The sequence below is a fragment of the Silene latifolia genome, chromosome 11 (assembly GCF_048544455.1).
Source record: "Silene latifolia isolate original U9 population chromosome 11, ASM4854445v1, whole genome shotgun sequence".
Lineage (NCBI taxonomy): Eukaryota > Viridiplantae > Streptophyta > Magnoliopsida > Caryophyllales > Caryophyllaceae > Silene > Silene latifolia.
The window spans coordinates 137,424,265-137,496,353 of NC_133536.1; the positions used below are offsets into that span (position 1 = coordinate 137,424,265).

General features: G+C 37.8%; 1 non-coding gene across 1 annotated transcript; it reads left to right on the top strand.

Annotated features, from left to right (window-relative positions):
* Window positions 1-23,825: 23,825 nt before the first annotated feature.
* LOC141615925 (small nucleolar RNA R71) lies at window positions 23,826-23,932 on the top strand. The gene has a single exon (XR_012530311.1). It is a non-coding gene; the product is annotated as a small nucleolar RNA R71 (small nucleolar RNA).
* Window positions 23,933-72,089: the final 48,157 nt, after the last annotated feature.

Here is a 72,089-nt window from a genome sequence, read left to right on the forward strand (position 1 = left end):
TGGTAAGTACCAATGAACCACTAGAACTCGTGCATATGGATCTATGTGGCTTATGAAGGTAAGAAGTAGAGGCGAATCCAGGTATATCTTCGTTCTAGCTGATGATTACTCTAGATATGTTTGGCCAGTCTTTCTCAATTCAAAAGATGAAACTTTCGAAGAGTTTGCAGTTCTAATGAAGCTTGCCCAAAATAAATATAAATCAAAATTAGTCTCTATTCGTATGGATCATGACACCGAATTTGATAACCATGCCTTTATAGAATATTGTAGGGAGAATGGTGTTGGGCATAACTTCTCAGCACCACGAACCCCACAACTAAACGCTTTTCTTGAGCATATGAATAGAACATTAGAGGACATGGCACGCACTATGTTGTTATGTAGCAGTCTACCTCGTAATTTTTGGGCTGAAGCTATTAGTACTGCGTGCTATATACATAATCGTGTTTCGATTAGACCAATTCTCAAGAAGACTCCTTACGAGCTTCTTAGGGGACGTAAACCCAACATATCGCATCTACGTTGCCTCAGGAGTAAAAGTTTTGTCCATAATAATGGTAAAAATAGATTAAGCAAATTCGATCTCAGAAGTGACGAAGCTGTATTTGTTGGCTATTCTAATCATAGCAAAGCATATAAGGTTTTTAATAAGAGAACCTTATGCATCGAAAAAAGTGTTCATGTTATTTTTGATGAGAATAGTATGTTTGATTAAGCTGAACAGGACGAGGAAGAAGATTTAAATGAGCTTGACTTTCGACTATCTAAGATGATATTCCAGAAATAGATGAGGAAGATAAAGAAATTGAGGGCACAAATGATGAATAAGGAAGCCCTTCGAATGATAAAGGAAAGAGAACTGAGAACATAGTTGATGATACTATAACCTCTTCTCAATCCAAGCAATTGGAAACTGATGTTATAGATGATGAAGCTATAACATCTAATCCAAAAAAAGAAACAGGATCCAAAGTCATACCTGATTCTGTTATAACTCCATGATTGCATTTAGGGGGAACGGGGCTTGAGTCTTGATCATTCGAAGAAGGTGAGCCAAGTTCAAATGATGATGTCCCTCATGTTTCTAAGAAATAGAGATATAAGGATTCTCATCCAATGGAAACCATTCTAGGTAGTTTAAATAAAGGGGTCAGAACTCGTACAAAGCTTAACAACTTCTGCTCATTCTACTCCTTCCTCTCAACCATTGAGCCAACGAATAGCAAAGAAGCACTCGTAGAGCCAGATTGGATCATTGCTATGCAAGATGAGCTACAACAGTTCGAACAAAACAAAGTTTGGCATTTGGTTCCGAGACCTAAAGACCGATCTGTTATTGGCACAAGATGGGTTTTCAGAAACAAGTTGGACGATTCGGGAGTTATTGTACGTTTAATACTACGGTTTTCTATGTCTATGGGTACTCTATCGAGTGGGGCTTACTCTGTCGAGTAAGTATGTTTTTACGCAAAACAGTAGTCTGCCTGATGGGTACTCGATCGAGTACGTGTGGCACTCGATCGAGTAAGGGGCACTCGATCGAGTATGTCACTTACTCGATCGAGTAAGTGTATTTTACGGGTGATTTTGACGGGTTTTATTAATAATGTGGGATTAATATATAATACTCCGTCATCTTTTTCCTAAACACTTTTACAAACCTAAAAACACAAAAAGGAGAGATTGCAAGTTACGTTGTTCGTTTCATTCGTATTATTGGCAAATCCCAGAGCTAGAGGTGTCAGGTTCCTTTGTTTTTTATACCATTGTGATCCTTGCGTCAAGGGTAAGTTCTACATATTATTTTTATAGCATTTGGCTAATGTTGGTTAAACCTTAATTTGGAGATTTGGGGGTTTTTATGATTGTATGGTTAAGGTAGTAATTGTATGAATGTATGTATCGCTGCTAGATCGTCCGATTCTGTGATTGCATTCCAGGTAGGGTTTCCCTACTCAGTATTAGTTACATGATTGTGTGGTGATTGTTGTTGTGGCTTTTGGTTACGTATAATGTTGGTTGATCTGCTTGGTTGTGGATTTTCTACTGTTGATTAGTTTGTATCTATCTGTGATCTTCGGGGTGCATCCCTGGCTGAGTGGAGTCACTTTGCGGAAGTGGCTTCACGTCCTTGATTAGCCTTCTATGGAACCCGCCACAGGAGCGATGTGCTCATTAATGAATATGGGTTTATCGCTCGATGGAGATGAGCGGGGCTTAGGTCGGAACGGCGCGGTCCCCCACTGGCGGTGTGGAGTATCTATTGCGATGGGTACTCTGGCAGGGCTACACACTTTAGTGTGTAGTCAGTTGTGTGGATATTGGTGATATAGACTGGGGATTGATGTGTTGATTGAGTTGTTTGGCATTTGCTTGCTATTGTTTTGTATCGTGTAATTAGTACTGACCCCGTTTAACTGTTTTAAAAATTGTGGTGATCCATTCGGGGATGGTAAGCAGTTGTTGAGTAGGTTTGATATGGTTCATATGGGCTAGCTGGGATGAGTCATCACTTGGCAGTTGGAAGAGTCTTCCGCTCTGTCAGACGATGTCCTTTAGTTGTTCAGTTTTGTTAGTAGACAGTTTTAGATTGGTTGTATTTCAGTTAACAGTTTTGGTTTGAGACATGTATTCACTTAAACTAAATTTACTTTTAATGTACATTTCTTCATTGTCTTATGATTATCATTGCCTCGGGTAACCGAGATGGTGACGTTCCCATACCTGAGTGGTCCCGGGTAGAAGTTGTAGGAGCTAATGCAAAGACTGGGGAGACGTCCTAAAGTCGCGAACTCGCCCTACAATTTTTAACCGGTCACTAAGGGGTGTCATGGGACCACTATGTGTTTGCTAATGTTCTACTGCGTATGTTGAATGATGTGTTGTATAGAAATGTTGCAAAATGGTTCTGGTGGAATGAGGAGTGTGGTAAATGAGAATAATGAACGATGTGGTGCAAAAGGGGAGTAGTTCTTATTTGAGAATATGTGCTGAATAATGATGTTGCATGATGGATGATTGATAATGTGGCATAATAGTAACATGTGAATAGGAATGTTGTGTCGTATACGTATATTTTGTTCGCGTAAAGTTGTATAATAAGCTTATGTACTTGTCTACTATTGTTCATATGTATATGTTGTATGAAGAATGTGATTGAAATGGATGAATTGATTGGAAAAGATGGAGTGGTAATTGCATGAGAATATGAATTTCGTGATTATGAATATGTTTAGGTGACGAAGTGTATTTGTAATATTGTTCTATTAGTAACATGGAAATAGGATTTGTAATGTATGAGTATGTTTTGTCTTACGAAAGGTTATAGAATAAAAGCATGGGGATAGTGCATGATGGATGTTGTTGCTTGGCTTTTGCAGATAATAATATGTGGTTAGGGATACTAGTTTTATGAGTATTGAGTTGTTTTGTTTACCTTGTTGTTGTTTAAGTCACTTGGAAGTAAGAATCAAATAGTTATTTTGTCCGATTACAGCAAAGTTGTCTTTAAACTGTTATAACTTGAGATTCATAAATTATTTAATGTTATTCTAATTGGAGGTGATAGCTTGTTCTCTTACGATTCTAACGATAGGTCACACGCCCAAAACGACCAAGAAACGAGTGAGTTATGACCGTTTTACGAAAATTGGACAGTGTCGAGAAATGCATAGGGAACTCGATCGAGTGGCCCTCACTTGATCGAGTGAACCTCTTGTTACTCGATCGAGTAATCCTTACTCGATCGAGTAGCCCTGGTAATTTATTTTACGTGCTTCTGACCTTCACCTACTCGATCGAGTAAGTCACTCACTCGATCAAGTGACCTGTACTCGACCTAGTAACCCCTATTTTGGGTCATATGCTTATCTTTTGACTTCGTTGCATATTTTATTTGATTCAAAGGTGTTATTTTACTTCTTTATGCATTGTTTTACGTATGTTTTGGTCCTGATGCATAAGTTACTCAATCTTATGATGTAAGGAGTGGCGCCTGTGGTGAGTATGAGTTTGGTAGGGAAGATATGAGTTATATGTGGTTGTCATAGATAGTGGAAAAAGAAAAGGAAGACTGGTAAGGCTTATTAAGGCATGGAGAATTTTTTGTGAGATGAGATGAGTGATATGATTGTGTGTTGAGTAATGTAAAAGTAAGTGAATATGGGCAAGGGATGATGTGAATCTAAGGAACGTGGGAATGAAAAGATTGAAAGGAATGATGTGGATTGTGGCAACTTGAGATGTGTAAAGAATTGTGGAGGGAGATGGTTGGGAATAGTGTGGATTAAGAATATATGTAGTGAAAGGTCGTTTTAGAGGGATTGAGAAGTGTGGTATATAGTGAACTTAATGGAGACATGTCACGACATGGATTTGCAGATAGTGAGTGAGTTTGGGAATTTGCATTATCAAGAGGTGAAACTAAAGTGTGATTTCCTTGGGCATGCAATGTTATGAAATGAGTTTTGGGATTCAAAAAAAAAAAGTGAGATGATACTGATATGAAATAATGGGATTTGAGTTTTGGAGCAATGAGAAGGTAACCGGAGCACTAAAGATTTAGGTAGATGGAATAAGGAGCTGAATCATTAATTGGTATTGTTGAGTGTAAAGAGATAAGAAGGATAAAAGTAAGCTGAGAAAGATGTCGATCGGAGTTATGTGATATAGAAGTCAGGAATCGTCCAAATGTATGATACTATCATGAGGATGTTAGTTAATGGTTATATAGGAGTTTCAGGACAGTATGATTAGTCATGAGCTTCGGGTAATTAAGGAAAGCAAGAAGCCGGGAAAAGAATTTGCACGATATGAGATCTGGGTGGTGAGTTGGGTGATGATACAATTAAGGATGGAATTGGGAATAGTGTTGAGGTAATTTTTGTTGATGGATTTGATGTTCGTTATTTGGGATGTGAACTAAAGATAGGAAAGAAACCGTGATGTTTAGAGATGAGTGTAAAAGGTTTGTTATACGAGCAGTGGGGGTATTGTGGTGTTGTCACTAGTGGTTAAGGGTGATAATAGATAAGAAGGATATCAATTCTGAAGAGGTTGATTTTGTAGAGGCCGGATTGATATGTACGTTTGGGAGGAAGTATAAGATGTGGTGATATGAGGCGGGTGCTAGTCGTTGAATTTTAATGGTATGGTTATACTTAGCAGGAGGTGATGGTATGCGAATGGGAGAATATGTTATGAGGGGCATGCGAGTTAAACTCGGGCGAGAGGTAACCTTTGTCAAGTTGTAACTTACTTGATCAAGATTGACTAGTTGGATGTGATTATGGGTCTATGATGTGTATAAACGTTTGTGTGAGGTTCTGACCTCACGATTAGTGGTATGGTGTGATAGTCATAAAGTTGTTATCTAAATGTTCTGTAATATATGTTGGAAACGGTAACCTAATAGAATGATGTTCAAAAGTGATAGTTTGGGTGATCTGGCATGGCTAGTTACACTTGTATGTGTATTCCTGATATATGTTTATTCCGTAAAAAGGTATGAATGATATTCATGAGATTCTTTTCTGTTTATTCCGTATAATATGTTGTGTTATGGTCTAGTAAAGCAGTTTTGAGTAAGTTTTCTTGTCCGGAAGGTTATACTGAGTCAGTGTTTATGGGAGTTGTATGTGGTTGTGATGTCTATCGATGTGGTTGTTATGCCTCGGGTGGTGATCCGGGCACGGTATTTCGTGTGGTGATACGGGTATTTTCGCGCTGCGGTGCGGCTGATGGTGGCGGTGTTGCGATGCCGTCACCGGTTGTGGTGGAGTAGGCGGGATGAATACGATTCGAGTTTCGAAAATACATACAAGTTATACATAGATTGTTGTTTTGTTTGCTGCTGTTTCCTGTTAGTTTCAGTTTGGACAGATAGACGGTTGTTTTGTTTATTGATGTTTCTTACCAGTCTCAGCTTGGGAGTGAGGGTAGAGTATGATATGGAAGAGAGTTGGGTATGTTTTCGTTGTTGTCATGGTATAGTGACATCCTGTTGATGGGACACAGTTGCGAGAGGTTGTTAGAGTACTTGTGATGCTCTTTTAGAGGATGCTTTGGTTAACTTAGTAATGGCAAGTGAATGGTGGAACATGTGTTGTCCTGATCTGAAAGCTGCAAGTGGTACATAATCTTATGTTGAGACAGTGAGTATAAGGTGTTGGACATTAGTATCATGGTAAGTTGTGGATGAGTTTGTGGTAACAAAAGGGAGAACTTGAGGACCTAGTGTGAGTGTGTGTAATAATTGTGGATCGTGAGTTCTGAGTATGGAGATGGGTGCATATATAGAGGACTATGTCGTTTTGGCGGTGATAGGGAACAGTTGAAGTTTTGGTTAAACTAAAGATTTTGTGGTATAGGCTAGGTGGTGTGCCAAGTGAATTGATATATGAGAACTGTTAAGTAAGAGAGCCTTAGGTATAGGAATGGTGAGTGTTTATATTATAGGCGGCTATCTTTGACATACCGTGGTGATGAGGATAATGAGAAGATATAGCTAAGGATTTAGTATTATAAAGTTACGAGGACGTAACATTTGTCTTAAGAGGAGTAGGATGCTATAAAAGAGAGTGTCATGTATGTGCATGTTGTAGTATATTTGGGAAGTACAATGTTGGTGTAGCATAAAGGAGGGATCTTCGTTGTGATTGATTTTATTAAAGGTCATGGCCGTGCTTGTAGTAGTGTGATGTTTAGGAGTGTGAGAATATTTCGATAGTGTTGACAGTTGGATGATGATGTTTATGAGTTCGATAGTGTTGACAGTTGGATGATGATGTTATGAGTGTGAGTAATCTTCGAGGACGAAGTTTCTTTTAAGGGTGGTAGAATGTAACATTCCGTTTGATGTTATGAGTGTCTTGATATCGCATTTTCTACTGGCTAATGTGTTACGGAGCTAGCAGCGTTTGTGGATAGTAGTTGGTAGTGTTTAGAGTTGGTGTCGAGAGAGACTGTGACGTTGTTGATACGATATCGTGAGCCGTGTTGTGGAGGTAGGCATAGTTGGTGGAGTTGGTGTTAAGAGTTCACGTGTTATAGGTTGGAGTTTTATTTTGAGTTCGTAGTTGCGTTGTTGTGTCTTAATCGAGTTAGTATATTTGTTTTTTATATATGGGTTGAACTTCGGGGATGAAGTTTCTTTTTTAGGAGGGAAGACTGTAATACTACGGTTTTCTATGTCTATGGGTACTCTATCGAATGGGGCTTACTCTGTCGAGTAAGTATGTTTTTACGCAAAACAGTAGTCTGCCTGATGGGTACTCGATTCAGTACGTGTGGCACTCGATCGAGTATGTCACTTACTCGATCGAGTAAGTGTATTTTATGGGTGATTTTGACGGGTTTTGTTAATAATGCGGGATTAATATATAATACTCCGTCATCTTTTTCCTAAACACTTTTACAAACCTAAAAACAACAAAAGGAGAGATTGCAAGTTACGTTGTTCGTTTCATTCGCATGATTGGCAAATCCCGGAGCTAGAGGTGTCGGTTTCCTTTGTTCTTTATACCGTTGTGATCCTTGCGTCAAGGGTAAGTTCTACATATCATTCTTATAGCATGTGGTTAATGTTGGTTAAACCCTAATTTGGGGATTTGGGGTTTTTTATGATTGCATGGTCAAGGTAGTAATTGTATTAATGTATGTATAGGAGGAGGGTTCGTAGAAGAGAGGTTTTGAGACAGCTGCTAGATCGTCTGATTCTGTGATTGCGTTCCAGGTAGGGTTTCCCTACTCAGTATTAGTTACATGATTGTGTGGTGATTGTTGTTGTGGCTATTGGTTACGTATAATGTTGGTTGATCTGATTGGTTGTAGATTTTCAAATATTGATTGGTTTGTATCTGTCTGTGATCTTCGGGATGCGTCCCTGGCTGAGTGGAGTCACTTGCGGAAGTGGATTCACGCCCTTGATTTGCCTTCTGTTGAACCCGCCACAGGAGGGATGTGCACATTAATGAACATCCGTTTATCGCTCGATGGAGATGAGCGGGGCTTAGGTGGGAATGGTTGCGGTCCCCCACTGGTGGTGTAGAGTATCTATTGCGATGAGTACTCTCGCAGGGCTACACACTTTAGTGTGTAGTCAGTTGTGTGGAGATTGGTGATGGGGACTGGGGATTGATGTGTTGATTGAGCTGTTTGGCATTTGCTTTCTATTGGTTTGTATCGTGTAATTAGTACTGACCCCGTTTAATTGTTTTAAAAACTGTGGTGATCCATTCGGGGATGGTGAGCAGTTGTTGAGCAGGTTTTATATGGTGCATATGGGCTAGCTGGGATGAGTCATCACTTGGCAGTTAGAAGTGTCTTCCGCTGTGTCAGACGATGTCCTTTAGTTGTTCAGTTTTGTTAGTAGACAGTTTTGGATTAGTTGTATTTCAGTTAACAGTTTTGGTTTTAGACATGTATACACTTAAACTAAATTTACTTTTAAAGTACGTTTCTTCATTGTCTTATGATTATCATTGCCTCGGGTAACCGAGATGGTGACGTTCCCATACCTGAGTGGTCCTGGTAAGGTACTTGGAGTATGGGGTGTCACAGTACGAAATAAAGCCAGATTAGTCGTACAATGGTATAATCAACAAGAAGGAATTGACTATGATGAGACCTTCGCTCCCGTAGCCAGACTTGAGGCTATTAGGGTATTAATAGCTTTTGCAGCTCACAAAGTAATTAAACTGTATCAAATGGATGTTAAGACAACATTTCTTAACGGTTATTTGAATGAGGAAGTTTTTGTTGAGCAACCTCTAGGATTTCTAGATAGCAAATTTCAAAACCATGTTTTCAAATTAGATAAAGCATTGTATGGTTTGAAACAAGCTCCTAGGTCTTGGTACGACAGATTATCAAAATATCTTCTTGAAAGCGGTTTTAAAAGAGGATCTGTCGAAAAAACCCTATTCTTGAAATCAGAAAATTCCGATCTATTAGTTGTACAAATTTATGTTGATGATATTATTTTTGGTTCAACTAATAATCGTTTGTGTAAGTACTTTTAAGAATTAATGACATCTGAATTCGAGATGAGCATGATGGGAGAACTCAATTTCTTCCTTGGGCTTCAAATTCAACAAACTACTGAAGGAATTATGATATACCAACAAAAATACATCAAAGAGCTTATCCAGAAATTTGGAATGGAAAATTCTAATTCTAAGCCAACTCCTATGGTTACAGACAAGAAGTTGACTAAGGATGAAGACGGTAAGTATGTCGATGAGACAACTTATCGAGGTAAGATTGACTCACTTCTTTATTTAACTGTAAGTCGTCCTGATATAATGTTTAGTGTATGCGTATGTGCTCGATTTCAATCGTGCCCTAAAGAATCGCATATGATTGCAGTTAAGAGAATTTTGAAGTATTTAATTGGTACATCGAAATTATATCTATGGAATCCTCTTGAGTGTAATTTCAATCTCATAGGATATTCAAATGCAGATTATGCAGGTTGTTCACTTGACAGAAAAAGTACTTCCGGCATAGCTATGTTTGTTGGACCGTGTATTATTACATGGGGGTCAAAGAAGCAAAACTCCGTTACATTATCTACAGCTGAGGCCGAGTATATTGTCGTTGGGTTGGTATGTTCTCAACTTTTATGGCTTAAGCAGCAGTTATGTGATTACGGTGTTAATGTTGGGTGTATCCCTATTTTATGTGATAACACGAGTGCTATAATTATATCTAAGAACCCTGCGTAGCACTCGCGTACTAATCATATAGACATTAGACACCATTTTCTACGTGCCAATGTAGATAAGGGCAACATAAGACTGTAATTTTGTAGTACAGAAAAACAATGGGCTGACATTTTCACCAAAGCATTGGCTAGAGAACATTTTAAGATTTTACGGTTGGAAATTGGTTTAATTGGTGGCAGCTAAACTTGTCACAAATATTTTATTTCCCGTATGACTGACTAGATTTGACGATATTGTATGTCTATGTTCGTATTTTCCGTTGCAAGTTCATTCTTATATAGTATTTTATTATTTTATAAGAATATTCCGTTTGCTAGTCTGTTATATTTTGTGTTGTATACAAACCATATTTTTCTCGTTATACGCATATACATTCTAAGGTTTAGAGCTTCATAAATCAATGACATTCATGATTGGTTTTATTTAGGATGTGAGTAGTACTCCTTACATGGCATGTAACATCAAATTGCATAAGCATGAAATTTGTCTCTTATTACTTGTATACACTCGGGTTTGTGGTGGTGACACATGCGGAGAGGCGACCCTTCCTTTACGTTTCACCTACTAACCTCACATTAGCCAAATTTGCCTTGTTTTGACCAATTTCTTCAACTACATTCCATATGGCCTACCCTTGTCAAGGTAGTCTGGTTGGTAAATTTGGAAGTCTTGTTGTGGTCACTTTTGTTGCTTTTATGATGGATATTGGAAGGACGAAGAAAAAGATGGACTGAAACCAAAAAACAAAAGATGAAAAAAAAAATGATACAAAAGATGGAAAAGCAAGAATCTCTTATTACTCCTATTCTTATCATTTCCATATTACTTGAGGAGAAATACTTGTTGATGTGAGTGAGTTTGTGCCACACTTGGCATGGTGCATCATCTTTATGTTGAGTTGGAAAGTGGAATATGGGTACTTTGGATTGTGATCGGTTCTAGCTTGGCTTCTACTGTAACATTCCGTGTTTGATATGTTTAATTGATGTGTCAAAAGTATGTGTTAACCGTGTTAGAAATGTGTGACGGCCGTATGTACGATATACAATACCCTTCTGAGGTTTGAGTACGGGAGCGAACTTCGGGACGAAGTTCATTTTAAGGGGGGAAGACTGTAATACCCCGTATTTTTATATAATAAATTAAATGGATATTATTATATATTAAGTATTATACAATTTATATTACTAATTATGTCGGGTTAATTGTTAGTCGAGAATTATGTTAAGTTATCGAGCTAAGTTAATTAAGACGGGTTTTATAAGAAATACGAATTGTGAGCTGACCCATTTAAGTTGGCCCAATATATGTTCAACCATTAAACCCTAATAGTGCCCTAACCCTAACCCTAACAGTCCCCTAACCCGCCTGCCTCCTCTCTTACTTCCTCAACCCGCCTCCCTCCTTCATCAACACCAATCATCACGAATCCGCATAGAGAGAGAGAGAGAGTGGCCGTGGGTGGTTGACGGCACAGCAAGGATGAGCTAGGAGTGATTGGCGACGACCATAGACGACCGTGGTGGCTGTTATGGCGGCAGGAAAAGGTAAGAGCAACCCTTCTCTGTTTTCATTGTTTATGTCGGGGTTTTGGGTGGTTGTTTCGTGTCTGATAGGGGTGTTTATTGTGGTTGTGGATGGGGTATATGGGTGGTGGGGTAAGTGACGAATGTAGTGGTGGTGGTTAGGGTGGTTTTAGGCGGTAGGGGTGGTTGTGAAAGGCGGCATTGACAGGGGTAGACAAACGGGTTTATACACGGTTTCAGGGGAGTTTGAGACGGGTAGGTTTTGGGTGGCACCACCGTGGACTAGGGGGAGGTCGAAACGGTGGTGCTGTGGTGTCTGTGTTCATGGGTTGACGGCGAGCAGCACGGTGGTAGTTGGGCAGGGATATGGTGTTGGTTGCGGTGGAGGAAAGGAGAGAAACAGAGGTGTTTGGTAAGGCACGGCTTGGAACCAGGCCAAAAGACGGCCATGGTTTGACTCGCCGGCGGGAGTCGACCCCAGTGGGGGTGGTTGTTGGTGGCTGGGTTGAAGTGGGGACCACGGCTGGTGGTTGTCGTGGTTGTTCAGGCGGCGGTTTAAGGGTGTGGGCGAGAGTGAAGTATGGGTAGTGTGAGGACGGGTTGTGTTCGTTTTTGGAAACGGATTTTCATAGTTTAATTAATATAATTCGTTAATTGATCGTATACTTAATTAATTAATTTAATTCCCGAGTCTTCTAAATAATTTATTCAATTTAATTCCCGAGTTAATTAAAATGATTAAAGACGGGTTTTGAGTCGGGTTGTTGAATTGTTCAAATGTTTGATTCGGGTTTTCTTAATCGTATAATTCGTTAATCCTTTAATTACCATTTTGGGTTTTAGTTCCGAGTTGTTTAAAATAAAATAATAATTAATCATAATTAATTATCTTGAGTCGGGTTTGTTAAAATAGAAAATTACTATATCGGGAAAGTTTCCATTTTTAGGAAGTCCTATCATTAATAACCCTCTATGTTGGGAACGGGAATAGTTAAGTAATTGTTATCATTATTTATCTTTCAGAGAACGATTTTTGTGATGGAATATTATTGGACATCTGTCCATTGGACTGCTTAACTGCTAAATTGGAATTGCTGGCACTTCGAGGTAGGGAAATACACTTACTCTATTATCGTTGTTGAATTGTGTTGACTAGATTCCTGGTTGTTGAATTACGTTATCATTTATATTCGGAAAGGTGATTGACTGATTTGATCGTATTAAGTATGATACCACGACATCGGGTAACTGGCATGATTTTTGTGATTCATCAGTTCATTTATTTATATATATATATCATGTTGCATCAATTTCTTTTGAGCATTCATATGCATTGGAGTTGGAGGATGGTGTAGGAGTGACGATGTTGAGATACGATGTGATGTTGTGATAAGGCCCATGCAGGTTCTGCAGGACTTGCCCTGGTGTCCTCAGCTGTTGAGCTGGCAGATCAGCTTCGGTCGATATATAGTCTACCGGGGATCGGTATGGCTGGGCGTTCCGGGGTATGAGATGTGTGTGATGAGTTGAGATGGAGATGGAGGTGACGGAGTATCATGCATATCATATTTTATTGTTTTATTGTTTTCCCTACTTAACCTCGTGGTTGACCCTGTGTATTCGTGAACACCTGTGATGAACCGTTTTATGGGGAGCAGACTTGACAGGTTTAAGAGATAGAACGGGAGCTGGATGGGCGTGAGACATTGGATCAGACGACTTAGTAGCTAGATCATCATCTAGAAGACTTTCACTTTTATTTATGTCAGTTCTTGTAATTTGAGTTGAAAAGAGGATTTGTAATAATTAAGTTAAAATATTATATAAATTGCCTTGGAGTTTAATTTGTTATTCCCTACCTCGGGAAACCGAGATGGTAACAGTCCGTTTTATTAGGGAATGTCTTGACGAGGACTTCTTTTATAAACCGGGGTGTTACAAAGTGGTATCAGAGCGAACGATCCTCAGGCCTAAACCAATGAGCCAATGAACATAGGATGTGTCTAAATAAAATGAACCCCGGGATAGAACTGTTAGGAGCACACTACGGTAAGGTATGAGTTAGGGGCCCCCTCACACCGAACCAGTGGTCCTCTCAGTTGAACCGGAAACCATGAGTGTATACGAGAGAAAGGGTAGAATAGTTGCTTAAGGTTGAGCATGAAATTCAAATATCGTTGCCTAGGTATTAACTGATTGATACATTGATTATTGCATAATCGAGTTGATGTATACTTTGAGACCCATATATTCTAACCATTATGCAGGACAACGCTACGGTAAGTAATTTGTATGAATGATGTGTTGATAGTACTACTATGACTAAGTAATATGCGGTTATGTGATCCCAAAGCGATGCTAGTATAGTCTTGTGATAGTAATTAGAAACACTATTGAATTGCATGTTTATAGTCATAGCAATCGTGATTTAGATGTACGGAGTAGATCGAGATGTGAAGGGATTCTATGGGATAGATGTTTACGTAAGTACAATGTGAGATTTAAGTTGGGATGAGTTAGTATCGATAGTATGGTTGTAAGTGTTTGAAACATAGAAAATGAACGGCTTAGTGCTGAAACGCGTTTTGTTTGATTATACTCTTTAATTGACCTTACTGCCACTTCTTTTCTGTTTATTACCCATGGATGAAAATTTTATGAGAGATAGCCCCGTGAGTTAGTGTTCATTTGAAGTTGGTTTCATGCTTATAGAATATACGGATTAGGAGTAATAAATATTTTGGTGGGCTGTGGTCAGGAAGTTTCTGCACAGTGATGTTTTGTCCAACGATTTTGTAAAAATCCTCATTTAAATTGTATTAATAATTTTTACATAAATCCAACTCCATCGATCAAAAGAGTCGCATATGTTTTCAAATTAATAAGCCACGAAAATTCTTAATGTTTCAATATTAAATAATAAATTTTGCAAACTGACCCAAGTTTTGAACCAATAGCTGTCACATGTTTGTTTGGACCAACTAAGTTGTAAAATTCTTTAAAAATGGAATTCTTATGCTTTAGACCTAATTATTTTTCCCCTGTGTTTTTAATCCCCCGTGTTTTATAAAAGTAATATGAATCAAGTTTTAATCGAGCAATTATTTATTCGTGATCTTTGAGAGTTACAACGTGAATCATGACTTGTAAAATGTGTATTCTAGGTCGAGTTTTCATACAATTGTTTGGTTAATTCATGAACATTAATAATGTGAATTTATAATGTTTTATATGACGACAGTAGCACGCATGTTCAGTAATTATGTATCTTAACAAGTGACAAAAATTTAAAACTTAGTTGATAACATGGTTGGCATGATAGTATGAGTAAAATTGGATGGCTTAATTTGATTTTAATCGAGGGTGAAATATTTTATATGAGTCCAGTTGTTTGCATATTTTATATACGTTTGGCATGTTGGAATATCTTTGGTGTGTTCATCATATTTGCATAGTGGTCGGATATATATATAAATATAAAACCATATTGTCATATTCGTGTAAGTGATAACGTTAAAAGTTAATTTGATTTTCTAATATACTCGCATGAATATTTACAATAATTTTGTTTAAAAATTTTACACATGGGTGGTAGTAATGATCGTGTCTAAATGATCACACGTGTAGGGTGTCATCTGAGTTCTAATGTCTTCCATATGAGTTGTGTGCCCATAGTTATAATTATTATCTTCATCGCATTAAATGATTTCAATTGGACCTAAACCTATGACACGATAATAAACAGTGTGTTATTTCTTATTGGATATGTTCGTCATTAGATCGTCATAAAATGCTAAAGAGATTCTTGCAATTGTATGAGCATGATATAAAGGAAACTGTTTGATATAACACGACATTTAACATATCTATATTCTCGAGTCATTACTATTAATTATATTCTAATAAAGATTGTTTATGATAACTATGTTGATAATTATAATGGGATAACCCTTTGATGATTCACATGGTATGGATTGGTTCCAATGATAGTCGTTCATTAGTAAAGATAGGACTGAAATGAATAAGATGAACCTGTAAATTACGATATATGAGTCGACACTTAAGCTTGTTTTGTTTAAAGGAATTGAATTAAGTTTATCTGATTTCGAGTTTCGTAGTAAGCTGTAAATGGATTCTATGACGGCCCTGTTATAAGATTATGTCGAGAAAGTATTCACCGTTCAGTATGAAAGTAAAAGTTTTGAAAATGAAGTCAAATTTAGTCGTGTGAGTATAAATTCGGAATGAGATTTCCAGCCAGTGTCTGGTTGTATGTGTCCATGATAATTGCTAGTCTGGAGGAATGAAACTAGAACGGAGTCATAAGTAGTGGGATAATTTAGACATATTGTTCGTTCATATAGCGAATTGGTGGGTGTGGTTAATTACGAATGTCCAAACGGGAAATGTAACGAGGTGATTTAAGTAAGTTGTGTGTCAACATGGTACGTTAATATTAGCATGACAGGTAACTAATATTTGTAAAATTGGTGTAGTTAAATACATTAATCTCGTATGTCATTGTGTTGGGTGCAGTTTAAATATATTCAATACCAAGAACGAAATTTTATGCATGATAGTCTTTTATGTTAACTTTCCAATATCGTGGTTTACTCGCTTGTTTGACTCGACCAATATGTTTGTAGAATTTGTCAATCAAGGTGCATTCGTCATTCGTGAATAATTCCCAAACCCTTTGTTATAAGAATTAAAAATATTTCTGGGACGATAACTACTGCGAAACTGGTTGTCTTCATTTTATCGGTGATTCTGTGTCTTGACCTAAATCTGTAAAATTAAGAAAAGGAAAGTCAGATTGGACCTATTAGGTTATAAATTTTCATAAATCGATTTATCAAAGTGTTGACCCTAATTCTTTCTTATGTTGATTGATCCCCTATGTTTCTAAGGTATGAGATTACAATGATTGGTGAAATGAATAATTATTAATGATTTTTACTGGTAACGGTAGTTTCCTTGAGAGAGCTTGTATATTGATTGTCTTTGGTAGGGATTAGTTAAATTGAGCGTGAGTTGTGAATCTTTTATCCTCTTTCAGTTGTTAGCAGTAGTTTGAGAACTTTGGTTATAATAATGAAGGTTACGAGGACGTAACCATGTTTTTAGTTGGGTAGGATTGTAAAATCTTAACGATTAATTTGCACTTGTTTGTAGATCGTAGTTTTGATCAAGTAGATGTTTAGTTGTGGGGTACCTATGCAAATGAGTTCTATATGTTTTGTTCCTACTTCGGTTAGTTGGTTGATGTGAAAAAGGAGAATGTGATTAAACTACTGGTAATGAGTTATGAGTTAGCCTATGAGCTGAGTTATGTTTACGGGAGTTATGTTTTCGGTCCAGTGCGACCATGGTTATTGAGTAACTTGAGTTTGAGATCGGAATTTAGATGGAAGATGACGGTGTTCTCAGATGATTATTTAATTTTTAGACATTTCGTGTTGTAATTAATGGGTTAAGTGAAGATGAGTTAAACTTCGGGACGAAGTTTATTTTTAGGAGGGCAGAATGTAACATTCCGTGTTTGATATGTTTAATTGATGTGTCAAAAGTATGTGTTAACCGTGTTAGAAATGCGTGACGGCCGTATGTACGATATACAATACCCTTCTGAGGTTTGAGTACGGGAGCGAACTTCGGGACGAAGTTCATTTTAAGGGGGGAAGACTGTAATACCCCGTATTTTTATATAATAAATTAAATGGATATTATTATATATTAAGTATTATACAATTTATATTACTAATTATGTCGGGTTAATTGTTAGTCGAGAATTATGTTAAGTTATCGAGCTAAGTTAATTAAGACGGATTTTATAAGAAATACGAATTGTGAGCTGACCCATTTAAGTTGGCCCAATATATGTTCAGCCATTAAACCCTAATAGTGCCCTAACCCTAACCCTAACAGTCCCCTAACCCGCCTCCCTCCTCTCTTACTTCCTCAACTCGCCTCCCTCCTTCATCAACACCAATCATCACGAATCCGCATAGAGAGAGAGAGAGAGAGTGGCCGTGGGTGGTTGACGGCACAGCAAGGATGAGCTAGGAGTGATTGGCGACGACCATAGACGACCGTGGTGGCTGTTATGGCGGCAGGAAAAGGTAAGAGCAACCCTTCTCTGTTTTCATTGTTTATGTCGGGGTTTTGGGTGGTTGTTTCGTGTCTGATAGGGGTGTTTATGGTGGTTGTGGATGGGGTATATGGGTAGTGGGGTAAGTGATGAATGTAGTGGTGGTGGTTAGGGTGGTTTTAGGCGGTAGGGGTGGTTGTGAAAGGCGGCATTGACAGGGGTAGACAAACGGGTTTATACTCGGTTTCAGGGGAGTTTGAGACGGGTAGGTTTTGGGTGGCACCACCGTGGACTAGGGGGAGGTCGAAACGGTGGTGCTGTGGTGTCTGTGTTCGTGGGTTGACGGCGAGCAGCACGGTGGTAGTTGGGCAGGGATATGGTGTTGGTTGCGGTGGAGGAAAGGAGAGAAACAGAGGTGTTTGGTAAGGCACGGCTTGGAACCAGGCCAAAAGACGGCCATGGTTTGACTCGCCGGCGGGAGTCGACCCCAGTGGGGGTGGTTGTTGGTGGCTGGGTTGAAGTGGGGACCACGGCTGGTGGTTGTCGTGGTTGTTCAGGCGGCGGTTTAAGGGTGTGGGCGAGAGTGAAGTATAGGTAGTGTGAGGACGGGTTGTGTTCGTTTTTGGAAACGGATTTTCATAGTTTAATTAATATAATTCGTTAATTGATCGTATACTTAATTAATTAATTTAATTCCCGAGTCTTCTAAATAATTTATTCAATTTAATTCCCGAGTTAATTAAAATGATTAAAGACGGGTTTTGAGTCGGGTTGTTGAATTGTTCAAATGTTTGATTCGGGTTTTCTTAATCGTATAATTCGTTAATCCTTTAATTACCATTTTGGGTTTTAGTTCCGAGTTGTTTAAAATAAAATAATAATTAATCATAATTAATTATCTTGAGTCGGGTTTGTTAAAATAGAAAATTACTATATCGGGAAAGTTTCCATTTTTAGGAAGTCCTATCATTAATAACCCTCTATGTTGGGAACGGGAATAGTTAAGTAATTGTTATCATTATTTATCTTTCAGAGAACGATTTTTGTGATGGAATATTATTGGACATCTGTCCATTGATCGCTTAATCGCTTAATTGGAATTCTTTGGCACTTCGAGTTAGGGAAATACACTTACTCTATTATCGTTGTTGAATTGTGTTGATTGGATTCTGGTTGTTGAATTACGTTATCATTTATATTCGGAAAGATGATTGATCGATTTGATCGTATTGAGTATGATACCACGACATCGGGTAATCGGCATGATTTTTGTGATTCATCAGTTCATTTATTTATATATATATATCATGTTGCATCAATTTCTTTTGAGCATTCATATGCATTGGAGTTGGAGGATGGTGTAGGAGTGACGATGTTGAGATACGATGTGATGTTGTGATAAGGCCCGGGCGGGTTCTGCGCAGACTTGCCCTGGTGTCCTCACTGTTGATTGGTGGCAGATCGGCTTCGGTCGATATATAGTCTCTAGGGGATCGGTATGGTGGGCGTTCGGGGTATGAGATGTGTGTGATGACTTGAGATGGAGATGGAGGTGACGGAGTATCATGCATATCATATTTTATTGTTTTATTGTTTTCCCTACTCAACCTCGTGGTTGACCCTGTGTATTCGTGAACACCTGTGATGAACCGTTTTATGGGGAGCAGACTTGACAGGTTTAAGAGATAGAACGGGAGCTGGATGGGCGTGAGACATTGGATCAGACGACTTAGTAGCTAGATCATCATCTAGAAGACTTTCACTTTTATTTATGTCAGTTCTTGTAATTTGAGTTGAAAAGAGGATTTGTAATAATTAAGTTAAAATATTATATAAATTGCCTTGGAGTTTAATTTGTTATTCACTACCTCGGGAAACCGAGATGGTAACAGTCCGTTTTATTAGGGAATGTCTTGACGAAGACTGCTTTTATAAACCGGGGTGTTACATCTACCTCCACATATCCAAATTATTTTGCCCCTTCTTACCCAATTACCTAACCTTACTTTACTATGTAAGTCCTCCGCATGTGTTTTGGACCTCGCTTGGTTGGAGTGTGTATGTACGGTTACTAGAGATATTTATCATGTTAGATTGCATGCATGCTTTTGTAGGTCGTAGTTAGGTGAGTGACTAATTTCCTTCTCTCCTACAAAATATGTACTCAACTTGGTTTGTATTACACACTTTATATGTAAGGCTTGCTTATGTTGAAGTTTTTCTTATGCTATAATATATGCATCCACCTAATTTCCACTATAAATACCCCATTAGTCTAATTAGAAGAGCTTGTTCTTCTTATCAATTCTTAGAGTAGTTAATATCAATCAAATCTCTCTTTAGTTTTGTAATCAACAATTAATCAAGTTTTAATACAAGTTTTATTTCCTTAATCTCTCTTTTGTTCATCCTTTATTTTGGGCAATTGAAGATTATTTGGGTTATTATTGGGAGATTGACAACCTCTCAATCAAGCATCAAGTACTTCTTTTATTCCTTGCTTTGTTATTGGAATCATTAGTAGGTATAATTCTCTTAATCCCTTTTTAATTATTGTTAATTACTTTCATTTATTCATCATGTTTTACGTTGTTGGTATGATTGACAACCTTGCTAGCATGATCAACATGATAATGAGTGAGTAGTGACCTAGCTAGGGTTAATGGGTAATTAGGGGAAACCAACATGAGGAATGATTCATGCTTAAATTAATATGCTTTCATGGTTTATTTGCTTGCTTGTTTTGATCTCAACTCATGCACATATTACGTTTGATGAAATGTGAGCCTATGAATCCATGCATTTTTTACCCATCACTTACCTTTTCAATGAGACTTGTAAGACATAAACCAACTCGAGTCTCATTAGACCATGCATGTTGTTGAGTAGGGAAGACTAAGTCGACTTGTAGGTGTTGTACAATCTAATCGATTCGGTTCCGGGACCCAAACTTTCCTAGGATTGTAAGCTATAACCCAACTCAATCCATCACAACAATAATTGCTTGCTTATAATTTGAGAACATATTTGTATGATCAATTCCCATGATTCCCCTATGACCACATGATACCCTAGTGCTTTTTATCAATTGTTTACAACCCTTTTAGTTCATCTTGCTTGTTTATTTTCATTGCTATTTAGGTTAGTGACCTTATACATCAACCCAAATTGTGACACCCCTAAGACACCACTAGTTTAAATAGAAATCTCATCTCAATTCCCGTCCCTTGGGATCCGACCTTTACTTGCCTCTTTACTAATTGTAGAGTTGTTTGTGAAGTTATAAACTGTGTTTTGGTCTAGGTGCTTCCAATGACAATTGTTCCGAAAAATAGAATTTAGCTCCGAAAAAGTATCGACCATGCACCCAAATCGATTTAAAGATGAAAGGCTTTGCCTTTATGGATTCAAAAATCGGCCCAAAGGTTGAAGATTTTGTGCTTGGTTTTGATTTTTGTTGAAAGAGGAGTGATTGATTGTTGTTAAAAGGATGTTTTGATTTGATTTTGGTGAATGTTGTTGAGGAATCTTGTTTTTGTGATGGAGAGGATGAGGGTTTTGGAGTTAAGGGGTTTATGGGTATTGTTTTGAATGAAGAAATGAAGAAATGAATGTGGGAGGGGGTTTATAATAAGCCCGAAAAATTTGAAATGCAGGGGGAAGACGGGCGGCTTTCCTTCGGGACGCCCGGATTCTGCCTGTTCTGGGTTTCAGAATTCTCGCCTAAAGACGGGCGGATTTGAACAAACACGGGCGGATTTGAAAATGCAGGACGGGCGTCTTTCAGAGAAGACGGGCGGATTCCTTTCCAGGGATTTTTCTTGTTTTCCTCAGCCAAGAAGACGGGCGTCTTTTATTGAAGACGGGCGTCTTTCTAAAGACGGGCGGATTCTATTGCAGGACGCCCGAATTTGCTAACAGTCACGAAATTTCAAAAGTTCAGCTTAGAAGGACGGGTGTCTTCTGCCCAATATGCCCGGATTGCCTGAAGACGGGCGGATTCTCCTGAAACCGCTCGGATTCAACCCCTTTTACCCGGATTCAGTTCCATCCGTGTACTTTGCATATCCCTTGTCATTTTTCCATTCTTCAAAGTCTCGTGTTCTTCATTATGGGGGCACTACTAAGGCATGAATAGCCTAGGCAATTGCTATCCCCACACTAAGCTAAATCACTACACATCAATCGAAATTATTAGTCCCTCCCTCACTTCTCTCAACATGATAATTATCTTGATCAAAGTATAAAAATCCAAAGATAACAAGAATGCAATACAAGAATTGAAATCCGAGTTAGGGAGTTAGAAATATTTGCAAATGTTGGTTTAGGGAGGACTCCACCAAACTCTCATTCATGATGAGATGTCAAGGGGGCATGTTCAAGGTGTTGTTGATGTTGCTCAACACCTTGAAAAAGTAATCAAAAGCTTGTTCATTGTCATGATAAAGGTCTTCAATAGACCTTGGCCCTTGTTATCGATCTTGATCGATGGCATTACCAATGTAGGGATTGAAAATCCCTTCAAATTCGTCGTCCCAAAGACCACAAACTTCATTAAGTTGATCATTAAAAATCTCTTGATTTGATGAAGACAACTCTCCCATTTTCTTTTCTTGGCCAATAAGGCCATCTTCTTCATTGCTTGACTTTGGTGAGCTTTGCAAGCTCTCTTTATCACAATTCACTTGCTCTTTGAATGGAGCATCTTCAATTTTCTTCTTCCATTGTATTTCCGACTTCTTCCTATCATCCTTCCGACTATAATGATCGATCATAAAACATGGTTCATGTAAACGGGGAGCTCTCATAGTCTTGTCAAGATTGAAAGTTATACTCTCATCTCCCGCTTCTAGAGTGAGCTCTCCATGTTTTACATCAATCACCGCACCCGCGGTGTGTAGGAAAGGTCTTCCTAGAATGATTGGAATGTTGGAATCTTCTTCCATATCAACAATGACAAAGTCCACCGGGATGAAAAACTTCCCAATTCGTACGGGAACATCTTCCCATATCCCTAATGGTGTCTTCGTCGATCTATCGACCATTTGGAGTGTGATATTGGTGCATTTAAGCTCTCCAATCCCCAACCTTTTACTCACCGAGTACGGCATAACACTCACACTAGCCCCTAGATCACATAAGGCTTTGTTGATCGTGGTGTCGCCAATGGTACACGGTATTGAGAAGCTTCCCGGATCCTTGAGCTTTGGAGGTGAACTCCATTGAATTATTGCACTACTCACCTTAGTGAAGGCGATAGTCTCAAGCTTCCGGATCGACTTCTTCTTTGTGAGGATGTCTTTCATGTATTTCGCATAGGCCGGCACATGATTGATTAATTCCGTGAAAGGAATTGAGACTTCCAAATTCTTCACAATTTCCATAAACTTTCCAAGTTGGTCATCAAATTTGGGATTGGCTTGACGACTTGAAAAAGGAAGTCTAATCACAATGGGCTCCTTCTCCTTGACCTTGTCTTCATTTTTCTTTGAAATTTCTTCTTTTGATGATTCTCCATCCTTGGAGTTTTGCACAATTTCTTGCTTATCACTAGCTTCCACAACTTCATCCTCAACTTGCTTCTTCGGTGCTTCATACCTTGTACCACTTCTCAAGTGAATGGCACTAACCGTTTCATGTCTTGAGGAATTACTTTGAGGTGGTAATTGCCCCTTTTGTCTTTGTGAGCTTGAAGATGCTAGTTGAGTCAATTGGGTTTCCAACATCTTGGTGTGAGCTAGAATGTTGTTGATGGTGGTTTCATTTGCTTGACTATCTTTTTGCATTTGAGTGAAAAATTCTTGTTGATTCTTTTGCATTTGGAGGACCGCTTTTTGAACATCAAAACCTTGGTCATTTTGGTGATTGTATGGATTTTGATTTTGGTAACCTTGGTTTTGGTTGTAAAAGGGTCTTTGATTTTGGTTTCTCATGGGAGGTGGGGTGTATGTTGTTTGAGGGTTTTGAACATTTTGGCTTTTGTATAAGAGATTTGGATGGAATTTGGTGTTTTCATTGTAATAGTTGGAATAAGGGGTACCACTCTTGTATGCTTGGAAAGCATTCACTTGTTCATTTGTTCCCCTACATTCACTTTGGTCATGTCCCAAAGTTCCACAATTCTCACATATCCCACTTGGGATTGATGAAGATGCCGTCATGGCATTAACATGATGCTTTGGTGATTTTGAGGCTTCTTCAAGTCTAGCCATAGCTTTTTCAAACTTCAAATTGATTGTATCAATGTGAGCACTAAGTTGAGCACCCAATTGAGTAACAGAGTCCACTTCATGCTTTCCTCCTCTAGTAGCCTTGCGAGGTCTAATATATTGTGAGTTATGGACCGCCATTTCCTCAATTTTGTTCCAAGTTTGATTGTCATCAACGTCGGTGAACATTCCATTTGATCCCATGTTCAGAATGTTCCTTGAATCTTCATATAGACCGTTCCAAAATTGTTGTACCAAGAACCACTCGCTAAGTCCATGATGAGGACATGAGCGACTAAATCCCTTGAACCGCTCCCAAGCTTCATACAAAGATTCTTCATCCCTTTGCTTAAAACCCGTAATTTGAGCTCTTAGCATGTTAGTCTTTTCCGGTGGGTAGAATTTTTTGTAGAAAGCTAGAGCCAACTTTTTCCAAGAATCAATTCCGAGAGTGGCCTTTCAAGGTCCTTCAACCATTGTTTCGCGGTGCCAAAAAGAGAAAAACGAAATAAGACCCATCGAATTTGGTCTTGAGTTACACCGGTTTGAGAAATCCCATCACAATAGTCACAAAAGGTTTCCATATGAGAATGAGGGTCTTCACTAGGCATCCCCCCAAATTAGCTCATTTCGACTAATTGGATAAAGGCGGATTTAGCAATAAAATTTCCGGTCAAATGTTGTGGTGTGGGAGTACCATTGGGTAGGTTCTCCTCGGTGGGTACGGAATGTGATGAAAACTTAGGCATTGTGGGTTGATTTTGTGTGGTATTTTGTGTTGGGTTCTCCTCACCTTCTCTTGCAAAAGGGTTGATGAACTCAATATTTGGTTGAATATCTACAACCTCACTAATACCTCTCAAATTTCTCCTAGCAAGTCTTCTATTGGTTGTCAAAGTTCTTTCAATTTCACGATCAAAAGGTAACAAATCACCTTGTGACCTTCTAGACATGCAAAATATCAAACAACTCGAAAACAATTGGAACAAACCTTGAGGAGTTTTACTTCCTCAAGGCAAAGAAAGACACGACTAATAACAATATAAGAAAATCTAAATCAAGATAACACCGTCCCCGGCAACGGCGCCATTTTTGGTCGGACTAAATCTTTTCGGTAACTTGTCGTTAGGAGCACCTAGACCAAAACACAATTTATAACTTCACAAACAACTCTACAATTAGTAAAGAGGCAAGTAAAGGTCGGATCCCAAGGGACGGGAATTGAGATGAGATTTCAATTGAAACTAGTGGTGTCTTAGGGGTATCACAATTTGGGTTGATGTAGAAGGTCACTAAACTAAATAGCAATGAAAGTAAATAAGCAAGATGAATTGAAAGGGTTGTAAACAATTGATGAAAAGCACTAGGGTATCATGGGGTCATAGGGGAATCATGGGAATTGATCATACAAACATGTTCTCAAATTATAAGCAAGCAATTATTGTTGTGATGGATTGAGTTGGGTTATATCTTACAATCCTAGGAAAGTTTGGGTCCCGGATCCGAATCGATTAGATTGTACAACACCTACAAGTCGACTTAGTCTTCTCTACTCAACAACATGAATGGTCTAATGAGACTCGAGTTGGTTTATGTCTTACAAGTCTCATTGAAAAGATAGGTGATGGGTAAAAAATGCAAGGATTCATAGGCTCGCATTTCATCAAACATAATATGTGCATGAGTTGAGATCAAAACAAGCAAGCAAATAAACCATGAAAGCATATTAATTTATAAGCATGAATCATTCCCCATGTTGGTTTCCCCTAAATACCCATTAACCCTAGCTAGGTCACTACTCACTCATTATCATGTTGATCATGCTAGCAAGGTTGTCAATCATACCAACAAAGTAAAACATGATGAATAAATGAAAGTAATTAACAATAAGTAAAAAGGGATTAAGAGAATTATACCTACTAATGATTCCAATAACAAAGCAAACAATAAAAGAAGTACTTGATGCTTGATTGAGAGGTTGTCAATCTCCCAATAATAACCCAAATAATCTTCAATTACCCAAAATAAAGGATGAACAAAAGAGAGATTAATGAAATAAAACTTGTATTAAAACTTGATTAATTGTTGATTACAAAACTAAAGAGAGATTTGATTGATATTAACTACTCTAAGAATTGATAAGAAGAACATGCTTTTCTAATTAGACTAATGGGGTATTTATAGTGGAAATTAGGTGGATGCATTAGGGTTAACTAAGGGCTAAACTAGTAATTACACTTTTTAGATTTGAGCAGGGAAACGCCGGTATTTTTCGAAGGATGGGCATCTTTCATTGAAGCGTGAAGAAACGAAATCTTGCTTTCTTGGAATCCGTGCGTCTTAGGCACGGGACGGCCGGATTCATTAGTCTCTGCCCGGGCGTCTTCAAGGGAATCCGGGCGTCTTCTGGGCTTGCTGCACGGGCGTCTTTGGGAGAAGACGGCCGGATTTTGGAGGTGGAGGACGGGCGTCTTCCAGTCAATCCGCACGGATTGCTGGACAGCTTCACTTCTTTCTTCTTTTCTTCCTTTCCTTCATAAAATCCTTGGGGATTTCCTCGGGGATGCAAGGATCTTTCCTCATCATTGCCCAACTACTATAATATCTACAAAGGCCTTCTAATCTTGTCTCTCCTTGATGCTTGGTCATTGAATTCAATCAATTTAGTCTCATTTTGCCATGAAAATGCAAGGTTTGCACTCCTTTCCTACCAAGGACACAAAACCTCAAAGAATATGCAAAACAAAGAACCAAAGACAATAAATGACCTAAATATGCACTAAAAAGCATGGGAACAAGGCTGATTCGGGGACTAAATATGCGCTAATTATGATCACATCATACACCTTATAGCTTCTGGACAGCATTCAAAGTTGAAGAAAGGGGTCCTGTTGTGTGCTGTTCTTGCAGCACAATATCACATCTGGATCCAGCGTAATCAGGCTAGAGTTGCTGGCTGTATTCTTAGGCCTACTCTAGTTGTCTCACAGATAATAAAGTTACTTAAAATGCGAGTTAGTTCACGTCTTCAGCCTAATTTAGTAAGTCGAGATGTTATGTGGCTAAGTAGTGTTATATTGCATATGTAGATTCCTTCTTAGGAATTGAAATTGTTGTGTAACTAAAAAAACGGTGTTGTAACTTTTGTTACGGTTATTAATGGAATTCTTACATTTCACCAAAAAAAAAAAACAAAAACACAATTCACATACGATCAATTCACTTTAATATAAACCATCCAACAAACATTATCGAGTAAAAGTTGAGTACGATTTATCCCTACCTGACAAGCAATTCCAATTAATGCAATCTACTAAAATATCCTTCGACAACCCGTTCCACAAGTCCGCCACCTTTTATCGCTAATTGCCTCTTCCGTCTTCTAAATCTCTTTCCTCTTCTTTTATGAATTACTTTTCAGGTTTGTTAAGTATTTATAGTCTAGGTTTAGGGAGTATACGAGGTCAATTAGGAAACTATTGTCTTTTCTAATTATTATTAGGAATTACCAAATTATTATTATACTTATTATTTTATTATTAAATTCCGCTTTAAATCCCGACTACTACTCATACTAGGCCTAACATAATCAGCCCATATCTATATCACACACACGGCCCAAGGCTTAGTACTAGCTAAACCCAATTCCCGACTTGCTTACTTATTTTATTATTTAATTAACGTCTTTCTTGCATCCATTATTAGAAATCTCATTAATTATAATTAATTATTTAAATTATATAAATTATTTACATAAATTATTATTAAATTACGGGGTATTACAGTCTTCCCCACTTAAAATGAACTTCGTCCCGAAGTTCGCCCATACTACTAAAACAACATTTATAAATATCCGCACAACTGAGCCTCATTCCAACTTATGATAATTGCAACATAATTAACTTACTTAATCATTATCAAACCATATCATACTTATCAAAATGTATCACAAAACTAATTCCAAACATGAAAATGTATCACAAAATAAACTTAAAACAGGAGGTGTCACATTCTACCCCCCTAACAATAAACTTCGTCCTCGAAGTTCGGAATATCAAACAGTAGGAACTAACAATTCATTGTTGTAACGCCACAAATATTAAAACACACATTGTAATATAAACAATTATTATTTCCAACACGAAATAATGGTTAAATGAATACAAAAATATTTGATTTACTTCCAAGTAGCAAAACCACAACATATAATATATTTAAACTAACTTTATTTAACTATTGGCGAATACATTGCCAAAATAAGTAATAAACTATCACAAAAGCTACGCATAAAGGTTTAGTTACTCTTTCTTAATAATGGTATCTAACTTAAATATGGATGCAATTATAGTGAACATATATATGGCTTAGGGCAACACATTCTGCATATTACTAGACATGGTAATCTACTACGCACAATTCACAATATTAAAATATAAAAAAATAAAAACTTTCATTTGCTCAAGACTAAGGAAAACATGCTAAAACTAAAAATCATAAATAATTAATTCTTCAAAACTTATACATTTTAGAAAATAGAGAGAGTTAGTAAACCATGAGAAAAAGAATGAAGGCCAAAGCTCATAAGATCAATTTAATTATAATGCATTTTACAAACTACTTGGTCGAAACAAAAATTTTACAGCAACTTGTCAGAAACTTAGATCAATTTGTAAAAATCACCATAAATTGTAAAATATTTCCTTACAACGTGGCTTATCAACTTAGAAACATACACGAGTCTATTAAACAGTGGAGTTGGAATTATAACAAATCATTATGGAGTTTTTAAATGATAATTTTTAAAAAAACATGGGGCGAAAACATCACTGTACATGAATATTTCGACTACTGTCCACTAAAATATTTATTTCTCCTAAACCATATATTATTTGAGCACGAGACCAGTGGCATATGAAAGCTAACTCATAAAGATATTACTCATAAAATTTGCGTACGATAATTTTAAACAGATAGTAAATGGCGGCCAAAACAATCAAGGATAAAATGTCGAGAAATCAACCAAAATCACATTTTTCACAATTTCACTTATACTCATCATGCTTCACATATTAATCACAACTATGCCTCTCCAAATATATACCATCACAATTTTCCATAACCATACACATATACCAATGCTTAAAATCATATCACATCCCCCCTTCCTAGAAGCAAAGTTACGTCCCCGTAACCACGGTCATCAATGAAAACAATATTCAAACAAGGCAAACAAAACATCCGAAGCAAAATAAACAATATTCATTTTAAATTATCCCACACTCTCAAGTATTCTCTCAGGGTTTCCGGTTCAAAACTAAGAGGGCCATGGTACGAATTAAGGCGCGCTTCTTAACCGCACTAAGAGGGGCTCCTAACAGTTTATACTCTGGGTTCATTTTATTTAGACACATCCTAAGTTCATTATTACTCATTGGTTAGGCCTGAGGATCGTATTGCTCTGATACCACTATGTAACACCCCCATTTATTCAGAAGACTTTAGCTAGACATTCCCAAATAAATAGGACTGTTACCATCTCGTTTCCTCGAGGTAGTAGATAACAAAATCCAACTCACCAAAGTACTTTAAATAAAAACTTTAATGATTACATATGTTTTACAATTTTAATCAACTAAAACTTAATATAAAAATAAATACAACTCGCAGCGGAAAATAAATAAGTGATATAACTATATATATGATCTAGACTTCATCTAAGGTTCCAAGTTTGGCTCTCATCCCAATGCTCCCAAGTCAGCTAATCTTTGGTACCTGTCAAATCTGCTCCCCATAAAACGGTTCACCGCAGGTGTTCACAAATACACAGCCAACCGCGAGGTTTAGTAGGAATAAATACTAACAACAAAAACATACGATAACAACCAATTTCCTTTTTACATTGCACAACCCCCTGACAACGTGCTCCATCCTTTTAATTAGCACACCTCCCTTAACAACGTGCTCACATTACTTTGGTACCCCTCCCTTAACAACATACCGCCATCATGTAATAGTACCCCTCCCTCACAACGTACGTATTACCAACACCCCAGTGTACAAACTCCCTCAACAACGTACAACTGACTGTCGCACAGCTTTTCACAATAAACACGATCACAATCAACGGTAACAACTTAAATCACCTCGTCAATATTATTAACACAACTCAATATAATTCTCCCTTTCAACAATTACGATTATATCAACCAACACAATTCACATACGATCAATTCACTTTAATATAAACCATCTAACAAACATTATCGAGTAAAAGTTGAGTACGATTTATCCCTACCTGGCAAGCAATTCCAATTAATGCAATCTACTAAAATATCCTTCGACAACCCGTTCCACAAGTCCGTCACCTTTTATCGCTAATTGCCTCTTCCGTCTTCTAAATCTCCTTCCTCTTCTTTTATGAATTACTTTTCAGGTTTGTTAAGTATTTATAGTCTAGGTTTAGGGAGTATATGAGGTCAATTAGGAAACTATTGTCTTTTCTAATTATTATTAGGAATTACCAAATTAATATTATACTTATTATTTTATTATTAAATTCCGCTTTAAATCCCGACTACTACTCATACTAGGCCTAACACAATCAGCCCATATCTATATCACGCACACTACCCAAGGCTTAGTACTGGCTAAAACCCAATTCCCGACTTGCTTACTTATTTTATTATTTAATTAACGTCTTTCTTGCAACCATTATTAGAAATATAATTAATTATAATTAATTATTTAAATTATATAAATTATTCACATAAATTATTACTAATTTACGGGGTATTACGGTCTTCCCCACTTAAAATGAACTTCGTCCCGAAGTTCGCCCATACTACGAAAACAACATTTATAAATATCCGCACAACTGAGCCTTATTCCAAGTTATGATCATTGCAACATAATTAACTTACTTAATCATTATCAAACCATATCATACTTATCAAAATGTATCACAAAACTAATTCAAAACATGAAAATGTATCACAAAATAAACTTAAAACAGGAGGTGTCACATGCATCATCTTCAGGATCAAGTCCAACCATGGCCTAACAATCAGGGTGTCAGGACGTCAGGCCATCAGGGTACAAGAAGACACGCACCAGGCCGGAGAGGACAATGGTCAAGTGTAAGGTCAACATTTGACCAAGTCATGGATAATTATATATAATATTTCTACAACATAAATATGGTCATTAAAGAGGAAGATTTGGTCATAAAGAAGGAGCATTAATAGGCATTAATGCGCAATAAAGACAAAGAATCAAGACAAAGAATGAAGGAGGAATATTCAGCATTAAGTACAAAGATTTGGCAGCCATTCAGCTTGGCTATATAAGGAGCATTTGAAGATCATTTGGCAAGACAAGGCATACTCTAACATACACAACACAACTTATCCCATTGCAAGCAAGACTATTATAATACTTAGAGAAAATATTATACTTTGTGCTCGTGATATTTTTAACCTCTTAAATCATAGTGAAATCCTCTCCTGGCTTGGTGCCCGTGGTTTTTTTCCCATTCAAGGGTTTTCCACGTACAAATTCCTGTGTCATATTATTTACCTTATTTGCACTACTTTTATTATAATCAATCCTGCCTAGACACGATTACGATAAATCAAAATAGGATGGCACTAGTTAACTCCCATACTATGCTACCCTAGTCATATTTCCAGCCCTGCGCAAAATATGGACAAAACAACTACCTAGATGATCATCATCTTAGAATCAAGTTCTAATGTCCTTCTAATCTCTTAATTTAGTCTTAATCCAAGTAGTAATACACATTTCAATATTAATCACATCTTAATCTTTCCTTAATCTCTCAATTGTTCTTAGTTTCAGTTGGGTAATTAGAAGATTATTTGGGGTTTATTGGAGGATTGACAACTCTCAATCAATCATCAAATTTCCTTCTATTATTCTTTGCTTAATTTTTTGGATCATCTCAAGTTGGTATAATCTCTTTTACATTTGCTTAATTATTGTTATTACATTACTTATTCATCATGTTTTACTTTGTTAATATGATTGACATCCTTATTAGCATGTTAAACTTGATCATGAGTGAGTAGTCTCTTAGCTAGGGTTAACTGGGAATTAGAGAAATCAATCATGGGATTAGATCTATGCTTAATTTAATATGCTTTCATAATTAAATGCTTGCTTGTAATGATTTCAACTTATGCACATGTTATGCTTGATGAAATTCTTGATTGACAATCCTAGCATGATTCTCTTACCTTTTCAATGAGGCTCGTAAGATATAAGCCAACTCAAGCCTTGTTAGACCATGCATAGAGTTGAATAGGAAGAGAGTAAGTCAAGTTGTAGGTGTTGTAAAGTCTTAATCGACTCGGCTCCGGTACCTAAATCTTCCTAGGAATTGTAAGACATACACTAACTCGATTCCATCACAACAATAAGTTGCTTGCATCTATTTGAGAACATGTTTGTATGATCTATTTCCATGATTTCCTTATGAACCTATGATACCCTAGAGCCTATAATCAATTTTTTAGAAACCCTTTTCATTGCTTTACTTTGTTTTCATTAATTTACATTCATCTTGTTGATTAGTCTAGATTGCTTCTCATCTCAACCCAATTTTGTGACACCTTAAGACATAACTACTTGCAATTGAAATCTTAAATCGATACCCGTCCCTTGGGATCCGACCTTTGCTTATCACTCTACTAAGAGTAATTTGTAGAGATATAAATATTGTTTTGAGTGAAAGCTTTACTGAGCAAAAACGACATCACACCAGGTTTCAAGAAACATCAATTCTTGTCTTACAAGAGCACCAATGTGCTAAATCCACAACAAGCTCCAATTGTGACACAACAACAAAGGCAAAGGATAATTCATTCCACAAGCTTTCAAAATCAAGGCCAAAGGCTTCCATTTCAACAACAAAATTTTCAACAAGGGTTTCAACAAAAAGCCTTACAATACCAACAAGCTCAAGGTCAATCTACTAATTTCCAACAAAGTGACCAAGGTGTAACTAAACTTGATGCTATGATGATGCAAATGGCTAAAAAACAAGAGAGGATGATCACCCAAATGCAAAAGAGTGATCAAGCTAAAGATGAAGCCATCAAAATGCTTGAAACTCAAATGGCATAACTTGCCATCTCAAATGCCCAAACATAACAAGGTCGATTGCCACCTCAAGGTGAGAAACCTCAGGACACCGTAAATGCTTTCACTTTGAGAAGTGGTACACAATATAAAGCACCCCCTATACCAAATGAAGATTATGGGGTAGTTGGTCATGATGATGGTTGGTGACAACCAGGGGTATGGTGGTTGAAAGAAAGTTGATGAGCCTATAGTAGTTGAAGATGAAGTGGAGGATGCGCCTCAAAATAAAGATGACCAAGTGAAAGATCCGCTAAAGATTCATGTGCCATTTCCTCATCGATTAAAAAGAGCACACAAGGAAACTCAACTTGGTATGTTCATGGAGGTGGTGAAAAATTTGCTGGTAACCGTTCCTTTTACCTAGTTAATAACCCAAATCCCTTCATGCACTAAATTCATAAAAGACATTTTAACTAAGAAGAGGACTTTTGATGAAAGATGAAACTATAGCATTCACCGCGAAGTGTAGTGCTCTTTTACAAAACAAGTCCCATCCTAAGATAAAAGACCGCGGTAGTTGTTTTGTCCATATTTTGCGCAGCGCTGGAAATACGACTAGGGTAGAATAGTATGGGGGTTAACTAGTATCATCCTATTTTGATGTTATCGTGATCGTACCTAGGCAAGGTTGAGGATAATAAAAATAGTGCAAATAAAGTAAATAATAAGACAAAGGAATTTGTACGTGGAAAACCCTTGAATTGGAAAAAACCACGGGCACCAAGCAAGGAGAGGATTTCACTATGATTTAAGAGGATTATAATATCATCAGCACAAAGTATATATTTTCTCTAAGTATTATAATAGTCTTGCTCGCAATGTGATAAGCTGTGTAGTGTATGGTAGAGTATGTCTTGTCTTGCCAAATGATCTTCAAATGCTCCTTATATAGCCAAGCTGAATGGCTGCCAAATGTTTGTACTTAATGCTGAATATTTCTCCTTAATTGTTGTCTTGATTGCTGTCTTTATTGCGCATTAATGCCTATTAATGGTCCTTCTTTATGACCAAATCTTCCTCTTAATAACCATATTTATGTTATAGAAATCTTATATATAATTATCCATGACTTGGTCAAATGTTGACCTTACACTTGACCGTTGTCCACTCCTGCCTGGCGCCTGTCTTCTTGTACCCTGGTGGCTTGACGTCCTGACACCCTGATTGTCATGCCAGGGTTGAACTTGATCCTGAAGATGATGCGGGAGTCCAGGCTCATCGACTGGTGCCAAACTTGGACTACCCTGACGGACCTGCCCTAATCGTCAGGCCACGGTAGAATTTTGTTCTGTCAGTAGTGCGAAATTCCAGGACCAACAATTGCCTCTTATCTCCTTATTATCGCTGGGTCAGGCCAGTAATGAAGAGATAACCTTCTCTTCTCATCTTTGGACAGCTTCTCCAGGACGATTCAACGTGCTTTATCATTAAGAAAACGACTAGTTGCAGTAAATCCCAATCATTACCGCCTATAAATAATTTCTTCACTTCATGCTTTATTATCCACCAAAATTTGATCAATTCCTCTAAAATTCTCCCAATCTTTCTTCTATCTTTATCTTCAACCTTAGTCTATTTTCCTAGAAATTACCAGAAAATCTAACTATGGTTGGAAAAAGAAAATCAACCAGGGTTGCTGTTGCTCCTGGCATAACTTTCGTCCCAAACCCTGAAAATAAGCATGAATCCTCTGGAAATCAACCCATCACTTTTGCAGATGCATCCCCTGCTCTAGCTGTTGATAAGGTCACCATCCTCGTTGATCCCGATGTATGGATTCCTGAAAATTCTCCCATCCTGGCGGATTGGCTATATATTTATCGTGACCAACTTGGTTGGGCCTGACCTGACGTATCTCAATTATGATGCATGCGTTGGTGGTAAGTATCCTGTAACGTTTGCTTGTCCTGCACATATTCTGTTAATTTAAAGGAAAGCAGGAAATATTTAACAGGATGTACCCTTTTTTTAGTGGATGATTGGGTGAGCAATATCGAGTATCCTTCTGCGAGGGTAACTACTTTCCTGGCAATTCCTCTTATGGAGAGGTCATGGCCATTCTGCTGTAGGGTGGAATACTTTCTTTGTTGTTTACAGGCTGAAGGCTTCAACTTCAGATTTTCTACCAGAATTGTATATTTCGGCATAGTAGACTTGAATGTCGGGCTTGCTAAAGTCAATGAGGTGGATTCTTAGGGTAGAGGTGGTCTTGGGACTGAGGCTGATAAGCTAATTATCATGTCCGATGCCCCAGCTGTTCCTGCTCAGTATATTCAGCACGTTTTCCTGTACGTTCGATTCAGTCATGTGGCCTGCGTATAGTTGACCTGGCTTGTCTTTGCCCCACTATATGAATCAGTAATGTTTTCTTCTTGATAAAGTGTATTCACGGAGTGTGTGTGAGTCAATGTTCATTTGCTGCGACAAGGCAGGGTAAGACAAGGATTGTATTGGAAATGTACTATGAGCTGATGGAGGCTAATGTATTTCGTGAGAAATAGGAATTATGGCGCTCGGTCAGGCGATGAATAATTTCTGATCGGCGTTAGTATTTAGCCCTGACAAGAGAGATGTCATTCGCAGAAATGTCAAACAATGGTATTTTAACCAACCAAGTAGAATGCCCTTCGTAGAATCATTAATCATTTTGTTCGTTTGCCCAGGGAGAATGTCCCTATAAGGACAATTTTATATTTTGGTGGTCCTGCTCAGGGAGATTATCCCTGTCAGGATAGATATATATTTTTTTGCGTTTGCCCCAGAGAGTAAGGGTTTTTAATTATATAAAGTTCGTCTTTTAGGCTTGCTTTATTCAATCCTGACATTCTTTTCAAACCTGTTAACCTGTTTTCTCCAAACCTGTTAACCTGTTAAACCTATTTTCTTCAAACTTGTTAACCTGTTAAGTTTCTAAATCTGTTAACCTGTCTTGCGAATAAAGCGATCGTAAGTCATTTAACCATGTATGGTTTTTGCCATAGTGGTTGAAGGGGTTGGAAAACCGGCCTGTCATGAGGGCTTATGTCCCCTGCCTGACTGGAGGGCTTAGTACTCGGCCTGACAGCAGGGCATTTTAGACTGATGGTCGGGATAAAATACCCTTGCACCATCTTTCTGTGTCCAGCCGGTTGTAGATGTGTGCAGTAAATCAATCATGTCAGGCAATTATTTCATGCTTGATTGGTCCTGTTATTTACCTTATCCGGTGATGGTTACCAACTTCGTTGAGCACGGTGAAGTGCTTGTATATATATATATATATATATATATATATATATATATATATATATATATATATATATATATATATATATATATTTTAAAAAACGTAAATGAGAGGTCTAATGTACAGTAGAGTAGCCCTCAATCCTGAAGATTTTATTCATGCAATAACAATTCATGTATAGTTTTTTCAAGATTCAAGTAAAATAAATTTCGTTAGAACATCCATCATGTGAAACGCAAACACGTAGGCAAGAAAATAATGCACATTGTCACGTAACATGTTCAAGAAAGGGCACGGCATAGCACACATTCAGATGAGTATGTTTGGAGTTTTTACCTATAACATGCAGGGCAGAAATTACCACAAGTATGATTGTGCTTTTAGGTGGATGTCGTTCCAAGATATTGGAATCATGTCTCCTTGAAGTGTTGGTAGCATGTAAGGTTCTTCAATCTGTTGGGGTCAGGCTGATATTTGCTTCAAAGATATTCAAACCATATCTACATGGATTTTAGCAGGGATGAATTCTTCACACCCCATAAACCAATGAATAAGGAGTTTGGCCAGGCTGGCAATTTTTTTTTCTTTACGACCACCTTTTCATTTAATTCAGCTTGACCATTTGCTTTAGGTTAGCCATGCCCCACTTCACAAATGGCTAGGTAGAGTTTGGATGTAATAACTTAGACGGTTGATGAATAGTTGGAGCATGCTTATGGCAGGCTTCTCAATTCATGATGTAGTCCAGGCAGTCAGCCCTCAGGGTTGGCCACTTATAACCAGTCTTGAAAACTTTGCCCTACTTTAAGCGGTACAAGAAATCTCAAGTATGGTTCGACCTGAAATCTTTTAAACAAATTATCATTGATGATAAAATAGGTAGAAGCTCTAATTCTAAATGCTCTAGCCATATGTCTGGCCTGAGGTAGTATATCTCGCAGGAACGAATCATAATAAGGCTTAATCTATGAATCTTTGTCAGTATTGACAGGGTTCACCTATTCAGGCTTGCTGATGGTAGGTTCAAGTCAATGTACAATAAGTACTTTATCATGGTAGGGGTGAAATTTGAACCAAGGCTGGCCAAAGCATCAGCCTGGGTATTCAGGTCTCTTGGTATTTTCTCAATCTCAAATTAAATGAATTTATCGCAAAGTATTTTAGCATATTCCAAATATAAAATCATTTTTTCATTCTTGCTGTATAAATTCCTTTTATTTGATTTGCAATTAAAAGTGAATTAGTTTTTACCTTTAGGTTTTGAACACCGAGGTCTAGACATACCTTGAGTCCTGCTATGAGAGCTTCATACTCAGCCTCATTATTGCTAGTTTTGAATTCACAACTCACAGCCTGGGCTATTATGTCCCCTTGGGGTGATTTTAACACTAATCCTAGCTCCATGCCCCGTACATTAGATGCCCCGTCCGTGAATAGGATCCATTCTTGGTCTGAGGTCTTATTATCTAATTGGTTAGCTTCCTTGGCAATGTCTAATTTTAGGTTAGGGCTGAAATCAGCCATAATGTCTGCTAAGACCTGTGATTTGATTGATCTCCTTGGTTCAAAGGTGATATCGTAGGTGCTAAGCTGGATTGACCATTTGGCCACCCTGCCTTACAGTTCAGGCTTTCGCAGGACAACTTTTATGAGTAGGTTAGTCTTAACTAATATAGGGTGAGACTCAAAATAAGGGCGCAACTTGGTTTACGATATAGTTAAAGCTAAAACATATTTTTCAAGTAAATCATACCTCATTTCAGCATCTAGTAGACTTTTACTTACATCGTAGACATGATGTTGCTGACCTTCTTGTACTTTAACTAGGCACTGGCAATATTGTCAATGAGAGAGAGATAAACCGGCAGGGGGTTTTCCTTTGCCTACCTTGGCCAATAAAAATGGAGACGATGATAAATATAGCTTCTAATCCTTAAATAATGTTGCCTCGTATTCAGGAGTTTTTTGGCTTCCTCGTAGATGTTTATATTTCTTTCAGGGGTGGATTTGTGCTGTTTCTGCCGCACATACTTCAAATATGTATCAATATTGAGCCTATAGGTGATAACATCAGCATATACTCTAATTGTATCGAAATGAGATCAAGCAAAGCCATATATATATTTATATTTTTTTTTAGAAACTTACTAATTCAGACCTGACAGAATCAGGGGAGTAAGATATTATCAGGACATGCATGTCAGGGTACTCATATCTGATCTATTTCCATGCAGGATGATGCTACACATGTGCCCCTAATTGGGTACTGTAATTACTAGGTGAGAAACTTACCTGACTCAGAAGGCTTTAAGGTTTCAAAATAATAATCCAGGGCTGATTTTTGTTCAGGTCAGAATCCGACGTGTCCGTTTTGGATACCCCTGATTGGTTTTGGTAATTGGAACTCCAGTATTGCTTTAATCCGTTCAGGACTGCGTTTTATGTCTCCTTTGGTCACCATGTAACTCATAAATTTACCACATGTCACGTAGAGTTGCACTTGGCAGGACCAAAATATCTTACAAAGATATCACAAGTAGATTATAAATGATACACATGAATTATAAATCACAACCATGTTAACTAGCAGGCCAGGATAGATTATGTCTCCAAACGTTCATGTTGTGTAATGTGTGTAACATGTTAATATTAAAAATTCTATTGATCAAAGGTTCTAATATTATGCCAGACAAGCTTGATATATAATAAGGAAAAGTTAATGAGTAATCATGTAAGGATTCATAACAATAGTATGATAATAGATCTAAGCATATCAGGACAGGCTAGTCATGACAGGTTAATTCATCCTTCAAAAAGTCAACCAGGTCAGGCTTGGACGATTTATTTTTCCTTGATCAGCCAGGTCAGGTTAAGCTTGACTAACCATGGCATATCAGGACTGCCTAAAAACTATCATATGTAATATGGTCACTACTAAAAAATATTTAATTCATATCTACCTTGGAATATGTACTATGATGACATATTTATTTAAAAGTTATGCGAAGGATACGACTTACCTGTGCAGTAATAACACTTAAATACCTTCAATAATTTATTTTTGTGTTAGTGCATTTCATACTGTCGGTCAGCATTCTCTGTCTTGAAAGGACCGGTCTATCCTGATTGGACGTTAAAGGCAATCAGGCTTAATTAAGCGAGATACTTTATTTTTTAGAACTCTTTCTTCATTGACGTTGATCACTTTATTCCTTCCTCAGTCTCTTTTCACTAAGGGTGCACCACATTGCGTGATATAAATCTCCTTGTGTCTAATCTCAGGCTTGGTACAGCCGTTCAGGGTTGAACTGAATGGCCAGGCTTGTAATGACGTTGAGGCCTGCCCTAATACTGTCCAGAACTGACTTTGAAGCCTGTCACAATCAGGACTGGATTGCCCTGCCAGGCTTGAATTTTCGAAGTTCAAGGTTTCATTTCCTAAAAACATCAAATTATTGGAATTAAGAAAATTCATCGTAGAATAAAAGCCTAAGTAACGAAATTTTAAGATATATTGCAGCAGGAGCTGAATCAGGGGCTCCCAACCCTGACCTGGCCACAGTCCAAGTCCAGCAACACCCCTTGAACCACCCCCAGCTCAGCTAACCAAGAGATTCACCAGGTCCAGTTATTAGCTGCCTATATAGCCAGCTGGAGCATGCCTCAACTAAAAGTCCAAGCAAGGTCCTTAAGAATCCTACCAGTCATCCTAAAATGCAATGTAATTCAGCAGAAATTCCAGCAACAGGAAAGCAAGCCAGTCACATGTTGAAGTTAAAGCACAAAGCAGCAATTCCTTATTTAGTGAGGCATTGTTAAGGCTCCTTGAAAAGAGTTGCTGCAACTTTTTCCACAAAGCCTGACATAGGCAGCAACAAGAAGCCTTGACTTCAGCTAACCACCAAATAAACAGAAACACTGCATAAGAGGACAACTGACAGTGACCGCCTACAACCATGCTTTATTTCAGTCTGTTTTACCCCAATTGCTTTTATTTTCACTTGTTCACTTTATTTACCATCTTGTAAGATAATTTATGTTGTTTGTATTCATCTTAGATTAATTCTGGACCATTGGATGGTAGGGTTTCGAATTGTAATGCAAAGACAAGACCTATATAAGGACTTGTGCCTCATCTGTTTGAAGAAGATTGTTTTTGAATGAAAAAATAGCCTTGAGACTTCTCTCATTTCTTTCAAACTTGTTTTAAACAGTAGTTTGGAAACCTGGCCTGATAATTAACCTGTGAAATCTAAGGTTATTTGATCAGTGTCAGTTTGGCATCATTAAATTGAACCTGTGTCCATCTGTGGTTCTTTTTAATTGTGTTGAGCAAAGTTCAGCTTTAATCCTGTGTCAATCTGTGGATTTGAGTCTGAAATTTGTTAAGTTATAATCTTAAATTTCTTGTGAATTATCTGTGGAAGTTTAGGGTCTTAGCTATATCCTTGAGTCACTCAAACAAATCACATTCTCAGTTGTGCCAGTCTGTCTGAATCTCAGGATTTCAGGCTGTTTCTATTAATATTAAAAATACTTAGGCACCTTCAAAATTCATGAAACTTGGCTCAGTCCCAGCTTAATATCCAAATTAAAATACTACAAATTTTCAAAATTTTCCAAGGTCATTTGGTATTTGTAAAGTATCCTGCAAAGTTCAGCTGCATTGTTGCCTGTCTATAGGGTTTACACTACAATTTTGGGTATCAGAGCTCAGGTTTAACACAATTCCACCTTTGTGTTAGTCTTGAGTTGAGAGAAGTTGTAAGATCATTATCCCTACCTACATTAAAAACACAAAAAACAACCATGAGTGAAGAGAGTCTTGCTGGTATTGAAACCAGAATAGAAACACTTGCAGGAAATGTAGTCACACTACTCAATGCTGTTCATGTGGTGATAGAGAGGTTTCCAAACCATGATCCCAGGAGACAACCACCTCCAAGAGGAAGAGGCGGAGGCAGAGGCTTCTTTATGGGAGCAGGGGGAGGACAACCACCACCTGGTTATGAGTCAGAGTCTGAGGAAAGCAACAGAACACAAGAGGAGGCTCTTGAGCAAGCAGACAAACCTTTAAAGGTAGAAATTCGTGATTTTTCTGGTAGTCTTAATCCTGATGACTTGCTATAATGGATTAGGGATGTTGAAAAGATATTTGAATTCAAAAATTACAATGATGCTAAGTCTTGCAAAGTTGTTGTGTTAAAATTAAAGGGTTATGCATCATTGTGGTATGACAACCTTAAACATTAGAGGTTAACGGAAGGGAAAGAACCTATTAGATCTTGGTCTAAGCTTAAAAAGAAAATGCTGGATAAATTTGTTTTTTTTAGGTAAAATGTGAGTATATTAAATATATCAAAAAACAGCCATAATTACAAGGACAATGTTCGAATCCCGGCTAAGGCATTCTAACATATAAATCCTATGCTTGCCTGCCAGTCAATGGCACCATTGCTTTCTAGATTACACATTTTGCTACGAATTCTCCTCTGAATTAGCTGCTTCAGTTGTTGTGCTATAATGTCAGGTCTCTGAACACACAACTGTTGTCTCGCATTGTTTCTCTGAAACCATATGGTATACCAGAATGCTGTTTGAACACACACAGAAGCCTTCCATTGCAGTCTGTTCCTGTTTGCAGATATTAATGCAGTAGGATCAGGCATTGGCTTACCTATCCAATCTGTAATACTATCCTTAACCTTACTAGTAAACCTGCACTCTGAAAAGAGGTGGTCACTTGTCTCAGGCTGTTCCCCACATAAGATGCAGTCATCATCAGGACATAAACCAATAGCATATAGCTTGGTTCTAAGATTTAGTCCATCTTGCATAATCATCCAAGCAACAACAGAGTGTTTAGGGATGTTCTAATTATTCCATACAAGATTAGACCAGGCATTTTTGGGGTGCTGACCCATCAACCATTCATATCCATTACGTATAGAGTATCCTTTGGTCGAAGAAATCCAAAGATTACCATGAAAACCACTCTTAATCCTTTCCTTAACCTTACAAATGCTCTTCCAGGTCCAGGGGGTATCATTTCCAGGAGTATAATCTTGCCATTCAACTCCCTTTAAATACACATTAGCAACCCATTTGATCCACAGCCTGTCAGGCTTGATATATAGCCAATTCACCAATTTCCCCACTGAGGCAGTATTCCACAGCTCTGCTTTTTTAATTCCTAGACCTCCTTCATCCTTTGGCAATGTAACTCTATCCCATCCCACCAGTGGAACCCCGTGGTAATCAGATGAGCTACTCCATAGAAAGTTCCTGCATATAGCTTCTACTCTTTTGATCACACTCTTTGGGATAATGAACATGGCAGCCCAATAATTGTAAAGAGTGTTAAGCACTGAGTTTATTAGAACCACTCTTCCTGCATAAGATTAAACCCAGGATCTGTTCATTAAGTTATCTAAGCTTAGGCGGGACGAGAGACCTCTTGAGACCTATTTGAGAGAATTTGAACAACTAACCTTACAGTGTGAGATAAATGAGAAACCTGAACAAAGAATTGCTAGGTTGTTAGAAGGGCTTGATAAGAACATTGCTACTAAGGTTAGAATGCAACCACTTAGGTCTTATGATGATGTTGTAAACTTGACACTCAGAGTGGAAAAAATAGGGAAATCTAAACCTGCTACTCCTAAACCCAAGCCTGTCTTTAGACCTTACACTGGTGTTAAGATTACTGAGACACCTAAACCAGTGTCCCAAACTGGAGGAGACAAGGGAAAGGCACCCATGTTCTCCAAGTCCAACCCACTGACCAAAGAAAAGATTAAATGTTTTCAATGCTAAGGGTATGGTCAATTTAGGAAGGACTGCCCTTCAAAAGGAGCATTGACAGCAATGGAAGTAGAAGAGTGGGAAAGAGAGGGTTCAGTTGAGTATGAGGAGGAGCCAGTGAATGAGGAGACAACTCTTGAGGAGGAACCGAACCAAGAACAAGTCTCGGCTCACCCTGATGTAGGCCATAGTCTTGTTTTTTGGAGGGTAATGCACTCTCAACAAGCATCATTAGAGGAGGATCATAGATCCCTAATTTTCAGTAGTAGATGTACTATTCAGGGAAGGGTATACAATTTTATCATTGATGGGGGAAGCTGCACCAATGTGGCATCTGTCATGATGGTTAATAAACTCAATCTCAGCACCCAGGAGCACCCCAACCCTTACAAGCTCAGATGGTTAAACAAGGGAGCAGAAGTTAAGGTGGATAAACAATGCCTGGTTCCATTTTCAATTAGCAATGTTTATAAAGATGAGATCTTGTGTGATATGGTCCCTATGGATGCTTGCCACCTACTGTTGGGAAGACCATAGGAATTTGATAAGTTCTATCCACCAGGGAAGGAGCAATACCTATTCCTTCAAGCAAGGTAGGAAGAATATCACATTGACCCCTCTACCACCTAATCAGAAGAACTATGGAAGTCCAAGTGTGACTGATGGACTCAATGGAGTCTTGTTTCTATCTGAAGCAGAAATGGTCAAGGAAATGCAGCAAGAGCAACCTGTTCTTATCTTGCTATCCAGAGAGATTCATGAGGATGTGAAGCATCAACCGCCAGCAGAGATTAGACCATTACTAGAACAATATCAGGATGTCTTCCATGCTGAATTGCCCAGTGGACTGCCCCTAGTAAGAGGCATTGAGCACCAGATTGACCTTGTGCCAGGATCTGTACTCCCTAACAGACCTGCATACAGGTGTGATCCTGGAGCTACAAGAGAATTACAGAAGCAGATTGATGATCTAATGAACAAAGGGTTTGTAAGAGAATCCCTGAGTCCCTGTGCTGTCCCAACACTATTGGTACCTAAGAAGGATGGCACTTGGAGGATGTGTATTGACAGCAGAGCTATCAACAACATCACAGTCAAGTATAAGTTCCCTATACCTAGATTGGATGACATGCTAGATGAGTTAAGTGGTGCCAGGATCTTTTCTAAAATTGATCTTAGGCAAGGTTATCACCAAGTGAGAATCAGAGAAGGTGATGAGTGAAAGACTGCCTTCAGAACTAAGCAAGGGCTCTATGAGTGGTTGGTTATGCCATTTGGGTTATTAAATCCCCCCAGCACTTTTATGAGATTAATGACAGAAGTGTTGAGGCCTTGTTTGGGAAGGTTTGTTGTGGTATACTTTGATGATATCCTCATCTACAACGAATCCACATGAGAACATTTGAGCCATCTTGAGAAAGTGTTCCAGATTCTGAGAGGCAGCAAGTTGTTTGGAAAGTTAGAGAAATGTACCTTCTTGGCTTTTGAAATCAAGTTCTTAGGATACATCATCTCTGGAAGAGGAATATCTGTGGATCAAGATAAGATTGATGCCATAAAATCTTGGCCAATCCCAAAGAGCATCACTGAAGTAAGGGGCTTCCATGGTCTTGCTTCCTTTTACAGAAGATTTATTAAGAACTTCAGTGTTGTTGCTGTCCCAATCACAGAGTGTATGAAGAAAGGAGAGTACAAATTGACTTAGAATGCTCAACAAGCATTCAACCTGATCAAGAGAATTTTGTGTGAGGCACCTGTTCTCAGGCTACCTTATTTCAACTGCTTATTTGAGGTAGAATGTGATGCCAGTGGAGTTGGCATAGGAGCTGTACTGATTCAGGAAAGGAAGCCAGTGGCTTACTTTAGTGAGAAGCTGAGTGGAGCTAAACTGAGCTACTCCACTTATGACAAGGAGTTCTATGCAATTGTCAGGGCTCTTATGCATTGGAGTCATTATCTTAAGCCAAAGCCTTTTGTGCTGCATTCTGATCATGAAGCTTTGAAATACATCAATGGCCAACACAAGCTGAATCACAGGCATGCTAAGTGGGTTGAGTTCGTACAATCCTTCACATTCTCAACCAAGTACAAGGAGGGAAAGTAAAACATTGTTGCTGATGCACTGTCGAGGAGATATTCATTGTTGACAGTCATGGAACAGAGAGTTCTTGGATTTGAGTTCATGAAAGAGTTGTACAAAGATGATCCTGATTTCTATGATGATTGGTTAGCTCAAACAGAAGGAACTAAGGTTCAGGGAACTAAATTCCTGCTACAGAAAGGATTCCTATTCCATGAGAACAAGCTATGTGTTCCAAGGGGTTCATACAGGGAACTAGTGATCAAGGAAGTCCACTCCAGTGGTTTAGGAGGTTATTTTGGGGTCCAAAAGACTCTGGATATCTTACAGGAGCAGTTCTATTGGCCCAGAATGATGGGAGATGTCCAGGTGACACTCAGGATATGCTCCATCTGCCAGCAGGCTAAGACCTCCTTCCAAGAAGGTCCTTACACCCCATTGCCAGTACCAAACAAACGTTGGGAGGATGTGAGCATGGATTTTATCATAGCCTTACCAAGGACCTCAAGGGGGAATGACTAAGTGATGGTTATAGTTGACAGGTTCACCAAAATGGCTCATTTCATAGCCTGTAAGAAAACTGAGGATGCTGTGAGTGTTGTTGAGCTTTATTTCACTAATATTGTCAAGCTACATGGGGTCCCTAAGACCATAGTCTCAGACAGGGATGTCAAGTTCATGAGTTATTTATGGAAGACCTTGTGGAAGCTACTTCATACCAGGTTGTTGTTCAGTACATCACATCACCCACAGTTAGATGGCCAGACTGAGATCACTAAAAAAACCGTGGGAAGAATATTAAGATGCATTGTTAGCAAGTCTTTGAAGGACTGGGATTTAAAACTGCCACAAGCTGAGTTTGCTTTCAACAGGGCTCCTGCATCTGCAGCTGGTCACAGTCTATTTAAAGTGGTTTATGGGATCAATCCTCTAATGCCCTTAGATCTTTTAAGTGTACCTAAGGATGAAATGAACTATGATGCTAAGAAGAGGGTGGAGCAGATCCTGAAGCTCCATGAAACTGTCAAGAAACAAATTGAAAGGGCCAATGACAAGTATAAGAAAAAGGCCAAGAGTCCTAAGCAGAAGAAAGAATTCATGCCAGGTGATCTTGTATGGATCCACTTAAGAAGGAGAGGTTCCCTGCTAAAAGAAAGAACAAGCTGATGCCTAGAGCAGAGGGTCCTTTTGAGGTCATTGAGAAAATTGGCCCAAATGCTTACAAGATAGACCTTCCTGGTGAGTATGGGGTACATGTCACATTCAATATAGGAGACTTGGGTCCTTACTATGGTGAGTCTGATGATGAAGGGGGACCAGGCTTGAGGTCAAGCCCTTTTCAAGAAGGGGAGGCTGTAGCAGGAGCTGAATCAGGGGCTCCTAACCCTGACCTGGCCACAGTCCAAGACCCAGCAACACCCCTTGAACCACCCCCAGCTCAGCCAACCAAGAGATTCACCAGGTTCAGATATCTGCTACCTATATGGCCAGTTGGAGCAGGCCTCAACTGAAAGTCCAAGCAAGGTCCCTAAGCATCCTACCAGTCATCCTAAAATGCAATGTAATTCAGCCGAAATTCCAGCAACAGGAAAGCAAGGCAGTCACATGTTGAAGTTAAAGTATAAAGCAGCATTTCCTTATTTAGTGAGGCATTGTTGAGGCTCCTTGAAAAGAGTTGCTGCAACATTTTCCACAAAGCCTGCCATAGGCAGCAACAAGAAGCCTTGACTTCAGCTAGCCACCAAATAAACAGAAACTGTGCACAAGAGGACAACTGACAGTGACAGCCTGCAACCATGCTTTATTTCAGTCTGTTTTACCCCAATTGTTTTTGTTTTTACTTGTTCACTTTATTTACCATCTTGTAAGATAATTTATGTTGTTTGTATTCATCTTAGATTAATTCTGGACCATTGGATGCTAGGGTTTCGAATTGTAATGCAAAGACAAGGCCTATATAAGGACCTGTGTCTCATCTGTTTGAAGCATATTGTTTTTTGATTGAAAATATAGCCTTGAGACTTCTCTCATTTCTTTCAAACTTGTGTTAAACTGTAGTTTGGAACCTGGCCTGATAATTAACCTGTGAATTATGTGGTTAATTGATCAAAGTCAGTTTGGCATCATTAAATTGAACCTGTGTCCATCTGTGGTTCTTTTTAATTGTGTTGAGCAAAGTTCAGCTTTAATCCTGTGTCAATATGTGGATTTGAGTTTGAAATTTGTTAAGTTATAATCTTAAATTTTCTGTAAATTATCTGTGGAAGTTTAGGGTCTTACCTATATCCTTGAGTTACTTAAACAAATCACATTCTCAGTTGTGCCAGTCTGTCTGAATCTCAGGATTTCAGGCTGTTTCTATTAATATTAAAAATACTTAGGCACCTTCAAAATTCATGAAACTTGTCTCAGTCCCAGCTTAATATCCAAATTAAAATACTGCGCATTTTCAGAATTTTCCAAGGTCATTTGGTATTTTTAAAGTATCCTGCAAAGTCCAGCTGCATTGTTGCCTGTCCATAGGGTTTACACTGCATATATTGCTTATATTTTGCGAAACTTGTATTAGATCTAGGAAAAAACTTATCTTTGAAATTCTTTCGTGACAAGTATGTCCTTGAAATCCGCATTCTCTTAGTCAACACTGGAGTTTGTTATACATATGATTGTTGGAAGGAATTTTGACTTGATTTGGTAATTTTTCTTTTGGATCTAGCAATTCTTTATTGGAAATGGGAGTTATGGAAAGTCTTGTATCAATTTTTTCCAAGGCTCTCAAACTTGTGAGAAGAGAGAATCTTGTGAACATTCTTTTAGGATTAATAAACTAGTTTCCCCACAGACGGCGCCAATTGTTTTGTCCATATTTTGCGCAGGGTTGGAAATACGACCAGGGTAGAATAGTATGGGGGTTAACTAGTATCATCCTATTTTGATGTTATCGTGATCGTACCTAGGCAGGGTTGAGGATAATAAAAATAGTGCAAATAAAGTAAATAATAAGGCAAAGGAATCTGTACGTGGAAAACCCTTGAATGGGAAAAAAACCACGTGCACCAAGCCAGGAAAAGATTTCACTATGATTCAAGAGGATTATAATATCATGAGCGCAAAGTATAATATTTTCTCTAAGTATTATACTAGTCTTGCTCGCAATGTGATAAGTTGTGTTGTGTATGTTAGAGTTTGTCTTGTCTTTCCAAATGATCTTCAAATGCTCCTTATATAGCCATGTTGAATGGCTGTCAAATCTTTGTACTTAAAGCTGAATATTCCTCCTTAATGTCCTAATTGTTGTCTTTATTGCGCATTAATGCCTATTAATGCTCCTTCTTTTTTACCAAATCTTCCTCTTAATGACCATATTTATGTTGTAGAAATCTTATATATAATTATCCATGACTTGGTCAAATGTTGACCTTACACTTGACCGTTGTCCTCTCCTGCCTGGCGCCTGTCATCTTGTACCCTGGTGGCTTGACGTCCTGACACCCTGATTGTCAGGCCAGGGTTGAACTTGATCCTGAAGATGATGCGGGAGTCCAGGCTCATCGACTGGTGCCAAATTTGGACTACCCTGACGGACCTGCCCTGATCGTCAGGCCAGGGTAGAATTTTGTCCTGACAGTAGTGCGAAATTCTAGGCCCAACAGTAGTTTCTTGTTAGAAATCTATATCTCTATACTCAACATATTCATATATGTTATGATTTTAATTTAGTCATAAAATTAAAAGATGATCTTATGCATGCAAATTATAAGTAACATAAGGAAGAAATCTTCAGGGAATGTCAAACTCTAGTCAGGGAATCATTACCGATATGTGTGGACCAGTTGACAGTAAAAATACTTCCCAATCGTATTCTTTAAAATGAGATTTAAACATGTGATCATCGTGATCAACAGTTGTGATTTCATTATTGTCGGAGGACACATATTCCAACAATCTCCCACTTGTCCTCGACAAATGTGCGTCACCAATTCTCTTGTCCTATTACTATCTCCCACTCAATGGAAGGTGTCTTTCAGGTCGTATTTGCACGTGATCATATCGAGAGTGGTTTCCTCGATCTAGAGAATAACGGATTGACCGGAATTATCTACCATAGATATCTTCCGAGCGTGGCCACGCATTTCCATTTAATTACTCCTCGAGTGGCCCTGAGATATTGTTATAACCCTGACTAGAGGTGGACAATTCCTATCGCACTCATTTCCTTCGACTAGCCACAGCCATCATAACCCAAAATATGCCCATTTGACCCCATTTACGAAGGTCGTAGTAACACAAATCAAAGTTAATCTGAAACTGTGTCATCTTAGGTGAATAGTCTTTAGTCAAAAGAATCGACTCATTAGAATACTATAGTAGCTCTCGCCACGACCAGGCTATATAAATTTGCCAGAACTCTATAAGCGGTCATAAGGCCCGACAAAGTGTTCCTAACAGTCTGCCTATGTGATCGACTAGTCATTCTCATATGACTCTATGGCACTTGAACTTGCCATCAATCGCATCACATTCTAGTCACTTTGAGACGTCACCTCATACAAGTAACTATGGGCTAATACAATGCTAATCCGTGTTCACTTTAACGAGGTTCAATTGTCTCTACAACCTATTTGGATGTAACAATGTATAAAGAAAAGATAAAAGACAAATTTGATTATGAACATGAACAAAAACAACACTTTTATTTCATTTCAAAATCTAACATAAACTTGGTACACGTTTAAGTCCCATGGACGCAACATGTCCATAATGCTTGGCCTGCGATAAAGGCTTGGTGAGTGGATCGGCTATGTTGTCATCCCAACCTTACAAATCGCAATTTCCTTTTTCTCAATGAAATCTCTTATTACATGATATTTTCTAAGTACATGTCTAGATCTATTACTAGACTTTGGCTCCTTAGCTTGGAAGATCGTCCCACTATTATCACAATAGAGAGTGATGAGATCATTGGCAGTAGGTACTACTCTTAGACCTTCCGTGAACTGCCTGATCCATACTGCTTCCTTGGCAGCTTCTGATGCTGCAATGTACTCAGCCTCCGTAGTTGAATCCACAGTCACAGCTTCCTTGAAGCTTCTCCAGCTAACGGCACCTCCATTGAGCATGAAAACAAAACCAGCTTGTTATTTCATGTCATCTCTATCCGTTTGAAAACTCGAGTCCGTGTATCCATTAACACGTAGCTCGGTGTCTCCTCCAAACACTAAGATAGAATCCTTAGTTCTTCTCAAGTACTTAAGGATGTTCTTGACGGCTATCCAGTGACTCTCACCTGGATTTCCTTGATATCTACTCGTCATGCTCAAAGCATACGAGACATCAGGACGTGTGCATATCATGGCATACATTATTGATCCAACAGCGGAAGCATAAGGGATCATCTTCATGCGTTCAACATCATGAGGTTCGAAGGGAGATTGAGTCTTGCTCAATATAGTCCCAGTTACCATAGGTACCAAACCCCTTTTTTATTTGTCCATGCTGAACCGTCGAAGAATCTTATCAACATAAGACTCTTGACTTAGTGCCAATATCCTCTTGGATCTATCTCTATGGATCTAGATACCTAATATGCATTGTGCTTCTCCTAAATCCTTCATTTGGAAGTGGTTACCTAACCACTTCTTAACAGAAGACAACATTGGAATATCATTTCCAATGAGTAGTATGTCATCTGTAATACCCGCCCTTTTAGGAACCCTTTGACCGTCGTTGACCGGCCTTGGGAGTGGAAGTAGTTTTAGGAAAGTGTGCCAAAACTTATTTGGGCTGCGTGTTGAGAGTGGTACTCGATAGAGTAGAGGATACTCGATCGAGTAGCTAGGGTACTCGATCGAGTAGGGGGCCACTCGATCGAGTAGGTTGGGTACTCGATCGAGTACCGTGTTTTCAGCGAGGGTTTTATATCGCGTTTTGTTAAATCCGCAAACCACTTCCGCCACTTTCCTCCTATCCTTCAGTCGCCCCTTTCCCTTCCCTTCACCTCAAAACCTCCATGGATGCCTTTTGAAGATTCTTGAGCCTTAGGAGAGCGTCTCTTGAGTCGGGTAGCGGTCTTTTGCTGAGTTTTCCCCTTATAGGTATGTCATATTCATCATCCGTGCCTTTGTTTCTATAGTTAGGGTTTTGCTTGTAGTAATAGATGTTTGCATGATGGTAATAGGCTTTGCTTGTGCGCTGGATACTTTGTTTGTCGGCATGGATTGGTTGCGGATGCGTAAAGGTAGGTTCGCCTACTCAGTTTCTGTAGATGGTCTAGTGTGTCGAATATTGTGGTTGTGTTGTGTTTGGTTGTCTGCTATAGTTGTTGTATCGTGATGGTTGTGGTTGTTGTTGATGTTCTCGAGATACGTTCTCGGCTGAGTGGGGTCACTTGCGGGAGTGATCTCACGCCCTAGTTTCGCCCTTCGTGGAACCCGCCACGGAAGGGGATGTGCACATTAATGGAACAGGGTTATCGCTCGTATGATGAGCGGGGCTTAGGTGGGAACGGCTGCGGTCCCCCAGCGCGGTGGTTCGGTGGAGGGTCGGTGATGAGTTTAGTTGGATTATTGTGATTATGGTTGGGACTGTTGTCATTGTTCGTGTTGTCGATTGTAGTTGCCATTGTCTTGACTTATCTCAGTACTGACCTTGTTTGGTTGTTTGTTTGTTATGTGTCTGCCGTGATCCCTTATGGTGAGCAGTCGGTCTTAGCAGGTGTTGATGTTGTGGATAGCTGGAGTCCGGGCAGGGATGAGTCTTCACGAGATATGATGATCATAGCGAGTAGTCTTTGAGTTGTACTTTGTATTGTATTTTGGTTTGAATCACTTGTAATATACTTAAGAGTTCTTTTATTGACGTTTGATAACTACTTTCCTCGGATAACCGAGATGGTAACGCCCTTATATGCTAAGGAAGGCCTAGTTAAGGCTCCTCTGGATATGGGGGTGTTACAAAGTGGTATCAGAGCGACGATTTTGGAACCTGTAACAAATGAACATAATGAACGTAGAGAGTCTAATAAAATGAACCTGGTGTATGTGTAATGGGAGCCCCGGCTGATGCTAGATTTTGGGTGAGTAGGCGCCCTCATTTCAAAATCTTGGCCCCATGACGCTTAAGCCAGTCACATGGGGTGGGAATGTGGAGTCCGTGTGTCTATGTGTGTTATGTATGTTAATTGTGCTAGAGCTACCTCCGGTTAAGTTTTGTTAGAATTAATAGCGGTGTGATAGTAATGTTTGGGCCGAGTATGGTAATTATTGATAAGGTTGTTGAAGCTCGTTGGATGAGTAGTGAGTTTATATGATGGTTATGAGATATGTGACGAAAATTTATGTAGCTTACATGATGGTAATTATAGTATAGTGAGTTATAATTCGAGATATAGTGTATGGTAATGCGTTATTGCCCTATAGGATGGTCGAAATTTTTCCGCTGCGTAAGATGTGGTTCATGCGAGGTGAGTTGCTTATGATAGAATGTAGGACATGATCGAATGAGTTGTTTAAAAGTATGCATTATGCGAGAGGTGATAGATTCATTTATTATGAACATTATGCAATTACATGACAAATGAAAGAATGAACGAATGGTAGGTTAAAAGTTTCAAGCTAGTAGTAATATATAAAGCACGCTTGAATGTAGTACGAAGACGTGATTATGTTTACGAAAGGTTCGGTAGCAGGTAAACCGAGTAGAGTAGTGGGTGTAGTGTACGTGAAATGAACTTCATTTGTTTGACAATATGGTAGGCTTTGTTAATAATAGTAATGCGCGAACGAACTTGACAATGAGTGCCGAATTCCGAACTTAGTTGGAATCGACACGCGGTGTTGTTTTTGCAGGAATCTTCAAGTTACTTCGTACTCATGACCAAGTACTTAACTATACTTGACCGAGTGCGAGTGCTTACTTGACCGAGTAGACCACACTCGATCTAGTTAGGAGGCGATAACGTCGGGATTTGGAAATTTTCCTGCAGATACTCGACGATTTAGCCCCTACTCGATCGAGTAGGGTGGTACTCGATCGAGTACCCCAGGCACTCGATCGAGTAGGTTACTGTGCAGTAATTCCTACGGGTTTTCTTAAAACCCTCCATCTTTCTATTTCTTCTCCTTATTCCTCTATATTTCGACACACCCATCCTAAATCACTCTCAAATTCCTTTTTCCCTCTCAAATCCTCTCTTTCTCTCGGGTTAGTAGTGATTCTTGGGGTCGATTTTCCTTGTTTAATTCGTTTCTTTACTTTACTAATCAATCAAGGTATGTTATTCTTCTTAATTTATGTGATTTGTTACTTTGAATGTGTTAAAATAGTGAAATAATCTGAAAATTTCGATTCACATGAGTAAGTTGTTGTTTTGATGGTTGAAATATGATTCACATGCCTCCTATTCGTGCTCGTTGGTGACTAAATGCTGTAGATTAGATTAGAAATTTACATAGTTGGAATCGAAATTTCTAGGGTTACCAAAATTGAAGTTGATTTTTGGTTGTTTTACAATGGTTAGATGGTAGAATTGAACCTTAAGCATTGTTTATATCATGTTAGAGGATAGATTTTGATGATTTTACCCTTAGAAATTCGCCTTAAAACTCCGTCTTAAAAGTGCCCCAAATGGAAATTCGTGATTTATAATTGAAAATGTATGTTGCAATTCACATTATAAGTATAAGTTGAACCTTAGTATGATAGTAGGAACGATTGTTGATGAAATTATGCCAAGATTGTCTCAGCTGTAAAGACCGTCTGAAAAATTTAGTTGGGTAATTGAACATAATATGGAAGTGATGATGATATGCTATGAAATTTCTTACTATTTCTCTTGATTTAGTAACATGTGATTGGAAGTGTGTCTGGAATAACCTTAGAATCATGCTAGGATATTCAAATTTGTCGAACATATGTAACCGTCATGATAATTTCCTTCACCACCGTGGCTTGTGAGTAGTAATAATTTGACCTTGTATGTTAAAATTTTAGAAACTGTTGATAAACATGTGTACTTATCTTAATATTCAAGGTTAATAGCATGAGTTATGTGCTTCACATGTCAAAATTTGTTGGAAAATTGTGTGCTAAGCTGGGTATGTGAATTCAAATTACATGAAACAAGTGCTTGGATGTTTATACAAGTTGTTTGGACTTATGCCTAAAGCAGATGCCGAGACTGAACCTTGAACTACGCCAAAGCAAACGAGGGAGGGGTAACCCACCTGAGTTAGGGGAAGGAAATGGGCCGGTGGTACCCGCAGTCCCCGAATACCCTACAGTTGTTTTTGTTGACTTTAAACAAAGGGAGCGTTTTGTAGCCTTACAAAAACGCAAATTGAGACCTACAAAGTGTATAGACACCAGTGTATTAGAGGAGTTAGAGATAGAGACGGATGTCCGTCACATTTTCGAGACCTTGGGTTTTACGGGTTTGTATCGGCTGAGGAAGCATACTTACCCTTTTCTTACCTTGGAGTTCATGAGCTCTTTTAACTATGACCGGCGGGTCGTTGTCAGTTTATATTGATGAATACCGGTTTTCTGTTGACCATGGATTTGTTTGCTCTCTCACCTGGGTTGGCCAAGCCTCCCAAGGACTCCTTTACCGACATCCCGGTGAGTGCGGCGTCGCGCCTAATGCCTTGCTTGATCGGGAAGCAAGCTCCCACCTCTAGCAGCATGCTGATTAATGATGTTCAGCATATTACCTTGAGAGTCTTTCTCCGTTCTCTCTCAAACCTCCTCTATGACCGTAAGGATATCAGTAAATTGAACAACCATGAAGTCTTGCTCTTGATGTCGTACCTCAACTCGGAGCGGGCCAGGAAAGTGGTCTTTAATGCTCCTTCTATAGTTTGTGCTGCTCTTGCCTTGATGGCTTCTTCCTCTTCCCGGTACCTGAGTTGTGGTGCCATTGCCACTCGGTTAGCTGAAAAGCTAACCTCCTTTGAGGCTTCTCCGGCGTACGTGCCTCTAGCTACCCCAGTGCCTACCATGGATCGTGAATACTACCTCGACCTGAAATGGTTGAGAACCTTGGCTGACGGCAGCCTAGCATGGAGGGTGCACGGGATGAGTTGGATGAAAATTCCAGCTCCCGAGCACCTCTCACCCACAGAGCCCTTGGAGCCGACAGTAGTGATGGTGGACTCCGATGATGAGGAGGAGGAGGATGAGGACGTACCCCGCCAGCTACAGACCTATCTCATCGACGACGCCATTCTCACGGAGATGCCGGAGCCGACGAAGGGTGAGAATGCGGGAGTGCAGGTGGCAGAGAGACCCAGAGTGGTGAGGGGACCCCGTCGAGTGAGAGAGAGGGCCTCGGAGACTAGGTCACGACCAAGTAGCACCACAAAGCAGAGTGCCTTTTCCATGCTACCCTTACCTCGACACTCCGGAGACGCGATCCAGTTACCTGGCGGAGAGAGTGTCATCTACTTTGACACTCCGGAACATGCATGAGATGGCCTACGCGCAGGGGATAGGGACAGAGGGACCGCATCCGGTGTGGTGGAGCGGAGTCGGGGACTACACAGGGGTTTTCCATTCCTACGGGGTGGATCAGTCGACTTGGGGGGCACCTCAGTCTTTCCCTTACGGTGGCTTGACCCCATGGTACGTGGGCCCGGGAGCAGGAGCAGGAGGTGATGCGGGAGTGGGTTCATCAGGTGCGGGCATGGCCGGAGGTGGTGGAGGTGATGATGAGGTGATGTTCGAGCAGCAGCAGCAGCAGGAGGAGTGATACTCCTCGTCCTTATCTTTGTTGATAGTAGTTGATGTTAGATGGTGATATTATTGTTAGACTTTGGTAGTTCTTTCCTTTTATTATTGGACTTAGTCGGAATTGTATGATTGGCCATAAGGCCGGAATTGCTACACTAACCTTTTGCAGGATTATTGAGAGTCGGGGCATCATCCCGACTCAATTTATGTGACAGTCATGTGTTATATGTTGGTTTACGACGGTTATGAAAAGTACTTGACCTGCAGGTACTCGACAGAGTACCCCACACTCTATCGAGTAGCTGCAGGAAAGGAGGAAAGGAGACATTCTGATCTCGGGCTACTCGATCGAGTAGCCAAGACACTCGATCGAGTAGCATGGCACTCGATCGAGTACCGCTAGTTACTCGATCGAGTAGCACATTATGGGGGTTTTTGGAAATTAAAAATGTTCAATTGTTTTATATTTGCGAGTTTAATGTTTAAAGTAGTTGTGAGTGCGTAGTAACACCTTTAAACCGTTAATTCATATGTTGCAAGTTGTAGATGAACTTTTATAAGCATAGTGGTCACGATTAGTGAAGTGGTAATCATTTTCTTGTTACTTTAATATTGCATACGCCTCATTACGATCTACTTATCGGAGTTGTAACTCCGTCTATATTTGTGCATATCATTTTAAGGTGTGTTGTCAACGGTAACTAGTTATTCCGGTGACCTGCGTATGATGTCTAAATTAACGAGTATGTAGTTAGCGGGTAATGTCCACAACAAATAATATGGTTTCCCTTAATGTTGAGATACAATACGCGTTGACATTTGGGGTGGTGAACTTCGGGGACGAAGTTCCTTTTTAGAGGGGAAGAGTAATGTCGCGAAATAAAAAGGCTGTTTTTGAATAATGCTTTGCTTGTTTACAATGTTGTTGGTATTGTGTTTTGTTTTAGTTACAAAAAAATTTCTGGGATATAACGAATTACTTTACTTATTTAAAGTGAAGGGGTTGTATGTTTCAAGAGACGGTCATGAAAAATAGTTATAGTGTGATAAATCGTGCTCGAATCACGTTGCCAAGTAACATGGTGGCGTTGGGTGTACCATATGATAATTAATGTGAGACATGTCCTGATCGATAGTTTGATAGTTGATACTGTATATCGGTACCGTGTGTCGGGTGATCGTAGATGGTGATTCGCATGACGAGCTTGATGTTTCATAGGTATATAGAGTAACGGTTAACGGAAATAGTGCTTGCATGACAGTAGTAAAAGTCTTTAGAGATAAGTATAGACGGTGATGATGATGACATGGGGGGGGGGATGGTGTTTCCAGGGAATGGTGGGTTGAGCGGGAGGATGAGTGAGGTGTTGTTCTCGTGTCTCAAGCGGGAGTTGGGTGAGGTGAACTTCGGGGACGATGTTCTTTTTAAGGGGGGAAGACTGTAATACCCGCCCTTTTAGGAACCCTTTGACCGTCGTTGACCGGCCTTGGGAGTGGAAGTAGTTTTAGGAAAGTGTGCCAAAACTTATTTGGGCTGCGTGTTGAGAGTGGTACTCGATAGAGTAGAGGATACTCGATCGAGTAGCTAGGGTACTCGATCGAGTAGGGGGCCACTCGATCGAGTAGGTTGGTGAAGGAAATGTAGATTCATATACATATTAACATACTCATATATGTCTAATTAATTTGTCATAAAATTAAAACGGATTTTATGCATGCAAACAAAATATAAATAGAAGAGAAATCACATCCTTACATTGATGTTTCGGTTTTATTGGGCACAAAAGAAATCTCCTTTTCTTTTGTTCTTGAGCTTTCCTTTATGGATGAACAAGATCTAAGTATAAGATCTCTCCCTAAGCTTTATACCCAAGGCTTGACTCTTAATCTAATTAATATTATTTGAGCTAGTATAATATTAATCTAGTGAAAAATTGAACCAAAAATTGTTTGGTTTATGCTCCTAAAACCGGGTAGGAGAAGGTATTTTTGGAGTATATTATCTCTCTAATTTATCATTAAAATGTAGAGAGGAAATTATCTTTCTAACACTAGAAATTTTTAATGTGAATGAATGAATAATTTTAGAGAGGAAAAACTCTCTAAAAGCCTCTAGGAAAACCGGTTGGGAGGAGCCTTTTAGGGGAGCCAATGCATGCCCATATTTGTCTTCACAAGGTGAGTAGGGTTGCATGGCTACTTTAGCTTTTTAATCATTATGTTTTCTATTTAAAATATAAACACAATTTTACCCTAATACTCCTCTAATATTTCGGCACTTTTGATAATATGAGATCCATATTATTTTTGTCAAATGTCAATATGTCACATGTCCTATGTGACATAAATTTGTCATGTATTTTTAACATATTAAAAATCAACGTATTAATAAAAATACGTCACATACAAAAATCGACTTAGTAATGTCATAATTACTTGTGCCAAAATATTTTACCAATTTATAAATCACAACAGATTGTATTTATAATAATTCATTCAATTCCGATTGTTTCTCTAAACAATAATTTCATCCGAGTAATGATACAATTCAATTACTCATACCGTATCTCATTTAATCACATTTCAATTTGATACGTAAATTTTACTTCCAAAATCGTCCGTCAATTTTTCAAATAATTTAATTAACTCGCAACATTATACGATTAATTAAATAGTCAATTAAGAGTATTGCCCTTTAGGTATGACCTAGGGGGTCAACTGATCACCACCGTCACACGACAGTAATGTCAAACTCTAGTCAGCCAATCATTACCGATATATGTTGACCAGTTGTGATAACAATATTACTTCCCAATTGTATTCTTTAAAATGAGATTTAATAATGATATTTAAATCATGTAATCGCACTATTGTTGAGGACACATTTCCCAACAATCTCCCACTTGTCCTCGACAAGTGTGCGTTACCAATTCTCTTGTCCTATTACTATCTCCCACTCAATGCAAGGTGTCTTTCAGGTCGTACTTGCAAGTGATCATATCGAGAGTGGTTTCCTCGATCCGGAGAATAAGCGATTGACCGGATTTATCCACGGATACCTTCCGAGCGTGGCCACGCATTTCCGATTCATTACTCCTCGAGTGGCCCCGAGATATTGTTTTAACCCTGACAAGGGGATGGACAATTCCTATCGCACTTATTCCCTTCGACTAGCCACAGACATCATAACCCAAAATATGCCCATTTGACCCCATTTACGAAGGTCGTAGTAACACAAATCAAAGTTAATCAAACCGAGCCATCTTAGGTGAATAGTCTTTAGTCAAAAGAATCGACTCATTTGAATACTATAGCAGCTCTCGCCACGACCAGGCTATATAAATTGCAAGAACTCTATAAGCGGTCATAAGGCCCGACAAAATGTTCCCAACAGATCGCCTATGTGATCGACTAGTCATCTCACATGACTCTATGGCACTTGAACTTGCCATCAATCGCATCACACTCTAGTTACTTCGAGACGTCACCTCATACAAGTAACTATGGGCAAATACAATGTTAATCCGTGTTCACTTTAACGGGGTTCAATTGTCTCCACAACCCGTTTGGATGTAACAAAGTATAATAAAAGAGTTTTAAAAATAAAACTCGAACGACAAATGCGATTATCACACATGAATAGTCAATGTCTGATTACTATTTCATGTTCTATAATCTGATTTGATCTTGTACGTAGTTGTTCATTTCAATTCAATTGAAATGACATGACTCATCATGTTTAGCCTTTGAGAAGGCTTTGGTTAGTAGGTTTTATCAACTTCTTGTACCTTACTCAACCTTACTACATACTCGTTTTCCTTTGTAATGTATACATTTGCATTACAAAACTTTCTGAGTACGTGTCGAGATCCAATCAAGACATAGGCCCTCTAGCCTAAGAATAGCTCCCACTGTTTTCACAGTGTGCGGGACTCATCTTTCTTGCACATCTCATGATCGCAAGTGTACTCAATTTCCGTTATAAATATCTCTCATTGTTCTTTATTGCCTAGAACGATTCTAGAAAATCTACTTCTTTATTAACATTTCCACAATGGTATCTTAACCATCCTAATGTGTTTTGATTATGGTTTTGTCGGAAACCATGCGCAATCTCAATTGTCAATTGTCACTTGTGTAACACACTTACACAATATTACATCATAAACACTTGCTTTACTTCCTTAATGCTTCTGCAAGCACTTAAGGGTAATCTTTACATACTAGGTAAAGATTACTTAAATTCGATTTTGAAAACAATTCATCATACTCAAAGTATATGAAGTGTTATACATCATTAATCATTTAATTGATCCGGCAGCGGAAGCAAATGGAATCAATCAAGTACGTTCAATTTAATTGAACTAGTCATGAATCTTATCAACATAAGACTTCTTACTGACGCTAATATCATGTGGATTTATCTTCATAAATCCAGATATTCAAGATGTATTATAATACTCCAAAAGTCTTAAATCATTCTCAATGATCAATATGTCATCCACATATCGGACTAATTAAAATTTCCGTAACTCCCACTAAACTCCATGTATAAACACAACTTCTTGACTTATCGAGAAATGTTTTATCACATGATCCAAAATGTTGATTCCAACTCATTGATGTCCTACTTAAGACCCTCTCTTAAGTTTCACATTATATTAGGATTGCAAGAATCTTCAAAACTCAAGATATGTATTGAATACATTCCTTCTAATTGAAGAAGTGGGTTTTAGATTCACTCGCTATGTATTTCATAATAATGAAACACAATCCCTAAGAAGATCCAAATAGGCTTAAGCATTTCAATTGGCACAAAAACCCTTTGCAACCAATCAAACCTTGAAATCTCTCTTTATTAGTGCAAAACCCTTTGCAACTAATCAAGCCCTTTTATTTCGGATTTCCATGGCTCTAAGCCTTATATTGAGTTGTGACTTAAACACTCTTATGTAAGTCATATGTTCATTACTTTCTAGAAGTAATCAACTTGAATCAAACAATTTTTTTTTTTTTAAGTTATAAGCTCTTTACTTTCTTAAAAGTAGCATGAATTCATCATTTTTAACAAGTGACGAATTTAACCTCCTAGGTTTTGAAGAAACAACGTCTTACACAAAACGTCTCATGTGGCCAAGAAAGACCAGTTTCTTGCTACATAACATTCTTTGTGGCTCTTGAATAATTTCTCCCACTCTGTCTTCAAAAATAAACTTGTATTTTAGAAAAGAGACTTCACGAGCCACAAACCCGTCGTACTCGTGAAAATTGAAAGGGAAAAATTGAGTATTTGTTTCTTGTGAAAACTTACAAACATGGTACCCTTACCATTTCATATCTCATATGATTCGATTTAGTGGAAAAATAATTTAGACAAAAATGATAAAAATCCCCAAAAGGATCAAGTAACTCAAAGTAACTTGATTGAAATCCAAACCATATCAAATAGCGTTTGATTTCTTATCCAATCACACATTATTCCATAATGCGTGTTAAGAGAGATTAACTTGTAATACTATATCATATTTCCTTTGGCTTATATCAAAGTCTTCACTTTGATAGTCCCATCACGACTAAATCGTGATTCCTTGAACTCTTTGAAATTCTTCAAATATTTCTCCTTTTACCTTATTAAGTGAACATATTAGCGTCAACTTATATCGTTGGTAAAAGAAAATGATCAACCTATCTTGGATCGATGATATACAACCTCGATCTCCTTTTCAACCAAAAGGCACGAGACATCTTGCTTTGAATACAAGATACGCATATACCATTAACAATCTAATGGTTTCAAGAGTACTCGATAACTCCTTGCGTTTATCATTCCAAAATTTAAGGTTTAATCTTGGGTTACCAATTTGAGTCTTGCATCATCTTCATGATATATCGTTCTAGTTTGGTTTAGAATATTATCACCTTGATAATGGGCTAGCCATATATCAAATCGTGGTGTAAAGGGTCACAAAAGTGAAACCTCTTTTGTATCTTAACAAGTATGTATTCTTATTTAGAGTTTATGTACTTAATAGTCACAATTAAGTACAACTCCAAACCCGATAACTAGATTGAGTACACAATGACTCTATCTCTCGACATCATTGATGCTAGTCGTCATATTCTAATCATTCTATGTATCAAGTACAACGATGTAAACCACCACCGGTTTCTAATATTGACGAAAATGGTACTAGCAAAATTTATGTCAATCATATAAACATTTAAAGAAGAAGGTCCCATTAGATGTCCCACAACTAACTTGATAATTCTTCAATAATTTGGGGTAGTTTCCTTTCTTGTGTCCAACATTTAAGACAATGGAAATTTTATCGGTCGGGATTGATAGGTTTAGTATCGTCATTCTCAACAACTTTACCTTTAACATTACCTTGTATCAATTCCATTATAATCTTTACTTCTTGAACCTCATTCTCATCTTAACGGTTTAAGAGAATGCTCCCACTCAATTCAATGAGTCTTTGCTTTGAGAAGCAAAATTGAATTCATGAAGATCACTCTTCATTTGTTCGTTTTAATCTTAAAACTTTCATTGAAGTGGTTGCGTTATTTTGGTCAATTACGAATTCTGAAAATCTAATCACCAAAACAATTTATCGCTTCAAGGTACTTAATTCATTTAAGTATATGAAAAACAATCCATTGTAAGTAAATGTGTTAGTCAAGAATCAAAAACCTGTTTGATAATGAATAACTTTAATCTATACTCTTTACAAGAGATCCTTAGCAATGGTTCATATGAGGTTTTAGAAGCAAATTCATATTTGTCTTTAGTTACGATGTTTTAATGGAGATTTGAATTAAAATCGAAATTATATCGTATATGAGTTGTGGTAAAGAAATAGAACAATATGATAACGGAATAATGGAAAACTTAACATTTATCGCTTTATTAATACTTGTAAATAACAAGTAAAGCATTTACATAGTGACCTCTACCCAACTATGATAAATGATTCCAAGACCCAAATTCATATCGACTTAGGCACGGTGTGGCCGATGAAACCCTTATCAATATAACTCGGTGGATTAACTCTTTAATCGATTCTACTTTTAGAACTCTTGGTCGATAATATTACATTAACATTTATCTATAGCCCAAAACACATTCAACAAGGGGACGGTGTGGCCGATAAAACCCTTATCGAAAAACTTTTGTTGAGTTCAATCCAAATTTCGAATAAATGTGTCCATGATCCAAACCCACATCAACTTGGGCACGGTGTGGCCGATGAAACCCTCATCAACATGAATTCGGTGGATAGACATTTATCACCCACTTCCCCTACGTAACAAGGTTTGTACCCCGGTGTGGCCGAGTGCACTCCCTCACGAAATAGGTTTTCATGGTTTCTACTCTTTGGTAAGGCTATGTCTCAATTGTTTATTTTAGCGAGAGGTCATGTCAATTTATTATCTATCACGTTTTAAGTGAACTAAAGCGGTGAACTACGATAATTATAATTGACACGGTCGATAAACTCGATAAAAAGACAATGCATGTTTAGTTATGGCGATTTAGCGATGCATGTGACATAAAATAAAATGCAAGCATAAAATAAATAAATCCTAGTATGGCCTTTCCTAAAATAGAAAAACTATTTAACTATTACATATTCGGAAACCAACTCCATTGGTCCCTTGAACTTCGGTTGTGGCACGCATCTCGAGGTAACACCGTCTTTATGTATCGCCATTCTTGAAGAAATCCGTCTTTGGGAACTCCGGAATGAATTTAAATTACATAATAAATTACATAATTTTCTATTATACATTTGTAACTAAAATAAAATAAATCTATTAAATTACAAAACGGTGATACGAGATCACAATAAAATTACAACCGAATCGATATTCCCATACATTTCGGGAAATACCAATTAAAATCTAAGGCCATACTAAGTAAAATTACATAATTCAAAATTACATAAATTAAAATTATGACAATCATAAAGAAAATGCAGCATTATAATATGTATGAACATGCTCAATTTTATGCTAAATCGCCTTTAAATAGCCAATATCGTATATTACTCGGTTTTTACGGATTTGCGTGATTTCAACATTTTATAATCACAAAAATACATAAACTCATATTTATGCATAAGTTAATTACCCTAACCTCTTAGGACTCAAAATATAGTCTTCACTAATAATTTGACCATAATTAACTTTTATATACAAAATTGTTCATAAATGGACCAAAATTACAAAAATAAGCTATTAAACTTCAAATAAATCACAAATTTCAAATAAATTCAAAATTTGAAATTTAAATTCATGAACATTCTGGAAAAATTCCATGACACTCATAATGTTCAAAATCTTAGGTTAAAAATTTCGAAAATTTACCGGAAAAACAATGTTGCGGTTTATCGATTTTTAATAAAATAATCATAAAAACATGGAAAAATTATTTTCACTAACTTTTCAATTTTAGATCTGAAAAAGATAATAAAATGCAACATTAGACGTTTTTCCTAAGTCATCGATTATGTTTTTATTAATTTTCACTAATAATGTCACTATTTATGCCATTTTTCTTCAAAAATTCATAAATCATGCTAAAAGACTTCTTTATAGCCAATTATTTTACACACATCTTGTAAAATTGCATGTGACAACATATTAATCTTCTATGACCAGGTTCGAAATTTAACTCATATTAACCTATTTATCTCTTAAATCCGAATTTAATAATGAAAAATTCATTTTTCGAGCATAACAAGTCCAGAAATTATGAAAATTTACAGGTTATCTCAAAATAATATATGTAACAACATATCCAAAAACCAAGTGAAAATTGAAGTATAGCTATTTTTAGACCAAAAATGACATTTTTACTCATAAAATCACATTTAAATGCCATTATTGCAAATCATGAACAATAAAAATCCGAAAAATTAACCAAAATATCCTAAAACATTTTAGGACCAGAAATATTAACATGCATGTAATAATTTCGTGATATATCATAATAACACAAATTTTACAAGTTTTATTTTGTTATTCATATAACTCGGAAAAACTTTTAACCAATTTGCATGCAAACAACCGTGGCTCTTGATACCGATTGAAGGAAATGTAGATTCATATACATATTAACATACTCATATATGTCTAATTAATTTGTCATAAAATTAAAACGGATTTTATGCATGCAAACAAAATATAAATAGAAGAGAAATCACATCCTTACATTGATGTTTCGGTTTTATTGGGCACAAAAGAAATCTCCTTTTCTTTTGTTCTTGAGCTTTCCTTTATGGATGAACAAGATCTAAGTATAAGATATCTCCCTAAGCTTTATACCCAAGGCTTGACTCTTAATCTAATTAATATTATTTGAGCTAGTATAATATTAATCTAGTGAAAAATTGAACCAAAAATTGTTTGGTTTATGCTCCTAAAACCGGGTAGGAGAAGGTATTTTTGGAGTATATTATCTCTCTAATTTATCATTAAAATGTAGAGAGGAAATTATCTTTCTAACACTAGAAATTTTTAATGTGAATGAATGAATAATTTTAGAGAGGAAAAACTCTCTAAAAGCCTCTAGGAAAACCGGTTGGGAGGAGCCTTTTAGGGGAGCCAATGCATGCCCATATTTGTCTTCACAAGGTGAGTAGGGTTGCATGGCTACTTTAGCTTTTTAATCATTATGTTTTCTATTTAAAATATAAACACAATTTTACCCTAATACTCCTCTAATATTTCGGCACTTTTGATAATATGAGATCCATATTATTTTTGTCAAATGTCAATATGTCACATGTCATATGTGACATAAATTTGTCATGTATTTTTAACATATTAAAAATCAACGTATTAATAAAAATACGTCACATACAAAAATCGACTTAGTAATGTCATAATTACTTGTGCCAAAATATTTTACCAATTTATAAATCACAACAGATTGTATTTATAATAATTCATTCAATTCCGATTGTTTCTCTAAACAATAATTTCATCCGAGTAATGATACAATTCAATTACTCAGACCGTATCTCATTTAATCACATTTCAATTTGATACGTAAATTTTACTTCCAAAATCGTCCGTCAATTTTTCAAATAATTTAATTAACTCGCAACATTATACGATTAATTAAATAGTCAATTAAGAGTATTGCCCTTTAGGTATGACCTAGGGGGTCAACTGATCACCACCGTCACACGACAGTAATGTCAAACTCTAGTCAGCCAATCATTACCGATATATGTTGACCAGTTGACAGTAACAATATTACTTCCCAATTGTATTCTTTAAAATGAGATTTAATAATGATATTTAAATCATGTAATCGCACTATTGTTGAGGACACATTTCCCAACAGTTGGGTACTCGATCGAGTACCGTGTTTTCAGCGAGGGTTTTATATCGCGTTTTGTTAAATCCGCAAACCACTTCCGCCACTTTCCTCCTATCCTTCAGTCGCCCCTTTCCCTTCCCTTCACCTCAAAACCTCCATGGATGCCTTTTGAAGATTCTTGAGCCTTAGGAGAGCGTCTCTTGAGTCGGGTAGCGGTCTTTTGCTGAGTTTTCCCCTTACAGGTATGTCATATTCATCATCCGTGCCTTTGTTTCTATAGTTAGGGTTTTGCTTGTAGTAATAGATGTTTGCATGATGGTAATAGGCTTTGCTTGTGCGCTGGATACTTTGTTTGTCGGCATGGATTGGTTGCGGATGCGTAAAGGTAGGTTCGCCTACTCAGTTTCTGTAGATGGTCTAGTGTGTCGAATATTGTGGTTGTGTTGTGTTTGGTTGTCTGCTATAGTTGTTGTATCGTGATGGTTGTGGTTGTTGTTGATGTTCTCGAGATGCGTTCTCGGCTGAGTGGGGTCACTTGCGGGAGTGATCTCACGCCCTAGTTTCGCCCTTCGTGGAACCCGCCACGGAAGGGGATGTGCACATTAATGGGACAGGGTTATCGCTCGTATGATGAGCGGGGCTTAGGTGGGAACGGCTGCGGTCCCCCCCATGGCGTGGCTGGTCCGGTGGACAGTCAGTGACAGGTTTGGTTGGATTATTGTGATTATGGTTGGGACTGTTGTCATTGTTCGTGTTGTCGATTGTAGTTTCCATTGTCTTGCCTTATCCCAGTACTGACCTTGTTTGGTTGTTTGTTTGTTATGTGTGCCGTGATCCCTTATGGTGAGCAGTCGGTCTTAGCAGGTGTTGATGTTGTGGATAGCTGGAGTCCGGGCAGGGATGAGTCTTCACGAGATATGATGATCATAGCGAGTAGTCTTTGAGTTGTACTTTGTATTGTATTTTGGTTTGAATCACTTGTAATATACTTAAGAGTTCTTTTATTGACGTTTGATAACTACTTTCCTCGGATAACCGAGATGGTAAGGCCCTTATATGCTAAGGAAGGCCTAGTTAAGGCTCCTCTGGATATGGGGGTGTTACATCATCGACATACAAGATTAGGAACACAACATTGCTCCCACTAAATTTCATATATAAACATGGTTCCTGAACACTTCGAGTGAAACCATTCTCCTTTATAACATGATTGAATCGATGATTCCAACTTCTAGATGCTTGCTTAAGACCATAAATGGATCTCTTAAGCTTGCACACTTTGTTAGGATTCTTAGAATCAATGAAACCTTCGGGTTGTATCATGTACACCTCTTCTTCTAAATGCCCATTTGGAAAAGCGGTTTTTGACATCCATTTGCCATATCTTCTAAATGTACACCTCTTCTTCTAAATGCCCATTTGGAAATGCGGCAATCGCTAACAAAATCCGTATGGATCTTAGCATGGCTACGGGGGCGAAGGTCTCATAATAATGGAGACCTTGGACTTGGGTAAATCCTTTTGCCACTAGCCTAGCTTTGTAGACAACATCATGTCCCTCTATGCCATTCTTGACTTTGAATATCCATTTGCATTGAAGAGGTCTTGCCCCTTTAGGCAAATCTACCAAGTCCCAAACTTGGTTTTCATGCATAGAATCCATTTCGGACTTCATGGCTTCAAGCCATAAGGAGGAATTTGGACTAGAGATTGCGGCCTTGTAGGTGGCGGGTTCGTCACTTTCTAAAAGCATACCATCGAGTGTTCCATCTTCTTCGATAAGTCCCACATATCGATCGGGATGGCGAATAACTCGGCCCGTTCTTCTAAGAGGAGGAGGAATAACCGGATTAGACGACGAAGGAACTTCTTCTTGCGTCTCTATCTCGGTTTGTGGCTCTTGAACTTCATCAAGTTCAAAATTTCTCCCCCTCTGTCTCCTAGAAATAAAATCACTTTCTAGGAAGACAGCTTCTCGAGACACAAACAATTTGTTCTCTTGAGGCTTATAGAAGTAATAGCCTCGTGAGGCCATGGGATAACCTACAAAAATGCATTTTTCGGATCGTGGTGCCAACTTATTATCATTTTTTGTTTTGACATAAGCATCACAACCCCAAATTTTCATATGTGATAGATTTGGAACCTTTTCTCTCCATATCTCATATGGAGTCTTTTCAGTTGCTTTGGTTGGACTTACGTTCAAATATTTTATTGCGGTTTGAATCGCAAATCCCCAAAACGAGTTCGGTAACTCGGTTTGACTCATCATGGATCGAACCATATCAAGTAGGGTTCGATTTCTCCTTTCGGCAACACCATTGAGTTGTGGTGTTCCGGGTGGAGTAAGTTCTGATATAATACCGCAATCTTTCAAGTGTGAATCGAATTCAAGGCTAAGATATTCTCCACCACGATCGGATCGTAGTGCCTTAATCCTTTTGTTCAATTGGTTCTCTACTTCGTTTTGAAATTGCTTGAATTTCTCAAATGCTTCACTTTTATGCTTCATCAAATAGATATATCCATAACAACTCAAGTCATCGGTGAAGGTTATGAAGTAGTCATAATTACCACGAGCGGTGATACTCATTGGTCCACATACATCGGTATGTATGATTCCCAATAGTTCACTTGCTCGCGTCCCTTTACCACTAAAAGGATTTCGAGTCATTTTGCCAAGAAGGCAATATTCGCATGTTCCATATGATTGAAAATCAAATGGTGTAATCACATTAGTTGAAATTAATCTTTTGATGCGATTCTCATTTATGTGACCTAATCGACAATGCCAAATGAACGATTCATTTGGGTCACTTGATTTGAGTTTCTTTGATTGAATGTTATAGATATCATTAATTGGACATGAGGTCTCTAAAATGTAAATGCCATTGATGGAAGAAGCTTGGCCTATAACCCAATCATTCCTTGAAATAGTACAACGATTGTTCTTAATGACAAAACAAAATCCATCCATGTCTAGCATAGCGATAGAAATAATGTTTTTAGAGAGTGTAGGCACATAAAAACAATTATGTAAATACAACTCAAATCCATTAGGCAAAGCTAATACATAAGTTCCTTTGGATTCGGCCGCTACTCGAGCTCCATTTCCAAGGCGCAGATCCACATCTCCTTTGCTAAGCCTTTTCACGTCTCTTAAACCATGTAAATGATTACAAAGGTGAGAACCACAACCGGTATCCAGTACCCATGTCGTAGTGGAAGTATAATTTATATCAATAACATAAATTTCCTTAGGAATTTTACCTTTTGGAACGATGAGTCCTTCCCTTATATTTCGCAAATATACGGGACAATTCCTATTCCAATGTCCCATGCCATAACAATAATGGCACTCATCATCAACTTGCTTGAAGTTTTTGATTTTCTTTCCCTTATTCTTGAACTTTTTGCCCTTTGAAGCAAGAACTTGATTGCTTGAGCTCCCACTAGTTTTTGCAGCTTTATCTTCCAGAGACAAAGATCCTATAGATTGTATGAGGCGGTCTTCCTGAGACGGGCTCACACGAGATCTAGTAGTAGTAGGTGGTCTAGTAGAAGTGATGAAGTTAAGGTTTCCATCTGAACCTATCCCAAAATGAAGTTCTCTAGTGGTGTCAAAATCATTGTTGGAGCAAACGTCGTCAAAAACATTGTGGTATGACTCAATAGTTATCGGTGCGGTAGCGTTTGATGGATTCATTGTAATGAACTACAAGTATGGAGGAAAAGGAAATATTAACATTTGTCTTTTTAAATCATACTTGTAAATAATTTTAACAAGATATGAACATTTATATAGTGACCTCTACCCAACTATTATAAATGATTCCAAGACCCAAATTCATATTAACTTAGGGCATGGTGTGCCGAAATATCCTTTATTAACATAACTCGGTGGATTAATCTTTTAATCGATTCTACGTTTAGAAATCTTGGTTGATAAAATTACATTAATATTTATCTCTAGCCCGAAACACATCCGGAAATCGTCGTGAATACTTTCATTGAGTACAACCCAAATTTCGAATAAATGTGTCCATAATCCAAACTCATATCAACTTAGGGCACGGTGTGCCGAAATACCCTTCATTAACATAAATTCGGTGGAAAGACATTTATCACCCACTTCCCCTACGTAACAAGGTTTGTACCCCGGTAGGGCCGAGTGCACTCCCTCGCGAAATAGGTTTTCATGGTTTCTACTATTTGGTAAGGCTATGTCTCAATTATTGATTGTTTTAGCGAGAGGTCATGTCAATTTATTATCTATCACGTTTTAAGTGAACTAAAGCGGTGAACTACGATAGTTCTAATTGACACGGTCGATAAACTCGATTAAAAGATAATACATGTTTTAGTTATGGCGATTTAGCGATGCATGCGACATATAAATAAAATGCAAAGCATAAATTAAATCCTAGTATGGCCTTCCTAAAATAGAAAATCTAATTAACTATTACATATTCGGAAAACAACTCCATTGGTCCCTTGAACTTCGGTTATGGCACGCATCTCGAGGTAACACCGTCTTTATGTATCGCCTTCTTGAATGACACCGTCTCCAAGGAACTCCGGAATAAATAAATTACATAACAAATTACATAATTTCCTATTATACATTTGTAATTAAAATAAAATAAATCTATTAAATTACAAAACGGTGATACGAGATCACAATAAATTACAACCGAATCGATATTCCCATACATTTCGGGTAATACCAATTAAAACTAAGGCCATACTAAGTAAAAATTACATAATTCAAAATTACATAAAATAAAATAAAATTATAACAATCATAAATAAAATGAAGCATTATAATATGTATGATCATGCCTAATTTTATGCTAAATCGCCTTTAAGTAGCCAATATCGTATATTTAACGGTTTTTACGGATTTGCGTGATTCTACCTTTTAAAATCACAATAAATTACATAAATTCATATTTATACATAAGTTAATTACCCTAACCTCTTAGGACTCAAAATTAGTCTCCACTAACTATTTGACTATAATTAACTCATATTTCTTAAAATTGTTCATTAATGGACCCAAAAAAATAATAAAATGCTATAAACTTCAAATAAATCTAAAAAAATTCAAATAAATTCAAAATTTGAAATTTAAACTTATGAACATTCTGAAAAAATACCATGACACTCATAATGTTCAAAAACTTAGGTTAAAATTTCGAAATTTTCCGGAAAAACTATGTTGCGGTTTATTGGATTTATCAATTATAATCATAAAACATGAAGAAAAATTATATTTATCAACTTTTCAATTTTAGATCTGAAAAATATAATAAAATGCAACATGTGACGTTTTTCCTTAGTCATGGAGTATGTTTTAGCAATTATTCACTAATTAAGTCACTATTTATGCTATTTTTCATCAAAAATTCACAAATCATGCATAAAGACTTCAATATAGCCTATTATTTTACACACATCTTGTAAAATTGCATGTGACAACCTACTAAATTTCTATGACCAGATTCGAAATATTTCTCATATTAACCTATTTTTCATCTAAATCCGATGTTTATCATCAAAAATCCATATTTCGAGCATAAAAACTCCAAAAATTATGAAATTTTTCAGGTTATCTCAAAATAAAACATGTGATAACATATCAAAAACTCACTGGAAAATTCGAAGTTTAGCTAATTTTAGTCCGAAAATGACATTTTAATCATAAAATCACATTTTTAATGCCATGCTTATATAAGATGAACAATAAAAATCCATAAATTAACCAAAATATCCTAAAAACATTTTAGGACCAGAAACTTTAACATGCATAATTTTATTTCGTGATATATCATAATAACACAAATTTACAAGTTTTATATGTTAATCGTATACCTCGGAAAAACTATAACCGATTTGCATGCAAACAACCAAGGCTCTTGATACCACTTGTTAGAAATATATATCTCTATACTCAACATATTCATATATGTTATGATTTTAATTTAGTCATAAAATTAAAAGATGATCTTATGCATGCAAATTATAAGTAACATAAGGAAGAAATCTTCATTCTTACATTGATATTTCTGATCAAAGGGCACAAGAGAGTCCTCCTACTCTCTTGTTCTTGAGCTTTCCTTAATTGGATGAACAAAGATTCAAGTGTAGAATCCCTCCCAAGGAATAATACCCAAGGTAAACTCTTAACAAAAATTAATAT